At 40.8% G+C, this 72,089-nt stretch overlaps 1 protein-coding gene across 2 annotated transcripts; it reads right to left on the bottom strand.

Moving 5' to 3' along the window:
* Positions 1–1,193: 1,193 nt before the first annotated feature.
* On the bottom strand, positions 1,194–26,494 carry LOC311002489 (chromodomain Y-like protein 2). 2 transcript variants are annotated; one of them, XM_083993874.1, is made up of 7 exons: positions 26,352–26,494; positions 13,115–13,721; positions 8,516–8,733; positions 2,267–2,439; positions 1,957–2,167; positions 1,647–1,790; positions 1,194–1,475 (listed from the first exon to the last, which is right to left on the bottom strand). In XM_083993874.1, exons 1-7 carry the CDS (start codon positions 26,373–26,375, stop codon positions 1,317–1,319), a joined length of 1,536 nt encoding a protein of 511 aa, XP_083850000.1. In that variant the 5' UTR covers positions 26,376–26,494; the 3' UTR covers positions 1,194–1,316. The 2 variants fall into 2 exon arrangements, with proteins under 2 accessions (XP_083850000.1, XP_083850001.1); XM_083993875.1 differs by lacking the exon at positions 26,352–26,494 and adding an exon at positions 23,428–23,456.
* Positions 26,495–72,089: the final 45,595 nt, after the last annotated feature.

Below are 72,089 nucleotides of genomic sequence, written 5' to 3' on the forward strand. Positions count from 1 at the left end.
ACAACTGTTGCATTTCCACAATATTGATCACTGACAATTCAATTAGTGTAGTCACAATGTGATTAGGACCAAGCAAGAATCATCTCTGTTGTGTGTTCTAAAAATACATAATTAAGATATAACGGTCTGATGTTGCAACATGATTTATTTTTTATAAAGAAATGAAATGAAAAGTTACACACTATCACTATCTGCATTGATAAACGGAGGCCACGTTTTATGTATGAACCACCGCAGTGCTGCATGTAAAGCTATTAGCTCACATAAAGTGGGATAAAATTCACTACTAATCCTTCAATGTGACATATCACATACCTTCCAGTGTTCTCTATTTCCACCCAAAAGAAATTACATGCTTTTCAATTCAAACAAGATTCCCTTCAAAAGAAAAATCCTGCCCATCGTGAGATTTTTTTTGTATGAAGCAAAGTTAAATTAAGCTGTTGCTATTTTTTTTTCAGTGTGAAAATAACTAAAGAGAGGTGGATGATGGGATATCATCGAATGTACGAATGCACAATGAATACATGAGCATTAATCTTGACTTTATGTAACGGAAGCAAAGTTGTGGTGATTCTGATCATGATCAACAACAAAGTCACTGGATATTGAGATGTCTTCTGTGTAATACAGGCTTTTACAGTATAAATAATGAATTAAATGATGAAAAGAAAAAAAGAAGTCAGTTTTTTTTTAGCTGTCTGTGAATCTGATATGAGCATGTGAGAGTATTATGTTACCACTTTTCTATTCGGCGCCTTCTGTCCATACAGAGTGGATGGAATGTGCATGTTATGGAGCAAGAAACAGTGTCCTCAAACTTTGGTTTACACTTCAACTCAAAACAAAAAGCGGCTATAAGAAAATTCTGAAAAAATGCATCTTATATACAGAAAGCAGCTCTTTTACACACTTGAAATAAATATATATTAATATATATTATCATCACTTATTATCATGTGCTTTCAGACATACACTTATTTCATACATCCTGATGATTAAATCTGGCATAGGTGCAGAAGCGCTCTGTACCTCCCTGCATTTAAGCAATGCACATTTGGCCCTTTGCTCTTTGACTTCTTAAAAACAGAAGAAACATCTGGACGGTTGTGGATCCGATAAAAGATTTTTCAGGAAGATTTTGTTTTTTGTTTTTTGTTTTTTGTTTTTTGGTAGCGATGTAAGCGAACATAACTCCAGAGTGTCCCTCTGCTGACAGGTGGAAACAAAGGCCCTTAACATCTTTCGCTTTGCGATCAGAACCTGTCCCTCTGTAGGTAGTGTCAGACCTTCACTGGTGTCCTGAGTGTGGATGGTTACTTCTCATACGCCTTGTTATGCAGATAACTGAAGAGTGCCTCAAGTCCTTTGGTTGAACACCACAGCTGCTTCAGCATCTGACACTCTTTCTCATTTACCTCCTCCAGTACTGACATGAGGATGCTCCTCACCAGGCATTTTGACTCTTCTAAAACCTTTACAAACACACAAAAAGGGGAGAGGGTCATTTTGTTAGGCAAGGCAAGGCAAGACAAAGCAATTTTATTTGTATAGCCCATTTTTACAGTTTGTCTCAAAGGGCTTTACATAGCATCAACATTCAAAAGGAAAGCTTCGCCCTATGGCTTGTCTAGATCATGACCTACCACTGCATTGCATGACGCCATTTCTTTCACACGTAGCATCACTTCTTGGTTGAACGTGGTTGGCCAGAAAACCTGCGACACCAGACCTCGACTGCACGCCTCTTGTGCTGTGAGTTTTCTTCCACAGAACAGCATCTCGTTGGCCTGTTGTTTGAGACAGAAAGCGGGAAAAATGACACAGTATTTTAAATATGGAATGCAAATCCAAATGTTTGATAAGGGTAAACACAGTGTCATCAAGTGGTTATATGAGGAATCAAATTAGATGAGGTGAAATTTTCCAAAAAGCTTTGATATTGCCGAGACCTACCAGAGCGACACCCAGGATCTGGGGGAAGGTGTATGAGGAGCATCCAGAGGGGGTGAGATGGAGGGCTGCACATGGAGTCTGGAACCAGGCCCTCTCACTGGCCCACACTACATCACACAGTGGCAGGATGGAGGCTCCTAAGCCCAAAGCGGGCCCATTTATTGCCACCACAATGGGCTTCTTGAAGTGAATGAATGCCAACACAAAGTCCCTAAAGAGGTCACAGAACAATCACAACCAAATCTGTCAGTCAAGTCTGATGGCAAGTGATAAGAAAGTCTCTGTTTATAGTGGAGAGATTTCCTCTTACCGTACAGCGTCCGCGATGCGGCTGCTCTCTTTTCTGCGGTCAGTGGACAAACGCCCTATTAGGTAGGATGGCTCCAAGCCACTGCAGAAAACAGTCCCGACAGAGCTGAGCAATAATAATTTACTGTCATCAGCAGCTGCATTACCCAGAGCTCGACACACCTCCTTCATGATCTGAAGAGGAAAAAAAGGGGAGAGATGTATCGCAATATTATTTGGAAAAGTGAGATAAGTTTTGAATCCTTAAGAGTAAGCCTCCACATCTAATGCCACATCTTAATTTAGATTTCTTTTTTTAGATGTGCCGGTAAAAAAAAAAAAAAAAAATTAAACACTGCTTATTTCCATCCTTCATTGGTGAGTGTTAATGGAGGCTAAAAAGAAGAAGCTACAAGCTATTAATGTCCAATGTTTGCTCTTCTGCATGTCAGATATATTATGTATATAATAAAAGATACCATGGCTATAAAAGGAAATGATGGTAATATGCAAAGGAACTACACAATGGATTCAGAGATGGCCACTGGGATACTTTCTAAAGATCAAGATATAGAAGTGTGTTTGTGTGTGTGTGTGTGTGTGTGTGTGTGTGTGTGTGTGTGTGTGTGTGTGTGTGTGTGTGTGTGTGTGTGTGTGTGTGTGTGTGTGTGTGTGTGTGTGTGTGTGTGTGTGTGTGTGTGTGTGTGTGTGTGTGTGTACATATACATACTAACATCCTAAGAAGACACTGTAACAATAAAGCTCAGTGGATGCATTAACCAAATCAATACATATAGGCTACAGTACATTGATTAAGCTTAAAAGTCTAGTGCTAAACCAAACTGTGCAATGTTAATTCATGCTATGGCCTGTGTAGTTTCCTGGTGGGATACGGGTCTGTCTGGCTCATGTCTTGTGTGTCTGAGGAGGAGATCATTGCTGCTGGAAAATCTGCCAGAGATTTTTCTGTTGTAGCCACTGGCGGTAAATTGAATTGTCCACTCTCAAGCAAGAGCATCATTTTTAAGCAGGTACTCGTCTCTCTGCCATCTCTGTGAGACAGAGTGCAGTGCAGCAGTCTACTGTGAGTAGGTCTGCAGAGAAGAGCTTTTTTTTCCACATACCCACAGCTGGAGTTGGGCCAGAGAGAGAGAGTGAGCATGTGCTCCCAAAGAAGAGCCAGAAAGAGACAACAAACGGGCACAGCTGGATTTTGTTGGCCTTGTGACACCCTGGTCCACATGTCACACTGTGACCAATTAAAGCTGGTTGTAAGGTCCTGGATGGGTTTGACATCCAGGTGTGGAAGGTCAAGGTTCTGGTGGACTGATCCCAATACAAGTCCCTATCCTTGGGGTGTTGTGGTGGCTCACCTCCATAGAGCGCGTACCACATGGGCTCGGGTTCAAATCCTAACAGCCCTTTACTTTACTGCATGTTGTCCACCTCTCTCTACCTTCATTACCAGTCTCTCCTTCACTGTCTATCACAACACAGACCTAAAAAGCAAGAAAAAAAAAGCAACCCACTCTCACTCCGCTTGCAAACTAAGTGTCACTCCAAACTATTTACGCCTAAATGGGAGTGGGATGTAAAGCCCTGCCTCGATGCAGGCTTATAGACTATGATCTCAAAAAAGTGCAGCAGAAACGCCACCTCCTCAGAGGAGATTTATTCAAAGCGATGCTATTTTTCAGTGTAGAAGGTGTATGACTTGTTAATGCAGCATTATGAGCAGCAGCAGAGTGCAGGTGAGATGTTTACATGACAACCTGCAGCACAGCTCATTTCCTCCACAGTCTGCCTGCCAGCAGCAAGTGAGTTGACTTCTGGCTGGAGTGTGACAGTTGTGTGAAAAGCTGTTGAAGTTGAGTGAAAAGATGGCCCAGCAAGTGCACTCAGCCTGTAGCTATTAGCTAATAAACTTGCACTTCAGCCAGAGAAGACCAAGAAGTCCAACTCTACCAGTTGTTACCCACAGTGCATTGTTCTGCATCTGTGTGTTCTAAGTGTTTTGCCTTTGTCTCGTGATAAAACGGAGGAGTGAGCCGGCACAGTGAGACAGTCAGACGACCTGATAAGAAGTTGTCTGGAAACCCCAACCCCACGCCACCCCATCACTGTCTGCACTCAATCTGCACACTTTAATCAGATTATCACCCTTGACCCATATTAACCATTCACCCTCAGAGTGAATTCACTTCTGTGTTTCACAAAGCACATAATCTGTTCCCCAGTTTTAACTGTCTGTCCCTGTGTGTGTGTGTGTGTGTGTGTGTGTGTGTGTGTGTGTGTGTGTGTGTGTGTGTGTGTGTGTGTGTGTGTGTGTGTGTGTGTGTGTGTGTGTGTGTGTCACAAGGTGAATTATAATCCTACTCAGACACATGAAGCAGAGATGGGCAGATGTTCTCTGTGAGGAGGAAGAGAGCAGTCACAGTGACATGTACAGTGAGCAGAGGCCTCAAGGATATTAAGAAACAAACTGATGTGCTAGAGGCAGAACAGACGATACAAACAACAGGATTCATCAGTTATCCAATAACAATAATGTTTATGTTTTTTTTTTTAAAACTGATTAGACCTGACTGACCTGTGAGTTGGAGGAGTTTTCTCTTGGACAGGTTTTTAATTCTCAAAGCAAATGTAGCTTGACTTTTCCCATAAATCACTACCTCATTTACTCTTTGACTCATCACTCTTCACTTTATAGCCGACACACAATAGTTTACTCCATAGCGAGCAGTCAATTGCAATTTCTTACACTTATGAATCAGCATAATTCTATATCCTGACTGACAGCTTTCAAGTCGCACAACTATAATTTTCACATCTATAAAATGTCACGCACTGAGTTTGCATATTGTTGGCAAAAGTACTTTTTTTTAGCTCCACTCCACTGGGTCTTCACGAGGACACGATGAAGTGCGCACGTCACACACAGAATTCAGACACTCAAATGCTCAAAAATAAATTCAGAGAGGTTTTGAATATGGTCTCTCAGAGAGCTCTTATGCTGGCTTCAATTTTCCGTGGCAACTTTTCTAAGATTTAAAGAGGATTTCTTGCAGGAGACAATTTGACATATCACAAAAGGAAAAGCACAGGTGAAATGAATTCCATTAAGCTGCTTCAGTGTCAGGGTCCTGTTAACGCTCACGGTCATACTGTCTTGACTTATTGGGACAATGGAATAGAAAAGAGCCGTTCTAAATGTTATTAGCAAGACCTAAATGTGTCAAAATGTCTGCCATGATTTCAAAGTCTATTGGGAGCGGGGCTGCTTTTTCCCCTTCTTTATTTAGAGCAGGTGTACAGTTAAGAATTAAGTCTAGATATACTGCATAGACACTACATATATTGTATTCAAATAAACTAATGATATATAATCTGTGGTCAGTGTATTGACATGATATGTATGATAAAATAGGAATGATAAAAAAAATATTTCATTTGCAGAACAGCACAGGGAAAGTACTGTATATTAGACCAGAAAGGTGACAGAGTACCTGACTGTCTCACCTAAAGCAAGCACTGAGTGTTTAAAATCAAAAAAAGAAGAAGATGAAGATTTCCTCTACTAAAGCCATTCACTGAGCACATCCACCGACTCTTGTTCCTGAAGCTTCAAAGATTCAGAGACAGAGAAGGCACTATCAGGGCTGTTTGATAAGCCCACAGCTTACGGGCTTACTGTCACACATGAAAGTACACACACATGTGCACGCACAGTTTAGGCCACTTCAGTGCCTGTGAAGTACAGGCGGCCGTGCACACGACACTGTATCAAAGCAAGAACAGACCTCTGTGGAAGATCTGAGACTCATCATAGTATAACCTGAGTGAAGGAAGATCTTGTTTACTTAGATTTATGAGCCAGGGGTGGATGATTGGGATACATGCTATTGTCTTCCTCTAACCTCACCCCATCAACACACCTACAGGAGTCTGTTAAAAAAAAATAATAATAATAATAATAATAAGAGTTCATTTGCAAAAGCAGATAAATGCAATTTTGAAAAAGATGAGCTGATGCTTTTGAATTATTCTTTGCATAGTGTTGTTTTCAATAAAGCTTTATTTTTTTGAGCTACATCTGTTTTGTTTTGTTATGTCTCATCTCCTTGGTCAAAGCCACTCAACTTTGGTTTGACTGATATCACCTGGTGTAATTAATAATTCAAAATTGTTTAGAAATTTTTTTGAAAACGGAGTTATCTGCTTTTGCAAATTAACTCTTCTAAACAGCATCAACAATCGCGAATGAAGTACTACCAAATAATTTATACATAATTATCTGTATGATCAGCTTAATTAGTAAGGCAGCAATAACGCTACATGTTCAAATTATAGATAAAAGACTTGTCTAGATTTAGACAATGGTTGATATAAGTCTGCCCATTGTGGTAACTGTTCATTTTTTCATCACTCATCAAATGTTTCCCAAAATATTTATCATTTTACAGATTAAGTAGAATTACTGCCTCATGGTTGTAAGCATGAGCCCAAACTCAGAAAATATGGTCACAATCTCGTTCCTGATTCACAACATATAATATAATAGGCAGAGGTACTTTTGCAGTTGCCTTTGAGGACAGCGAAAGAAGACGCCATCACTTCATCATTTTATCCTAATGGACAAATCAAATTGTGTCATAATTAGTGAGCTACAGTCAAAACTAGGTGTCATGTTTTGTGACATTTCACCATGAAATTGTGAATGAACATGAATGTTTGCACCAAATGTGAAGAGATTACCTCAAGGCGTTCCCAAGATATCAATCAGGAAACCAAAAAATGTGTTTTGTCACAGTGAGGTCATAGTGACCTTGACCTTTGACCTTCAAAATCTAACCAGTTCAAGTAAGCAGCCAATCAAAAGCTGGTACTTCCCTGCAGGCAGCCAGTTCAGTGAGTGAATCATCACAATGCAGGAAGCAACAGCCTCAGAGCAGAGAGCCACTAAACCACATCCAGTGTTGCAGATACACGTCCCAGCCCTGATGAATTCCTTCATTCATTGTTTTTATCTTTTTCAATTTCCTTACTTCATTAGGAATGGACAATGTAAATAGTAAAAAACTGTTACAAAAAACATTTACTCCCTGGTAGATGAACTATATTAACTTCTGTATTCAGTTTTCCTGCCACTGGATGGTGATTTTAATGGATGAAAGTTTGCAGGTGATCAACAAAGATGCTAAAGAGCCAGTGAATGCATCTTTGATCAGATTATATGCCCAAAATGTTGTTTATCAGAATGCGTCATGGTGCTTCTAAAACTAGTAAGATCCAGTCTACATGTTCAGTGTAAAGGTAAATCATCCATTTATCAATAATTTACATCACACCTTTTGTTGTTTTAGGATTAAAATTATTTTCATTTCATTTCAACAGCCTCTCTGTATTGGACTAAACACTGTAATGAAGTGAAACAAAATTGTTTTAGTGTCGTTTTGCAGCATAAATTAAATATTGGATTTTCATAATGGTTCGCTTTTAAAAGCTGACACATTTATAGAGAGACAAACTTCATTTCACAACTAAACAATTTTGCAAAATTACAGCACTCAGGCATTTGATTCTTGAACAATGACATTTCTTTATATCATTTCTCTACTCTTGCAGAGATGTCGGTCTTTATCCGTCAAAGCCAAGGCGTGGAAATCAGTGGAAATCCAGTTCTTCTGAAGAATGATTACACAAGGCCCTCCGTTATGAACTTGCTGCATGATTTCCTCACTAGTTTAACTGACATTTTGCTGTAATAACAACAGATGGCATAGTGCTGGATTATATGTACCTCTAATTACCCTCCTTGTAGAAACCTTGTTTGGCAGTAGGCAGTTTGAGGAAACTGTGTGTCAGTAGACAGAACCCAAGAGCTATTTTCAAGCCTTTTCTTTTTTTTTCTTCTTCTTTTTTTGCTGCGGAGACTTCATGCTCTCTTTCAGCAATGCTCTGTGTAAGATTCATGTAGCTAAACATATTCACACCTGGAAGCTGTCAAATAAAAAGCACAGTTTTCTAAAGTTGTCTCCTCAAAAGCTCCCCCGGAGCAGTTGGGGAGTTAGTGCATAGCTCCAGGGCATTTCTACAACAGTTACTCAAACAATTCTCATTTATATTTCCAAAACAGATCTCCACAGCAACTGGGATACGTTTTGAAAGCTACAGAAGTTATGCAGCTATTGATATTTACTGTACCAATGAAACACAAACATAATGGACAAAGACAGTACAACAGTGTGTACAGGTGCGTGTGTATTCTTACCTCTGGCGTCAGAGCGTTGTTGTCTGTCGTTTGGCTGGAGAGCAGGACGTGCGTGAAGCCCTCCTCCTTCCTGACCACGATGTCTCGGAATCGACAGTTGCTCTCGTTCTGTCGCACGTTGTACCTGAGCCGCTTGTCGAACACGTAGCCTTTCTCCTCGGCCAGCTTCCGCTTTACTGAGCTGTGCAGATGCATCTTTCCGTTGGCAAGAGGGGAGCCTGACACAGATGAAGGATGACAGAACAGGTCAATCCATCTTGTGTAGATCTTACACACCTACTGGCAAACCAGATAACAAACAAACCTTCACAACAAAAACTTCACCTAAAATGTTGCTCTTTCTCTCTCTCTCTGTAAATTTTTATTTTACCATCCTTGGTCGTGGTTGACATTGTTTTTGATAACTGCAACACTAACACTTAGTGATGCTATCACAACTGTCTGTTTCCATCAAAAACTGTGTTTGCAGAAGTAGCACTGTACAATGATAACAGTGTTTGGAGAAACATTTGTTGAATATCAATTTCACCTCAAATAATGAAATTACTATCTGAACAAGTGGTTTAGAGGAGAGCTGTGTAACTGAGTGGCTTATTTATCTGTTAAGACATGTGATAAGATACTAGAGCTGTATTTGACTTGTGTAAATAGTACATTTGCATATCTGACATGGAAAAGTGATCATTTATCTCAATGGGTCTCAGCTGAGGAAAAATTGCCACTGGCTTTTCAACTGATGTGTGGATGAATCCCAGCAAGTTTCGGCTTGTACACAGGTTTATCTCCTTCATCTTTACTTTAAATAAATGCATGTGTCCTACAAAGAGCAGTTATAAACCTTTTTATGATATTATCATATCTATCTGGTAAATAATCTTCATTTGTGATGTCACTGCAGCACTAAGCATTATGCAACTTATTGCAAAGACATGCACAGAATTCCCATGCTCATTAGGAAATACATCGAATTTACAGCACTTTTGATGCATTACATGGACATCATACATTGATGCTGTCTGTAGACATAAATATTTACAGTATTTATTCTGCAGGCCTCCTTCATTGCATGTGAGCAGGGATTTTAATTATTTTGCATTTGGTAGCTACTCACCACGCTTTTGTTTGGGCACTTAGAGCATCAAATCACTCTCCCATTTCTGTGTGAACTTTTCTTGATTGTATTAATGTTCAAAGCTTGAACACATAAAGTTGAATGTTGCCATTTAAACTTTCAAATTTGAGAATTACACAAAACATTTTTAGTCCTGTGATTAAAAGAAACACATACAAAAAAAACCTGACTGAGAGCAGAGAAATGTACACTGTTGTGAGAGCTGGGTGACACAGTCACAGTTGTGCACTTTCATCAGCTGAATAGATAAAATGAGAGCGAAGTATGAGTTAACCAATGCATGAGTCCATTACCTGAGATACAGGAACACTGTTGAGAAACAATAACCCACTGGTAAGTTATTTATCACTCAGGAACACAAGCAATGAGAGCTGCAGAAGAGGTAGACCCAGATAGTGCTTAAACAAGACCAGGAAAAAATATTTGCCCAGACCAACTATCATCAACTATGATGTCCACAGATAAATGAAAGATGTAGACTGTGCTGTGATTTCTGCTGTATTTACTTATAGAGACAAACTATCTTTCTTTTCAGGCGTGTTGCTTTCACTTCAGTCAGACAGATCAAAGACTTATTAGAGACAGTCTTAATTTCTAACTCCCTCAGTTTGATATTGGTTTTAAGTATAAAGCCTTGTTACTAATCACTTCTCTCTCCTGCTGCCTCAGCTCACAATGTCTCCTGTTCAGATAGTCCTCCACCTCCTTCAATAATAAGGATACATGTAACCTAATGACAGTTATTCGCATTGAGGGAGGCGAGGCTCAGTGTATTGGAAGCACTCCTCCTCTTCCCTGCAGTTCCCAAGCAGCCAGGAAACCAGAGTGGCTCAGCAGGCTGTGGTGCAACCGTCTGCTGAGCAATCACTACCATCACTCACTCAGTCAGACAGAACGTTCACAGTAACAGGGCTGGTGCCAATGTTGTGGTCTAGTCAAAAAAAATCATTGAGTCTTCAGTGCAATCATAAATAGAGATGTTACATTTACATATGAAAACTAATTTAGCATGATTAGCTGACGTAACAAGAATCCCTCAAAGCTTCCTCAAACTTAGACCAACCATACTGTACAACAACTAAATGAACAGTGATTCACAATAAGAGTCTGTTTCATTTATATTCTAAAGAGAAGGTAAATAGATCTACCACTGCAGATTGCATATATCAGTCTCATACACTTTGTAAAAGTTCCACGTGGCCGACATGCTGTTTTGTTTTTAAGGCCAGTTGCACACTGCTGCTGTGAACAAGGTGGGAGGTGGGACTGCATTACACACAGCACACTGCGCTACTCTCAACTGAAGACACCAGAGTATTAACCACAGGTGAACATGACTAGAAGCATTAATTCTGTCCGAGTGATCACATGCTTTGAATGAAATTCGGCCAATCAATTCGGGTATCCCGATTAGGCATCATCTTAGTGCAATTAAATATTCACATTCATCTATTGTAGATAGATGTAGACTGTTTTTATTTTTATGATGTGTGTGCACATTTTGCAGTTGACCATCACGGAAACCCTCTGCCACTGGGTAATGTGTGAAGCTGAGGGTGCTGAATGAGGTGAGCAGGGTAGTCTTTCAAGGATTAGAAGATAAGGAGCCATAATAGCTGCCAGACTAATAGCCATCAGTATCCATCAGGTTATGCTGTAAACCCTCATTATAGTGTTTTTGAAATGAGTTTGTATGAGAATTTTGTGCAACTTTCCAATTTTCAAGTTCACATTCTTGCACTTGGATTGGCAATACAGCACTATAATTGCCAAAACTTCAGCCTTCAGTTGGACCTTAAGTACAGTTAATAACATGGTTGAAGTTATGGGCAATAACTACTTGTCACACAGACCACACAACAAGTTCATAATAGACATGCCCATAAGCATGCATTCTGTATATTCAAAGGCATCAAGACCCAACAGCATAAGTTTCTAACACCCACAAAAGAGGACAAAACATCCCCTTAACAGAAGAATAGGTGAACTCCATATTGATTCTACTGCTGACAAAGTATGTACGTATGTGCTGCTGCTGTTACTCAAACATAGCAAAAGAACCCAACCATTCTGTTGTAGACTTTCTGTTAAATAAGCCAAGATGACTTTTAGAAAAACATATGTAATGATTAACTATTGTGGTGCAGGCCCTGGACTGTGACCCAGGACTGAAATTCAAAGGTGTTATCAACTGTTCCTGTAGTAAAGAACCATAGTCGGAGCTTTATGAGCTGTGTGTCAGCAGAGGTCTCTACAGAAAAGTGTACTTGCTCTCTACAGGAAATAACCATAAAATGCAAAAATACATAGATGATGATAATTATAATCAACACAAATCTAATGCTAATCAATCTAAACTAAATCAATTCAATGATGTGGGGTATGTTAGGAACTTTGCTCCTGAGTCCACATGCCGGTAAATTCTCCATTACCAAGCAAATACATCAATATGGTTGATTTTAGCTACTAGCTTACTAGAGATAATTTGGGCCTGTATGACAGCTAATAAGTTGCAAAGAGCTGCGATACAGACATTAAACAAGAGGTCAGATTCACTTTTTTCACGTTCTGTTACGTTGCAACCTGATGCTGAAGTCATTTAAATTAATATTTTCCCTGATAAATCTACACTCAATGCTCCATAATGACAAAACAAGAACAGAATTGAGCTTTTTAAGTCTGCCCCAATGCCACAAAACAAAGCTATCAAGATGTCATTGAAGAATTTCAGCTTTAAATCAAAGGGTTTCACAAAAGAATTGCAATGATTTAGGAACGGCAGACATTCACATACAGTACATCCCCTCCATTTTATGAGGCTCCAACAAACAACAATGATTAATATTATCATTAATACTTGGATGAAAATCCTTAGCACATAATGACTGCCTTAAGTTTGGAACGCATAGACACCACCATATGTTTCCTCTCTTCAGAGGCTTGCCAGGCCTTTACTGCAGCCACGTCCAGTTGCTGCTAGTTTGCGGATCTTTTTTCCTTCAGCTGTTGTCCTCAGTGAGTGAGAAACATGCTCAATTGGGCCCGAAATCAGTGCCTTGGATAGTATTCCTTTCCTTATTTTCTCGGTTTACCTTTGCAGTATGTTTTGGGTGTGTACTGTTCTACCAGTTTTGCATCATTTGGCTGACTCTGAACTTGGCTGACTCTTTTCTACTTATGCTACTGCATGTCTTTTTGTCATTTACCATTTCCTGTCACTGTGGCCACAATGACCACTGTTCAGCAAAAGTTTCAATCTCAATCACTTTCAATTCAATCTTTTGCCCTGGAAACAGGCCAGTCAGACACACTCAATAATCAAGTGATGTTTTCTTACTTAATTTGATTAAGAAGACAACAATTGAAAAGAAAAAGTAATCCTTATCTAAGACTATGGATTAAACACGTCATACAGTGTGTCTGGTGCTTTGTGCCAGGATTTTTATATTGCCATCAGATTGTCTTACCTAGGTCAGTGGTGTACTGTTGTCCAGTGGTATCCATGTCTCCCAACTCTCCATCCAATTTGTCCGAGGGCAGTCTATGTGGCCTTGCAGCTGCCCTGTACACGAGAGGCTCCATCTCCCCATTCTGGAGTCCATTATGAGGAACCCTTACAGGGGGAACAAAGTGAGGCGCTCCTGGTGGAGGAGCCTTGTACGTCACGGGTTTGCCCATTCTGTCCCCTAAAGTATGTTTCCCAGGTCCTACACCCATCTTCCTTTGCTTCTGAGTGGGTCCAGACCCTCCACCCCCAGTCCCCAGAACAGCTCCTACCCTAACCCCCACAGCTGGGCCACAAGTCCTTTTCTTTTTCCGTGACTCGGACCTCGCTCTGGAGTTTTCTGAAGCAGACGGGTGACCGGGGAGGAGCGACTCCCCGCGATTCTTTGGAGCTTTGGGCCGTTTGTGTGATTGCAGTCTCAAGCTGTTGAACTGGTCAATGAATTCCTCGCAGTGCAGTAGGTGGTGCTCTGGTTCCCATGTGTCCTCCTTACTTCCATATCCTTTCCACCTGATCAGGTATTCCCACTTACCCTTCTTGTTCCGCCTCTTGTCTACGATCCGCTCCACCTGGAGGCAACACACAGTGAAAGGCAATCAAATACCAATTCAATGAACGGAAAAATTCTGGTATGTAGACTCACTATTATGCCCCTGTTTTAGAAATTCTAAAAAAAATAACAAACAAACAAGAAAAAAAGAGGAAAGAAAAAAATCCCAAAGAAAATGTAAAATCGATATTAAAAATATTATTATACGATAATAATAGCCAATTTAGCTTTTATATTCAGCAAATAAAATATATATCTGCTGCTGTGTGTCTTTAAACATGAGTTGATAGTGAGCATGTTTGCTTTCTCTAGATATTTTTGGTAGCATGGATCTTCTTATATTTTATAAACACGCTCACAAAACTTAATCAGTCACATCTTCTTTTATAAAACAGGTCAAAGTTCAGAAAGATATCAGTCAATTTATGTATATATATATAATCTAATGTGTATATTTTGCTATTCTGGGTCTGGCAGCCATAAAACTGAAATTTACAATATAACAAAAACATTGAAACCTGATCTGCAGATTTTCTTTAAATTGATTGAGCACATTTGTGTTTCACAAAAGATAACCTCCTTTACTTAATCACTGCCAGGTTGTGTCAAATCTTTAAACTTGTTGTGACTTCAAGTTTTAAAGACAAGGACTTATTCCCGGGAGAAGAAACATTAGAAGACCAAAGTTAAGCTAATATATGCTGCAGGCAGCTCGGATGAAGAAACCTTAATCATCAGCTTTTAGAGGTCACACCAGCACTTGAAAAACTGCACATTTTCTAATTATATGTGTCCAACAGAGATCCCAAAGTACCAGTTCATCTAACTATTGAAACAAGTGCTTAATTGCGAACATTTACTGCATAGTAAAAAGTGACAGTGGTCATACACAACACAAAACTGTAGCTAAAACAATAAGATATTCGAAATGAGAAACAGCCAGATGAATTCAAGACATCACACTTAGTGGAAGAAAACAGTAACACCTGTGTGTTGATTCTGTCTTCCTCTGTGAGCATAAGCCAAGATAACACATACATTTTACACTGTATAAAACCAAAATATATGTTTCAGTTTAAAAAGTGAGCTACTGTTGTATTACGCAAAAACAATAGGGCAGCGACATTAACCACACAGTTCACACATGTGACTAATTAACGTTTCAGGTGCTCTTCTCTTCTTGGCATTAAGCCGTCCATGCTTCAAAGTGTGAGAACGTACAGTGACCCCACAAAAAGCTGACAAAAATCCAGATATTGCTTCAGCAGGTGGGCTTGATGTACAACCAGGATGGTCTATTTTAGTCATTTTATTCTTTAAATTCACACTTTAAACATCAACGCGTGCGTGTGTGTGTGTGTGTGTGTGTGTGTGTGTGTGTTGCTATGATTTATGAACATGAGTCACAGAGCACAATCACATCAAAAACCACCACACACACACACACGCATCACAATAAAACACTACAGTAGAATCTGTCAGCATCAACCAGGCACAGTGCATACAAACATAACATCTACACCATTATCACATCTCAGACATATAAGACATGCAAATCTTATTTAGACATTTATACATAGGGTTTCTTATTACTTCCTGTCATGGGGAAACATTTATGCTGACAACCATATGACTTGTGCTATAAAAGTGACATCCTCAGGCGTCATGTAGGGCTCCTCAGATTTTACAGCCTCTTAGAGTAACAAATTCTGAAAGCAGCTTTTTTGGTCTTCAAAACCTAAAGCATACAGCAAAAGACAAGAAAGAGTGTACGTTAAACAATACTCATAGGACATTTGGGGGTAGCATGGTTCTGCGCCGTGAGACTGATGGAAAATGGTTGGAAGGTTTCATCGGAGGCTTTAGAGCAGCTGTGGTAATAACCGCTCATCATGTTCTCAGATGTGCTGCACACATTAACAGGAGTAAACAGCCTTTGATGGGAGAGCCGTAGGGGTGTCACAGAAATGAACAGATGATTAGGTTGCTTACAGCCCCAGACAATGTCACACTCAATGGCATTGCGTGGACACATGCAAAAAAAAGAAAAAAGATGAGATGGGAAGGGGAAGCATAGGGTGAACTTGTGTACAGACCCTAGAGGTTTAGAAACACTTGATGCTTACACATTAGGTGCAGAGAAGGTGAATGTGTAGAGTATCACATCACACACAGGGTACGGCTCACATCACACATGCAGTGTATAAATTATGATAACCCATCAGGTGCAGCAGCAGGAAGATTACATCTACATGAAGCTGTGTAATTTTGAGAACTCTGTTTTCTTGTGGAATGTATTTACAGATCACTGTTGACGAGACCTCTGCCCAGAGTGAAACACCTGATCAATACAAAACAGTGTTCTACTTAATCCATTTTCAGTTCAGAAAAAACAACAAAACTGCAAACCACAGTCAACATCTGGTGGGTGGGAGTGACAATGCAGTTATAACAGGTGGAAACACTATTGGAAGCAGGAACAGACTCTGACATTTGACCAGCTGAGCAAACGGTTATTTAATGGACGTGACAGCATCTGACAAAGATCGGCATAAATACAGGACGTGTGTTCACCTACACTGACATTTGCAGTGAACGATCACAGAGAGGGTTAGAAGCAACTAAAAACTGTCATCTTAACTTTACTGCTGCACACAGACCTCGACCCTCACTGGGCAGCTTACATCACTGTTTTGAGAGAAGGTCAGTTTTTCCCGCACTGAAACACCAAGCTGTTTTATGATTTGTACGCTCCAACCAAACTGGAAAATCTCTGTTTTTGGCATAGAAAAATGTCGTTTGAGAGTGGGCTGGGGGCTGAAATGGAGAGAAAATCTTGCTTAGTGTGGATGTAATGCCACCCACCCCATCATGCCAGAACAGCCCACCATGTCCAACAAATTGCAACACTCCAGTCCAATGAAATGACAAAACAAACGGTGCCAACAAAGATCCTAAAAACATTCAGCCAAATGCAATGACAAGCTGCTTCATGTTAATTGATAAATCAAACGGCATTTTAATTCAGTGACACAAATAGATTATATATATAAAATATATATATGTACAATTAGCCAAAACCAATATAAAATTGCATTACATCTTGCATTGCTAACATCCTAGTGTAACTGTTAATGCTGTGCTTGTGTTCTTGTTAAACAATTCAATAAAATATAATTAAATGGATAAAACATAATTTCTGTTTTAAATCAATATTTAACTGGGTCAGACTCGGGTCTTAACTTAAACCTGTTTGGTCAGGTGTAATGTGAAATGGGTCATTCAAAGTGCTGAAGCTGCTGTTCTTTTTGTTTGGCTTTGTTTAGCAGCTAGTGACTTTACTCTTTTAGTTCAGTCTCACTTCCATTTCTTGTTTTTAACCAGGACATGCACCTGTTTTCAGCTGAAAATCTCTAATTTACTACTCGGTAGGCTACCAATTCAGCACCAGGTGATGTTAAGGGAGCATTTAGAGGCCAAAGAGCCAGGTATTTCTCTCAGGAGCCATTAAATACAAAGAAAGAGAGTAGATAAAGGAGAGTGAGGATGAATATTTACCAGAGGGGCAGGAACAGGACTCCAAATGAATGAAACAAGGTTTGCACTGTCTGGTGGATCTGTATATAGACGCCTGTTAACGTGAATGAATTTATAAGGTGATAATATGTAAAATATTGTGTCTACAGCTGAGCTTCCAAAAATAAAATAAAGGTTTAAGCATAATGCTACTATGCTACAGCTTTTTGAAACATCTAGTGGTAGTTTCTCTGATGATCAAAGCTGCTCCTCATTGCAGAAAGATCACCATCCTCTCTGCCAATAAAGCAAATATATTGGAAACAGTTTGGCAAATGTGCATGTGCTCATTAGAGTAAAACTTCACCACCCCATCAAAGATTACTGCTAAAGGGATACTTCCAGACCACGATCTGCTGGACTTACAGCCCGTTGTTGTTCAGACACAGTGTTGATTAAGGTAAAGGATCACAGCACATCATGTGTTTGTATTATATTATCTTCATTCAGCATCTCCCATCTGAAGCAATGCTCCATCCAGTTGGACAAAGCTCTTTCAGGAAAGATCTCCTCTGAGGACACTCTCTGTTGTGTAGTCACACTGTTAATAATGATAATGATGATGTGACATGCACCTACACTATTGTATTGACTGGCCTCAATAGCTGTCACTCCCATAAACTATAGCTGGGCACAATACCTCCCTCCCGCGACATTAAGACTATAAGCGAGTGCAGAGATAACAATGTGACTAGTCCTGTTTGGTGAACAATTGTCGCTCTGGAAACAGACCACAAAATGAACATAGAAAAAGGAAGTAGCTTGATAATAGGATGGAATAAAAAACAACACAAGTTGGAGATATATTTCATATAGCTTTTGCTACTTATAGCACTATGTCTTCTTACGTGCACTTCAGTGGTCCTTGCAATAAATAACAATACAAAGATCAATTTTGTCTTTGGTAGGAGGAAAAACGTGTGGCTGCTTGTTGATGGCTTTCTTTTATCTGGCTGTGTACGCGTTATAATTGTTAACTTTCCTACTTCACAGATGCCATGAGAATGCCCGTCACTGTAACCTCTGCTAATTGGCCACTGTAAAGCTGGGTTTATAGCTACACAGCTGAACTGCAGAGCCTCATAGCCGTGGCAGCCAATGTACAGCTTCTCAAAAATTTTACTAGCTGCCACCAAGATAACACAAGCAAGAACTGTGAAGGGTCAATTTGCTTGTGTTTTTGATGCCAGCAGAGAATGAGCGGTAAGTACAAAATTGAGGATGTAGAAGCGGTTAATGATCCATACTCATGAACACACATTTCCATCCATCCATTGGCTATGCTGCTTATCTATATATCACAGGGGGCTGGAGCTAGTCCCATCTTACAGAGAGCATTGGGGGTATGGGTACACCCTGGACAGGTTGTCAGTCAGGCATGACAGAGCCGACATATAGATGAACAATGCTCACACATTCACATTCACATACGGGCAATTCAGGGTTGCCTATCAAGCTAGTGTGCATGTCTTTGGACTGTGGTGCGAAACCAGAGAACCCACATAGACATAGGAAGAACATGAAACTCCACACAGAAAGACCCCAGACCAAGGAATCAAACTGTTAACCATTGCACCACTGTGGTGAAAGACATGCTGATTGCCAGCCATCAATTCATATCAATCAGTCAGCACAATGACAATGAATGAAACAGCCATGATCACATGGCTATGAGTCGTGTCTGTTGTTGTCCATCAACACATCCAAAACCTAAACCACATACATTCTACTGCAGCACTCTCATAAACCCCCTGTATCTGCTATACATCCAGCTTCAGGTTAAAGGGATAGTTCAACATTTTGGCAAATTGGCCCATTGCCACAACCCCTACAGCCATAGCAGTAGGTTTGTTACCTTTATTTGTCGGTGTAAGCTATTAGAACGGCGGAGCAGAGCCGCAAGCTGCTCAGAGCTATCATGGAATTTCTTGGTTTCCCTCATCAAACTCATCAAATACACAATCAATCAACTCCAAAATGTTCTTGTGGACAAGTTGTGACCTGCACATTCACCATGCTATGAGATAATAACGGAATGTTACCAGACAGAGTTGTTTTAGAGGTAAATTCATGCAAAACCGCTGATGTGCGTTCCTGTCAGGGGCAGTTTTCGGCAAGCAGTCTCTGTATTTGCCTTGAAAACAACTCTGTCTCATAATGTTCTATTATCTCATAGCGTGGTGAATGTGCAGCAGGTCACAATTTGTCCACAAGAGCATTTTGGAGTTTTTGGATTGTGTATTTGATTAGTTTGATGACGGAAACCAAGAAATCCCATGAGCCTCCGTAGCGTAGCTCTGAGCAGCTCATGGCTCTGCTCCACCGTTCTATAAATAGCTTGCACCGAAAATTAAAGGTAACGAACCTAACTCACTATAGGGATTATGGCAATGGGCCAATTTGCCAAAATGTTGAACTATCCCTTTAAAATGAATGAAGGTTAATCAATAATCTCTGCTTGTTCGTATGACAAGTACCCAGCATGAAAATCCACATGTACAACCCTTTGCAGGCAGGGGATTTACAAATATTCACTTACTGGTAGATGCGCTGCCCTGGCCTATGAGCCAAAAATGGAGGATAGTTGAAAATTTCAGAGTTCAATGCTGCTGAGGTAATAACTGCCTTTCATGCTCTCTGGTGTTCTGAGCATTAACAGAAGTAAACAGCCTTTGATGGCTGAGCTGTAGGGGTGGCACTGAAATGAAGAGATCTGACTGCTCACTGTCCCTGACAATGTCGCACTTAGCCACAGCAGAGCAGAAACACAAACACGCAAAGAAGGAGAAGGAGAGTGGAGGAGGTAGATAGAAGGGCTAAGTTGTACACACAGACCAGAGAGGTTTAGTAACACTTAGAGCTTAAGCTTGAGCTGAAAGAGTGGAGGTGGGCACATCCTCCTTCAGCTGCCAAATTCCTTCTCAGCATCTTCCAACCAAAAACATAAGAGAAGCGCAAAGAGGGCTTTTCTGGGATGTCAAGACAGGTGTGTAGCATACACCCTGACATCACTATTGGATGTGGTTACAGGTGCAGGAGAGTACACCCATCAGTCATGCTGAGTCTGCACTACCATTTCTTTTCTGAGCTGGGTGACCTCATAGAAATCCGACCTCTGAACTGTGCCTATATGAGCTATCTGCCCTGGGGGGCTGGATTAAGAGCTGACTGTGTAATAAGATGATGTCTTCGTTTATAACAAGTAGCCTAGTGCAGATTGAGGCCACAAACTCAGTGTGAACTACAAAGTACATTGACACAATGTTATTCTTTCAGTAAATCTGCCCCTTAGAGTCCATGTTAGCAGCTCTGTTCTGCTGTACTCATGCATAACAGTGCTTTGAAGTCAATGGTAATGTTAGTACGCTATCATGCTTCCAGTGGCAATGTTTAGTAACACTGATACCATCATTTTAGCTCACTTTTGTTAGCATGGCAGCATGCTATCATTTGCTAATTAGCACTTAACAGAAAGGCTGCTGGGAATGTTGTTAGTGGAAGTAAATTAGGAAATTAAGATTTTTGACCTGATTATAGTAGCACATTTAAATAGGCTATTCTTTCTTTCTTTCTTTCTTTAGGTACCATGGGTGTCATGGGTGCTTGCAGTGTGATTTTTCTGGGACTGACACAGGCACAATAATAACCCTACAAGCATTCTAGTGTGACATTGAACTCCTCGAGAGGAAAAGCAGACAGAGTAAACAGGCAGGCCCAGTAAACAGTAAACAACAACAACAACAAAACAGAGTGGCAGCAGCAAGTGCAGGATGAGCAACAGGCCTGACATGACCAAAATAAACATAGCACAACTGCTGAATGGCAATATTTTGTATGACGCACTATTCAGAGACAAGGTATAGAAGTTTTAGAGAGTTACAGATTATTTCAAATGGAGAAACAACTCAACAATCTAAGCAGCTCAGAGATAGGCATCTGCATTCAGGGAGACTGAGTTTAAATTATTTTAATCACATCAGCAACATGATAATTGAAAAAACTTGAGCCTGTTAAAGCTATAGTAAAGCTCATGATGTGAGCTGGGTGCTCACATTAGTAGGCAGCTGTCATTACTGTCAAAATATACTGTACATAACTTTCACCTTTTAAATGAACATCTTCACACAACAGGTCTGTCACCTTGTCAGTCCACTTAAACTACTGCATGCACACCGACTCGATGGAGGTATGGCTTGAGTGTGTGCATGTGTGTGGCTGCCAGAGATGGGGAGTCAAAGCTGCAATGAAGTCAAACACACTAACCCTAACTTGAAACACGTCACTAAAATACTGGACTAAAGATTTGGAAATTGTGAAAAATCTTCATTTCATTACCTCCACCAAGGGGTTATCTATCTGTTGTGTTTATTTGTAAACACAGGGTTATGCCCCACATCTGGAATATTAACTATATTATGTCAAGCACAGAGTGGCTAATCATAGGTATGGGAAGAGTCATTCCTGATGGGCCACACTAGTTGTTCGGTTGCAAGGACATGAGAGACAAAGAGGGAGAGTAATCGATAGGGCGGTGTCATGGTAATCAGCCCAATGGAGCAGTCTTCACAGTCCTCTCTGGTTCTGCGTGGCCATCATCCCCCTCACGTCTGCCTCCCACAGCAAACTCCATTTGGCTTGATCCCAGACAGCAACAGACAGGTGTGAAACAGCAGCGTGAGTCCAGGACCACGGCTAACGGTGAATCCAGTTTTACAGAATAGGCGGCAGGTGAAAGAAAACAGGAATCTAATCTAGTTTGTTTTAGTTGATTTACCAGAAGAACCAGGACATGTTTTGTTTTCTACTATCATTTCAACAGAAATCCTAATATGCTAATGAAAGTGCTAAAGTACTCTGTGTGATTAGCTGAGAACTACAGAATTTTATTGCAGAAGGATCCAACTAATTACATTAAAAAACATGCTGAATGCTTTATTTACCACTCAACTCTACAGTCTAACTTCAAATCAGACTGAACATCATTCACTCCCTCATAATCATGCATAACTTACTAGATAAAGGAGTGATGATAATACAGTACATGGTTTGAATTCCTCAGATATGGCAATGCAGTGTCCTAGACTGACTGACTGGCATTCAACAGATGATAGAAAACATCTTACAACCATTACGAGATGTGAGGGTTGGACTGGTAACAAAAGGCTTGAAACTTGACTTGAATTTGTGACCAAAGACTTGGACTTGCAAAAAAAAATCTGCATTGTAAGACTCCTGCTCAAACCACAGTTCTCTATTTATGGCTGTACTGTGACTTTCATTTGTGTTGGTACAGGGGTGTAACGGTATTTGTAATCATCCCGTGTTGTCACAGTACAGGGGTCACGGTTAGGTGCACACAGTCAAACGACGAATATGTCTAAATGAATATTAGAAAAAAAAAAAAAAAGTTGAGTCCTTACTCTAATCTAGGTGGTGGTAATGAGCCCAAATGCTGCCAGCAAATGTCATAGCAGACGAAGAAGAAAAGTGACAAGAGTGTGGAGCATCATCATAAACATAATACATCCATGGTGTAGAGTTAAAGAGCATAGACTGTATATAAAAAGGAGCCGCCTGCCTCATTTACATCGCCTGTGTGGGAACACTTTGTCTTCTCAGTGAATGACACAACAGTGACGGCACGTGAGTGGTCATCCGGACAGTCGTCACATCAAACATGTTAACACATATAAGATGGTATCACTCCGACATGTCAATCACTGGTGCGAGGAGAAAGACAACTTGTGTGCAACTGCAACAACTTATCCCCACTGCTTACGTACAGAACCGTGACTTGTGTGTACCGTTACCAATTACCATTTTTCTGGCATCACATCACCCCTATTAGCTGTTGTCACTATATGAAAAGTGGACGGATCACCTCCTATAGGTCATTCGGATTAATCCTCTGGGCACCATGGATATCTACACCAAATCTCAGCATGACTGAAGAAGATGCAGCTTCAAGCAGAGCTTTGACACAACGACAATAATGACTGAAAAGAATTAAGTTGTAAATCCATAACTCTTTGTAACCATCACCAACATGGTCAGTAACAATATAGATTAAAACTCGTCACCTTTACAATCTTTTATGACAACATAAAATTCAGTGGGTGCCCTGGTGGCTCACCTGTTAGAGTACGTACCATATAGGCTTAGTCCAAGTTGTACTGGCCCTGCATGGGTTTGAAGGTGGCCTGTGGCCTTTTATTGTGTCATTCCCTCTCTCTGTTTACCTAGGTTTCCCGTCTCACTCCACTGTCCTATCTCTATCTATCTATCTATCTATCTATCTATCTATCTATCTATCTATCTATCTATAAAAAAACAACAACAATAATAAACCACAGCCAGCCAGCATCAATAAAAACAGAAACTTTATTTCAAGCCAAGAGGAGGCCAGAATTTGATGCAGATCTGGGAGGAGATTCACACTCTAACTTGTTGTTTTCTCAATTATGTTGTCAAACTGACATCATTCCTTTCTTTCTTAGCACTTCCACTACCTCATTACACTTCACAAAGTCAGCAGACAGCTTGACCTTTATATACAATCTTGCAAAAATGCTTTCCCACAGTCCTGCAGATAGATTGATGTCATTATATCTGACCATCTTACAGACTGAATATTGAGTTCAGACAAGCAAAGTATTTCATTCTTTATGAGTTTTGAACTAAACAAGAAAAATCTCACCCTGTCTCATTTAGTCTTTAAGGTCACTGCTTGCTAATTTCAAAGCCTTTAAGCCAAGGCTACACTTCCATGACTCCCCCAAATCTTATTTCCAAAATATAACATTACTAACTCGAGAGCTCTAAATATGGCTAATGACCAAAAGTCTGGTTCTACCAGGTGAAAGCGATGTCAAGATGTTCCTCTTCTCTGTAAAGCTTGTGAGGTTGGCTTAGTCTGTGGAAGATGATTGAAACCCTTCTTTGTAAGGCTGTCTGGAGTGACAGTGTGAAGTAATAAAAAACTTAAATAAAAAACTCAAGAGTTGAATGATATGTACAGTTTAAAATGTTCCTTGAACTTTTTTTCAAACCTAAATACCAAACCCTGCGGTGAGAGTCCTATATGTCAAATTCATCAACAACAAATAAAATACTCTGAGACATGAACTGACAACAGGCCTATTGCCTTGACTTCTACAAACCACCTCTACATAATACATCAAACAAACCACTTCTACATGATATTAACTAGTTCATTGATGCACTCCCAACATAGACAGACACAGACAGTCCTCTAAACGATTACTTGCAACTAAGATTAGAAAACTCTTCATATCAAATGCTTTTTGGTATTTTTTCAGTAAAAGCAAGGTAGGACCAGAAAAATCTGGAGCTGTTGACGTGTGAGTAAGGGAGCAGTCCAAACACTCAGCTGACTGTCAACAGGCTATGAGCCTGCCAACATACTATAAATCAAATTTTGTGAATGATAAACCACAATAAACCAATGACGGATTCAAGTGCAATTTAGTCAGTCAGGTCCAGACGAAATGAATCAACTTCCAGTGACCACAGGTGAACAGTACATGCTGCCACCTGGGGCAGATTTCACATGAAACCCACAGCCTGCTTGGAACAAACTGTAAACTCAACCTGGGAGTCAAGTGTGAAAACAAAAGTAGAGCATTACTCACTATACCCCAATGATGTTATACTACATTCACACATCTTGGAGTTACAAGTTGTGTAAATGAGGCCAGCATGAACTTTTTTATTTCCTCCACTCAGTAATTACTGAACAATTTGAATGCACCATAAAACAATCAGTCTTCTTTTTGCTGCAGTATATAAGACGCATAATTAATTAAGCAGAAATATGCAGTTAAAATCAGTGTTGTAGTTTGTAGAAAGAGAGACATCTGGACAGCCAAAAATACATAAACATGAAGACCACATGTGAGCACATGGGGTGGGAGGTACAGTATAGTCAAATATGGACATGTGTGGAATTAGTTATGTTTAAATGAGTTTCAGCGGTAAAAAGAGTAGTAATAGTAATTCAAAAATGATCACAGCCTGCGAGCCTTACAGTTTGTGCTTTTCACTAACTGAATATATTGTCTTCTAACTGATGTCCTATGCCTTTCGTCAGTGCTGAGAGCAGATAATGTTATCTACTTCAACACTCATGAGAACCCCCAAGTTTTTCGGTTGTGGGATGGATATATTTCAAGCACATTTAAACTGAGCCCTTCAAAAAAAAGAAAAGAAAAAGAAAAATGACAACTTGTTATGTCTAAATCTGTTGGTTTGTTTGTGCTTATAAGTCACCAGACACTGAAATCTACCCCCTTTTCCCCTGTGTCACCACCATGAAGTAAAACATATGACACCATGTCAGCATAACAAAGGACTAATGACAGTAATGAATGATTCTGTGCAGCTGATCCAGGCTTCATGCAAATTCTGGCACCGGTTCCAGAGAGATGTAGTGCCCGAGGGCAGCGTGACCTTCCTGCCAACCCATCTGGGGCAACTTTTACTACCCACACTATCGGAGTCAGAAATTCACAAATTCACACGTGAACCACGAGAGAAGCTCACACTGACTTCTTTCTACGGCTCGATTAAAAATAATAATAATAATAATAACTGGTGCTGTCAGCTTATGTGCAAAAAAAGAAAGAAGAAGAAAGAAAGAAAATGAGCCACACCGCTGTTACAGGCTGTGATGACCAAATATCTTTTGGCATGTATGCGCACCTTCAGAATCATCACTCCGTCTGTAGCTATTCACCATGTCCGTCCGCTCAGCGCTGCTGTCACTTTACCACGACTTTCAACTCGGCGACACACTGAGGAGTTGAGCCCGTGAATTACATCTTATCTGTTTACTACAGTCGCCAACAATTACGTCAAAGTATATCAGAAGCGACATAAAGTACGAGCAGAAATGTACCAACCTTGTCTTCGCAAAGCTTGAGAAGGGTTAGTTTCGCCTGTTAAAGGGCTTAGGACACCGCTTTTTACATACGCGACGCCCTCCCCTTTACTTCCTAATTCCATTATTCGTCAATATTACAGAGCATTTTTCTTGGACATGGTTTTATCCTACCTCGTAAAGGTCTCCTGAAGCCATTCTGGGGTGCGGACTCCGGCGGCGCGGCGTTCTTGCCTGCCTTGTTGGCTTTTTTTGGACCCTACTCTCTCGGTGTTTCGCCGAAAGCCCCGATAGACGGGAATTAGCGAGCAGCCTTGTTATTCTGAGCAATCCGCAGTAGCAGATCAGCAGACAGTGTCAATCGAGCCCGGCGCTCTGCGATGGATCGTTCCACACTTAAAACAAACAACCGTCGGGGCGGTGCTGTTTACCCAGACCCAAGTGGAGCACTAAAAAACTAGTCCCCGGCTAAGCATGCACAGCCTGATGGTCTGCATGCGCCCTGCTCCTCTTCTCTTGAAGCTCTGTTGCAATCTACCCACTCATAGGGAGATGATATCCTGGGTGTTCACATGCACTAACACATGCAGATCTCTTTTTATGTCCTGCTCTACCTGTCCACTCCACTGTCATGAAGAGGACCTGCCCCCCACCTTCATTTAGATTCACTGGGAAAGATGCAGAACACATTAGTTGGAACTATTTATAGTGATTGGTGACCCACTGGAAGCTTCTTAACAGTTGTGTATAGACACACTGTCATTTACCTGCATCACAACAAAATCACCACCACTTTCACAATTTTTACAATTATGGTTTTTCATGCTTTTAGATACACGATCATGATTTTCTTTTCTTTTTTACAGTCACCCTGTTGCATCTATGATGTCATTCAACATGGACAGTGGCTGAGCTGCTTGTCACCACATCATCAATGCTCCATAGATAATGATACACATACAGTAGTAAAGCACTGTATGTTTTTTTTTTTTTACTGTATGTGTGTCATCATGACTCGTGGTTATTTGTGTCTTGTGGCTCAACCTGAATTGTTAAAAAGATGACTAAGCTGACTCGCTAGCTTGTTCATTGCAATCGGTTCCCAGAGGTGTAAGAAATTATTTTTTTATTCACAGTAATATCTACAGTGTTATTTTTGTGTAATTTGCAGTATAGAAAACTTATATTAAAAAGATCTAACAGAATAATGCAAACATTGTGAAAAATTATACAACTCTCCTCTCATTCTTTTTTTTATATCAAACATTGACTGCAGGAGTCTTTAGTCACTATCACTGCTCTCTTACAACTTTACTGAAACAGTCTTAAAATCCCAATTATGAGAAACTATACAACGCAGTGAGGTTTTCTGAAAATAACTTCAGTGTCTTGAGCATGTGTATGAAAACTAATTCTGCCTGTTTCACACTATTGATAGTGGTGTCTGGGGAAAGGAGCTCAGTGCAGACGAGGTGCAACTGTTCTCCAGGCCATACTAGATTTGAAGCATAACTGTTTCTCTGTGTTTGTGTGCTACATCTCGCCATGTTGTTTTAATAGAAATAAATGCCACCATTGTAAAAAAAAAAAAATACCAAAGAAACTTGAGCACTTAATATTTGTTGAAAACATTGAAGAGGCCACGGTGATATCACAACAGAGGTGCGGGCTGCTCCACCATTTTGCATGATATATCAGTGAGAATTACACTTGGTTTAGAGGATTTAAAACACTGCACAGAATTACTTTTAAACTGATTATATTAATTCTCAAGGACGTTTTCTGGACTAAAAAGAAGTTGTTGGAGTAACTGACCCTAAAGATATGCTGAGAATAAATTAATATCCCTCCAAAACGAATGTGTTGGCCTTGTGGGGATAAAACTCCACTTCTTCTGAATAATATGATAGAGGAAGTTTTAAAGTTCAAATATGTGACAACACCTACGTATGGATGTGTTTTTTTTCTGTTTTTTTTTTTTTTTACCCCTTTTTATTTACCAATATAGAGGCACAGGCCTCTATCAATACTTTGTGACTTGGGATATCAGACAATGGGGATTGTTCAATAATGAATTGTGTGTATGTACAGTATGTCTCTGTCCTATATTCATATTGACTGTTTTCAATGTTCTTGCAAGTGAGACATTTTTTTCAAAAGGCATGCCATTTCTGACCACTGTCGAAGAGCTGTTTTCTTCAAGGTTATTGCAAGTTTAGGTACAATCTAGTATAGTCTTTGGTAAGAGGATAAGAATAGGTAATGCAGCTGTCCACCAAGGTCTTCACAATGCATGTTATATGGCACTCCCATTATGAATCTTTCTTTGAAAGCCATTGTAGCCTTTTCCCTCTGTTTTATTAAGGCAAGGAGGGAAATGTTCTTGAATGGGAGGAAAAGGGAACATTGCACTTTCCTTGATGAGTAACACTGACAAAATTCATAAACAGTTTTAGACCATTGCAAAAAGAGAAGATCGCACCACTTCATTCAAAACCATACCGTCATGTCTCCATAACAGAACAGAGAGCACCTTTGGCCTGTTCTGTAAATGACAAGCAGCTTAAACTGTAGATATGAGGGAAGGATGAGGAAATGGCAAAACAGGAAGTGTTGTCTGGATAGATTTCAGTTAGCCACAGTAGTATAGGAGATAGTTACTTCCAGACTTTCTCCATTTGGAAAAAAAAAAAAAAAATCTATCACAAGACAACAGATCCCCAGATCATGTTTCACAATACAGGCCAAATGCTGTTTTATGCTGTGGGTGTTCCTGATTGATACCATGTATCTGCTGTTGGCAGCACTGTATCATTCAAATAATGCAGGTAAAGTATTTATGAGAAAAAGGGAAATGAAGAGTTTCTTTTCCTGCAGCCACCGAGGCGTTATTTCCTCCGCTTGTCATTAATGTTGAGCCAGTTTCTATTTTCTGTTGTTGTTGTTGTTGTTGTTGTTGTTGTTGTTGTGACAGGTGAGACTTTCTATCATTTTGCATCACTTAATTCAAAACTGACCTCTTCACTGGAGGAGCAAGTCACAAGCTGTGTTTACATTGAATGACATGACAGCCACTGATTAATTTTAAATCCATCCACCTTTCTCTGTAGTGTCCAGTCATGGCACAACTAGAACATGTGTTGTGTTATGTTGTTGCGATCTTCTGGTATGTAAAAGAATGTGTCAAAAAATTGAATCATGAATAAATGTGAAAGGAACAAATGTTTGTATGTACAGCCTAACTGTTTGCATTAAGTCAGACTGCATTCACTGCAGCAGCACTACTACTAAACATTTAGTTCAAATTTCCTATACAAACAGGATGCAAAAATTAATGGGCTCAAATGCCACAGCTGTCAACCACTATGAGATTGGTTTGAGCTCTGAAGCTAATTGAATGCTTCAGCATAGTTTACAGCTTGACATGCAATTAATTATTTATAATGTATATAGATTTTATCATTAGTACAGAGCAAACAAAGAAAAATGCACCTTTTTTTTATAGACTCAGTGAGTCAAATTTTACTCCTGTTCACTTTAAGATATCCAGCAAATTTTTTTAACCACATGCATTCACATATATAAATCTAAATCTCTCTGTCAGTGATCCTGGGCTCTTGGACGCCTCTTCTTAGTTTTCTTTTGACTCTGTCAGAAATCTTGGGAGGAGCACATGGTCGTGGCCAGTTTATGGTAAATTACTGTTCTTTTTAGTTCTGGATAATGGTACTAACGGATAAAACGGTGCCACACTACCAGCACCTAGGCTGTTCGCTGTGCACGGGTATTTTTTTTGGATAAAATAGTGCATTCAGACACGTCTGTAACCGATGCATCAGTAAGTTCTGCAACATAAGTTTCAGAAGGTCTTGGAAAGCTCTTTGCTTTTCCCCATCATGAGATGCCTCTTGTGTGACACCTTGGTGATGAGAAACCTTTTCATAGGCGTCAATTTGGACTAAACCAGCTGATGTTACTTTGCACTGACAGGGGACAGGATTACTTTCTAAATACTGACATGACTCCAGCTGCTTTCTTGGCTTTCCAAACCTTTTGCACCTCCTTTTCTTCATGTGTTCAATACTTATTCCCTGTGTCATTTCACTTTATTACACATTACTTAATGTATGGACATACATGTATGGATTTCTTTGTATGTGTGTATTACTTGGGTTGTTGCCGACATCTGGTGAAAATTTCTTGTCAATAGCTCTATTAGAAATATATTTTCTGAGAAAAATGTTGACGCATTCAATACTTATTTTCCCCGCTGTATAAGTCAAACAACAAATTAACACATGCTATTTACTCATCCCTTAAAGGATGAAACAGTGTGTATGCTAAAGACTGAAAGTGATGTTTTACATTTGTATTGATATTTTCCATTTAAAGCAGAAGTAAGCGGAATGTTTGTGTTAATATAAGTCTTAAATAGTTATATCCTCCGACAGCAATCACTTATATAGAGTGTTTGGTCTGAAACACGGGTCTGTCAGTCACTCTGCTCTGCTGTAAGCCGAGGAGAAAACTTTCCTTGTATCCTACAACCTTTATCCAATGAGGAGAGAGAACGGCATAAAGGGGCGGTCCTCTCTGTGTGTGCAGCCAAGGGATGCGCGTAAATGTGGTGACGTAGGGACGAGGGCGGGGACTGCTAACTCCATCGGCTGACAAGAAGTTAGCCAAAACGACCGAATCGCTTACTTCTGCTTTAACTTATGTACATATGTGTGTGTGTGTGTTTATGTGTACACATGTATATACAGTATGTGTGTATATATATATATACATATATACATATCTATCTATCTATCTATCTATCTATCTATCTATCTATCTATCTATCTATCTATCTATCTATCTATCTATCTATCTATCTATCTATCTATCTATCTATCTATCTATCTATCCATCTATCCATCCATCCATCCATCCATCCATCCATCCATCCATCCATCCATCCATCCATCCATCCACTGTAGAGTTTTCTGCTCTGAGGACCATTTCCTCGGCCAGTGCCTGCCAAACGGTTACACATCATGACCACCATTGTGAAGGTTTGGTGAAGTTTATCCTTGGACGGGTTGTTTGAAGTCACTCAAGATAAAATTACTACTTAAGGTGAAGGCTAACGTTGAGGGACCTTCATTGTAATGACGACAATAATGAACACTCAGTTAAGGTTATGGAACAGTCATGGTCATGGTTAAGAGAAACTGCTGTTGACTGTCAGTGGGAACAGGAAGCAAACAGTGGTCCCGTGTGGCAAAGTGCCACATGTTATCGAAACATCCAATCATGCTGCCCTTCACCCTGTGTCAGCTTTATAATATCTCTATAAAATCACTCTACTCTCTATGATGGATTCTAGAGAGCTTTGATAAATCAACACTTATCGATTTTGGGGCATGACTGATGATGTCGTTTCAACAATTTCAGTTTATTTTTATGCCACATCATAAAATATCCCAAAAAGTGGCTGTGTTAAAGGAAATATTTTCAGCTGGACTCAAGGACACATACATTAAATTAGGTACATTAGAAATGTCAAATGTAAACAACATAAGGAAAAAAACTCACAGGGTTCCTTTAAATTGACCATATTTTGAGTGTCATTCTGCAATTAGATGGATTTATATTGGTTTAAAATTGCCAGATAATATGGTAACCGACCAAATATAGGGAGGTAGTATGAAAACAGAAAGAACCACCGAACAAGTGAGTAATAATGTAGAGTTCTGTCTTTCTTTTTATATTCACCAGACAAGTTGTTATACTAAGCAAATTTCACACCCAAAGTGCAGGCAGGTAACCGTTAGTAAAATTGGGGGAGATGAAAAGCTGTGATCCAAACTGAAGCTTGGGTGGCATAGATGGCTTTTAGGCTTACGGAGTGGAACAAGGAAGTGGTATGCTCTGAAGTTACAACTGGAAACTGGCAACAGTATCTTGGCTGGAGGCTGGACTGAGATGAACATGGGGAGAAAAATCAGAAATACAGAGAAACCAAGGAAGAGCAATACAAGCAATATAAGCTCCAGCATTTCAAAGAGGAAGGCACAGCGTCTGAACCATGAGGGAGACTGAGGGAACCAGTGTTTAAATACTGGAGCAGGTTGTGGAGTTGATTGGCTGATGAGTCGCAGGTGCTCAGGTAAATAAGTGGGAACAGAATCAGGAAGCCACTCCCTGCAGAGATGCATGTAGGCCTACGCACACACACACAGACCAGCAGGGAGAAAGACAAAACCAGGACTGGACAAATACAAGGAAGAGGAAAATGGAGGGGAACGCAGGGAATGAGGGAGAGACAAAGTCTAATCCTTCTGCTGCTATTCTTTTTATATCTCACTTCACAATAGAACTATAAGAAACACACTCAGTGCATCTAAACACTACTATTGACGTTTTGACATCTTTGCTTTAAATAACCCCTCCCAGTTGCACCACCACCACCACTTGGGGCTTTAACAATCCACATTGCAAGCTCTGCTCTTGCTGCCACTGCAGTGCTTCACTCTGCTATAAACTGCTTTACTCACACATGATCTGTTCATACAGTTCTTTTGCAACCATAGCTTGTGAGAAGGACATCTGGACTCCTGTGGTTTACCACCCATGTTGCTAACCAGTCCTTACAGATACTGTATGAAATTCTCTGTGTTTAGCCTATGGTGCACACCACCTAAACTTCATAGGGTGTGTTCGCCTGGCTGTTTGCATGTGAGGTTAATTTAACTATCACTGACCTACAATCACGTGAGGCCAGTCACAATGAGAGTGTTATATTGCATTAATTCAACTGAGTAACATGAATGTAACCAATTCCTGATGTACAATGCCCCTATTATTGTGATTTCTATACTTCATCCAAATGCTGCTCCCTACTTACACTTTTTCATTTGGTTCAATTTGCATAACTTAAACATTGTAAACTTCAAGATTCCTGAATATCCATTGCTGGCTATATCATATGTATGAATGTGGGGATTACACCAACTTTTATTTGGGATTTCCTTTAAACCAGGGCTATCCTCCAGAATGATACAGGGAAGGAGATATCTTGCATCGTTACAATGCTTACAGATGGCTGTCAATCATGACCATGCTGAAAGTTCATTCTGTCACTCATTTTGACAAGTTCAGCCTCCAATCCAGCCATAAGCAAGAGTTGATAACACCTGTCTGATGCTAAATTCATTGGAATCACTGATCAGCGGTCGGTTGGAAATAAGTCTGTCGATTATGCTTGACTTTAGATGACAAACATTGTCAGAGGTTACCATTAAAAGGCTTTTTATAACTTAACCTGAAATTTCAGGCCATCACTGTCACCACTATTAAAGTCAACAAACTTCAACATTCTTCATAACAAAAACGTTTTACTATTTATTTATAGACCTATAAAGTAAGGAGCTAGAAAATGCAGCCATTTGCTGTGCCACCCGTGATTGAATGTTGCAAACTGTCTATAATCTGTTTTTTGTTAAAGGCAGACCTGACTCATGATTGGCTTTCAACATGAAAGAATCTTTGCCAAATGTCACTGTGAATCCACCATGCCATTCAGGCTGAAAGCAAGTGCTGCAGAGTTTATTCAGATAAACTATAGGGCAATTACAAAATAAATAATAAATTAATATGGTGTAATTAAGAAATAGAATGCAATTTGCGGTTGTTGTTGTTTTGTTTTTTTATGGCTGCTTCTATGTGAATCTGCTTTCCCTATTTCCTGTGCTAGGCTATGTTTATTTATTCATTTATTTTTTCTTGTTCAGTGTTCTATTTTAGATGTGACAGATGCAAGTGGTACTTCAAGCTTTTCCTATACAAACCATATGAGGAAATAAAAAAGGAAGTGCCACAAAAAAACAAACAAAAAAACTGTATAGCAACAACATGTTGCTATACAAAATGTTCCTGCAGTTTGAAAGAGAATCCAACAAGCTTGTGCATTATGCCTCCCACATGAGCTTAAAACTCATTTTCAACTCCAGTCAACTGTGTTCTTTCCCTTGAAGTTAAATCAAGCATACTACTTTTTTTAATGACTAAAGTATGTCCTGTCCCTGTCAAGCATAACATTTTCACACCAACACCAGTATATGATACATTACATTTCAGTTACAGAACATAGGTTATTAAAATGCAATTGAATATCCGTGGTTGAGCTTTGTTTTGTTCAGATAACAATATATCACAGGGAGGATGTAGCTCTTTCTTATAGAAAGCAGCTAAGTGAGTAAATAAAAGGCCTTAATTCTTTGCTGGCTGGAGAGAGATACAATGTTGTCTTCTACTGTTGTAGCTCATCTACCCAAAGATTTGACACGTTGTACATTCTGAGATGTTTTTCTGCTGAGTGGTTACAGTAGCCCTTCTGTCAGCTCCAACCAGTGAGGCCATTCTTCTCTGACCTCTCTCATCACCAAGGTGTTTCCACCTGTAGAACTGCCCCTGGGTGTTTTTTGTTTTTCCCCACCATTCAGAGGAGCCCAAGAGACCGTGAGAATCCCAGGAGATCAGCTGTTACAGCAAATTCTCAAAACAGTCTGGCACCAACAATGATTTTATGGTCAAAGTCGCTGAGACGATTTGTGCCTGATTTTAGACACTGCACTGGCGCCACATTTGCTGATTGGATAAGTGCACTAATAAGCAAGTTTTCCATATGAGTATGTGTGCTTGTTTGAGCAGTTGTTCAGTTACTGAAACGCATGAAATTTACATAATGTCAGTGTATCTGAATTTAAAGCATAGGACAAATGAATAATAAAGCCAGACACACTTGTAACACCCGTCACTCTAACAGAGATAGTTTAAAAAGTTCATCCCAACACTGATGCATTAGTTTTGCACTGTATTTGCACTTTGCTGCATATGCTGTCACTTTATGTCCAACTCATCCAAACCAGTTCCATGGGGTTTAAGTCTGAGCTGAGAACAATTTCTTTCAACACTGTTTTTGTACGGACAGACATTTTCTAAGCCATCAACTAAAGTTTAGGCGCCTGTAGGAATTATTTGCTTTAACTTCTTGGGTTTCTTTTACTTTCACTGCTGCTGAGAATAAAATGAAAAAAACATCAGGATCATTTGGTTTTTGTAATACAAATACCAGATTTTCCTTTATTTTTCCTTTACATCTCTCTGCCAGAAAATCTTGAGGTCAAGCATCCCCCTATGTGCAGTAGCTTCACAGACAAGGACAAGGACATTAAACACTTTCTGGACTTTTATGACGATACCTTAGGTCCACTGTTGTGGTGTCATAATGGGATTTCTCCCAACTATGACTCACACTGATCACTTGAGCTTGACAGGGGGAGTCGCCTAAAATCTTTTGTTTAGGTGCTGCTATCGCCCTCTCTCTCTGGTTATCAGTTATTTCCCTGTCATCTCTTTTCTGCCTGGATTTTTTTTTTTTTTTTAGAAATAAATTGCCTTTGTGTTAGTAGCTACTTAGCACAATGAGATTATGTTTCCATCATAAAGCATAATTGAGTTTGAGCAGCATGAATTGGAAGGAAGGCAGGTACGGTGTGGACACAGCTCCATAACAAAATGATATCTATTGGCAATCTGTATTTTCCATTGAAGAAACATTTCTGGAAATCCATGGATCTTCCAAGGAGCCTTAACTGAACTGTCTCATGTTTTGATCAACCATACTATCTGGCATCCAAAACTCAATGCTGTGGTGTGTTTAGTTCCAGGAACTACTGGGATTGATTTTACAGTCCTGAATCTTGCTCAGTTGCTTAATACAATATGAGAGTACTGATTGCCAGCAGACACCCCTATAAACAGGAGATCATTATTACTTGGTGCCTTTAAAAACTGTAAGAAATCATTGTTGAATAATAAATCAGTTTTATGATTTGAAAGATTATGGTTTGGGTTGAAATATGAACCTTGGTTCTTTGGTTATGGGGCCTTTTTTTTGTCATGGTAAACAGTTGTTTAATGTCTCCAAATGTCAATAACTTTGCAAGGCTGGCTTGATAAGAAAAGTAAAGAGAGTAAATGGTGTCACAAAGTAATTATTTTTTATATTTTTCTGTGCCCGGTTGTTGCACACAATGTTTTACAGATGGGCAATGATTCTTGCTGATTTCTGTCTTTGCCTTAGGCCTACTTGGTTTGTAGTACTCCTTCCCTGCCTTAAAGGTGTTGAGAACAGGTGCAGGTGCTTTCAGATCCAGAGTCAGCTGTGGGCTGGGCAGCAGAGCCCGAGGCTGCATCCTGGTTCTGAGGCACTCTGCTCTGTTTGTCCTGGGCTTCTTACAGGGTCAGCTGGCTGTGATGCTGAAATTGAGAATTGGCTGTCAGTGACCTTACTGCTCATACACGTCTCAGTTGACCAGTTTCTCTACCTCAAGTTTGCTGTGTTCTTCAGCATGAGGCAAACTCATGGATCATGTCTTCCCTTCCTCTCGGGCCATGTCGCACTTTGTTTGTCTACCTCCAGAGGTCCCCTAACTCTGAAGTCTCCTTCTCTTCTGATTCTGAATGATGACAAGAGATGGCCATTTATGCCACAACTAACAAATAAGTGAGAGAGTCAAGTTGTGTACAACTTGTAAAACTGTAAAACCCCAAAACTGTCATCATCCACCCTCAAGGGACACGTTATGTGGACTTTTTTGACTGTCTTTGTTGGGACTTTTGTTGATTTCCTGTTTAATGTTGAATTGACCCCCTTTATGTGTCTCATGGTTGGTTTGTTTCCTGTCTTTGTCCAGTTTCTCTTTGTGATTGTGTAATGTGTTTTACCTGTTTCCAATCATCTCTGCATCCCTTGTGTATTTAAGTCTGTGTTTTCCATCAGTTTGTCTCTTTGTGATCCTGATCAGTTTAGTGTCTCATGGTGCTTCTGGTTTTTGTTCTTGTGTGTTCAGGTTATTTTTAGTTGTGCTTCTGCGGTTTTGAGTCAGTTTTCATCATTAAATTACCCTTTTTCCCCCAATGTACTGCCTTTTGTGTTTGTTTCTAGCAATCTTCAAACAACAGAGACTTTACCTCGTCTGGTTTCCTTGTCATGTAGTCTACTGGATTTTCGAATGTGTTTTTGATTCCCAATGTAAATTTAATACAAAACATCATAGCAGGATGAAAAAGTAAAAAAAAAACTTTGATAAGATCGAAGGAGCAGGATGGGATCTGGTGTGCAATTTGTTGGCAAGGAGGAAAGCAGCATGCGGTTTAATGCTTCCATTTTGGTGTTGACAGTGTTAGACTTGGGATGAAAGTTGTCCTCTTCTGTTCTTCGTCTTCTGACTTATTACCTTGGATGGAATCACTTATATGAATTACACATGGAAGTTAGTAAAAAGTCAAAATTAAGTCAATAGTAACCACAGTTCTCTGTGTTAAAGTGCTGCGTTCAGCATATGTTTTGTTGGTCCTCCTGACTTCCCAAAACTCCCCTGGCAGACTGTACAAATACACACAATATACACAATATATGTACTTTCTGTTTGAAGTACATGGAGTACATAAAATCTAAAGTACACTGCATCATCTAGACTTGGGTTGTGCACTGCAGTATTTGGAAAATAGGCCACTTAGACTCTTGGCCTCTACTTCTCTGGTGTATCTCTTCCACTAAGCAGCCAGAGCTGTGAGTCTATTGTAGTGGCAAATACGAGTTTGTTGGTTTCCCTGATGATGGGGATCATCCTCAGCTCAGTGGATACAAGCTGTCATGTGTGAGGTGTCATCTAGTTCTCTAACACTGCTCTTCTCTTCCAGGGTCATCTCGGTCTCTCAATGCTCTTCAGTAGTGTCCCCATTCTGTTGGAGCCTCTCAATCACCAGCTGTGCTAGCAGCTTCCTACTATTGTTGATGTTAGAGCACTGACCTGCCAGCAGAGTTTTGGTCAATATTGATTTTGGAAGTTGTTGGTCTTCTGTCCATCTGTAGTTCCTACATACTGTATGTTGCAGGTAACTCTTATCCTTGGGCCTGCTGTAGTAGGCTACACGCACTTCACCAATTCAGCATTCTCAGTCCTTTGTCATGGTGGACATGCATACACATAAGAAAATGCTGGTGTATGAGTATGAGGGCATATGAGTGGACAGTGCCTTTAAAAAATTGGACACATTTTCTCATTCACTGGAATGGTTTTAAGTCTCTGACTTGGGCTTTATTTTTTGTCAGTCCATCTGTTGTCATCATGTGGATTCCTCTGATCTTCCGTTTGCATTTGTCTGTCCAGTTTGTTGCGCACCAGTCTTTTCCCAAGTTCTTTGATTTTTTTTTTTAGAATTTATTTTTGTATCCTTGTCTGTTATTTGGATCCTTGTTTTTGTAAGTTTCTTTGTTGTCAAAAATCTTTTCCCACTTTGTTTGTTTGCATTTTGTGTTCAGTTACTGCTGCATCATTGACGACTAAATGTAGGCAATGTCACATAGGCTTATATTGGTGGATACTCACTGAGACTCACAACAGTCAAAAAGCAAGTATTCAGTGGTTACTTAGTTAAGTCAACTACAACAGTTAGCCACCTAGTTTGCCTGCCAGTCATCGATTGAGAAGCAATGGCCATCTTCTGTATATAGAACAGTTATGCTTTTAGCTTGGAAAATGTATCAAATGCTGTTTAGGCAAATATTATAAAGGCATGTACACAACAAAACTACAAACAAACACATCTTAAAGCAGAAGTGAGTGATCCGGTCGTTTTCGCTAATGCTGCGTTCCAGGCAGGCTTTTGAAATCGTAAATTACAGCTTCAAGTCACAACTTACGACTTTGTAGCGTTCCAGGCAACCCACTCGTGTTTTTCCGACCTGTTTTACCTGTGAAAGTCACTATAACGGCCACTCGTAACTTCTGACCCGTGAACTCGTACCAGATCAAACTGATACAACTTCACAGGACGGAAAAACACGAGTCTACGAGTTTCCTTGAACGCACCATAACAGTCCTCGTCCCTACGTCACCACATTCACGGCGTCCCTTGGCTGCACACACAGCCCTGCATGCCGTTCTCTCTCCTCATTGGATAAAAACTGTAGGATACGATAAATGTTTTCTCCTGGGCTCAGAGCAGAGCAGAGTGACTGACAGACCCGTGTTTCGGTCCAAACACTCTATGTAAGTGATTGCTGTTGGAAGATAGAACTATTTAAGACTTATATTAACACAAATATATCACTTACTTCTGCTTTAAAGTTATGAATGTTACGGAAATGATTCTGTGCAGCAGTGACTCTGCTTTTAATTTAGTGGTCCTCAGACCGGTTCTGCCTTCTCTGCTTCCTTTTAGATATGTTGTGCCCCACATGCTAGGCTCACATGTACACTCACAGTTGTGCATGCACCAGATACGACACATCACAACATATAACCATGATTGACACCCTCCTAAATATCTGTTGGCTGCTTTGCTCATATGACTTAAAAATCAATGTTACATTTCTTTATGTTCCCCTCACGTCATGAGACGTAGAAATCAGGCCATCTGCACTGCACACATTCTCCGTCTTCGGTCTCTGTTTTTATCCATCCATTGTTTATACTGCTTATCAGTGCAGGGTCATGGAGAACTGGAGCCAATCCCAGCTGAAAAAAGGCAAAGGCAGGGTATACCCTGGACAGGTCGCCAACATATCACAGGGCTGGCTGCCATGTAGAGATGAACCAAGTGTACACACATAACACCTATGGGCAATTTGGAGCCAGTCTTTGGACTGTGGGAGGAAGCCAGAGAACATAGAGAGAACCCATGCAGGTGTAAGAGAACATGCAAACTCCACCTAGAGAGGGAATTGAACCCAGAACCACTGGTTCACTGTGCCACCTACTGTTTTCACAATTTTGAAAATACATTGGCGGTCCCCCTCCACTCACATGGTGGCCATTGTGGGTGCCGTGTCCATGTTACACTCAACTTCTTGGCTATTTTTAGTTCACTAGTCAGTTATTTATAGTGCACTGCATGTTGGTGTCAGTGTCAGTGTGAATGCACAGAAGCCCTCAAATGAGTAAATGTAAGAATAGAAGTATGTGAATTAGGACGCAGCTGGAGTTTCTTCTCCAAACTGTGTATAAAAAGAGGACAAGTGTCATTGCACTATGTAGGCTATATAAAAGTGTTGCAAGGAAAAGTTCTCGAAAGAGCACAGTGATACAGTCCTGTGGCTCAGGAGTAGAGCGCGTTGGTGGTTCGATTCCCGGCTCCCCCAGTCCGCATGTCAAAGTGTCCTTGGGCAAGACACTGAACCTCCAAGCCTGTCTGCGCACAGAGCTGTATGTGTGTGTGAAAGGGTGAATGTGACGATACAGTGTAAAGCGCTTTGAGTAGACTATAAGCGCTTACAAGTGCAAGTCCAAAACAATAATCTATACAGGGTGAACAATCTCAATTATACCTTCATAACATAAACCTTTTAATAGAATTTTGCACACAGTCACAGTAGTATTGACCTTGTTGGTTTTCAAAGGTTTCCATGTCTCTCTTATGTTAGTGGCTAAAGACTAGGCAGGATCTCATAAAAATAATCTCATATCCTAGGCTACTTTGTTGTGAGAAAGTGAGATTTTAGGTGAGTAAAGAGAAACTATTCCAAATCACTGAAACAACACCCTTCATAGGCTAAAAGTTGATCAACTGCTCAACAATAATCAAACATTAGGCCTATAATAGCCTAACATTTAACAGAAATTATTTTTTTGTTGTGTGTGCCTATGTGGGGGGTTAATTTCAATTTCAAAGATCAATGTAGCAAGCTTTATAACCCAAATCACGCTGTGTGTGTGTGTAGGCCATGTATGTATTATATTAATGGTGTAGGCCTGTCAGTTCCAGTTTCATGACGGCCATCTTGGATACCGCGAGAAAGCTGTTACCACTTCCGCTAACGAGAACAGGCTGCTTTGCAACACACTGGACCAGGAATGGACACACGAAGAACTTCTTGTCCTCGTCGTTCATGGTACTAAATACTGCTTTCCATCCATAATGTACAGTATGCGAAGACCTCAAGGACCATTACGCGGGATAAATGTCGTTTTTCTTTCTTTAATTAGCCTATTCATTTTTTTTTTGTTTACTACTTTTGTCGGCGAAGTAATGCGCGCGAAATCAGCCCGGAAGAAGCGGACATCAACACCAGTCGAGTTTGTGGGCTTGTCCTAGGCAGAGCGATAGATATAACTATTGTTATATCTATCGCTCTGGTCCTAGGGAGAGGACACGATGAGGACGACACTCAAATTCAAGAACAACTCTGAGGACGATTTTGAGGAGAACTTGGATGGAGCTGGGAAACAACAAAGCGAAAAGCGGCGGCGCGCTAGCAAAAATATTTACCATCGTGCTAAGTTACCTAGCTTACAACAAGACCCCACCATGCTAGCTCAAGTGTGGATTTCTGGTTTCGAGGATGCACCTGCGGAGAGGGAGGATGACAAGGGACAACAAACACCTGGATAATGGTAGGACTGCTTGCTTTTATAAAGTGAATTGCTGATTTCAATGAGCTGCGCAAAGCTGTTTACCCATAATGAACCAGTGGCACAAAGTGTGTGATTGAAGGTGCTGATGGGTTTCAAGCCTTATTAAGGTAACGTGAGGTGTAAGGTGGGTTTATGGAGTTGGATGAAGAGTTGTTGTGCTGTGTTTCTGTTGATGATATTGCCAGACTATTGCCCTGTTTTGATGCTCACTGATGTTGCATAGTACTGATTTCTGCATTGGAGAGCTCATGTTCATGCTTCTCAGGAGAACTTTATTGTGTATTGGTGGCCACTGTTAAGATGGTTTAGGTGCCTGCTTGTTGGGCCTACAGATACTCTGTTTGCGGAAGTTGACATTGCAGAAACTGGGTTTTGTGCGTTTCACTACTGTTGCTTATGGATTTAGATTTTTCTCAGATTTCCATTGTTGCAAAGTGATATCCTACATGAATGTAGTTTAAATTAACCATTTCATTATTTTAATCTGGATAATTTTCAAATATTAGCTCCTGAATGTGACATTTTGTGTGGGTTATTTATTTAGCAGTAGGCCTACAGTGGAGCTAATTACACCCCCTCCTCTCTGCAAATAGTTTGAAAGAGTTTTTTTTATTTTTTATTTTATCATGCAAAGAGATCACTGAATTAAAAGATAATATTTTCATTGCTTTTAAATACTGTTGGAGGCACCTTACTTTTCATACCTCAATCACCCCTTAGACCTGGCACTTTGTGGGTGTGTCTTTGGATGATGGGCAAATCTGCAGGTCAACAAAATACAAGTAACTACAGGAATTCATTTCTTCATTTGTTTTGTAGTGTATATTCCCTCTCAGTCATCTTTGTGGATGTCTGAGGGGAAAAAAGCCTTCAGAAAACTCAAACATCCTCTCCAAACAGAGATAGCACTGAGTAGCACAATACACCATGCTCAAGGCTAGGTTACTACTGGGCCAAACTGGACAAAGTGCTCTATCCAGAGTTTCAGACTATCCAGTTACAGACAGCCCTTGGTTCACTATGTGTCAGATGTCAGTTGCACTGTCAAAGCACAATATCACCTGACAACATACATCAAGTGTGTGTTGTACATAATTATTTAACATGTGTCTGAATCTAGTTTAAAATAATCTTATTACAGTACCGGTATACACAATGTTTATATGACATCAGAATATTAATTTCAGTACCTCAGTTAGGGAAAAAAGTTTTATTTTCACCTCAAAACACAGCCACTAAGTTCTTTATCCCATGTTCTGATAGACATGTACTGTAATAACACAGTTTGGCCTCTAGATAGTGCCCTATGATTACTTTGACTTGTGGGTTCATTGATGCATCAGGTTAAAAAAAAAGGGAACTAGGGGAAATGCCAGAACAACATAATCATTAGGCTATCAGTTTTGTGACTCGTCGTTGCTTCTCTCTGTTGGGTCTGTCAACATGCTTAGTCTGCATTTTGCTTGTGTGAGTGTGAAATGTGGTTTCAAAAATCTCATTTGTTAGAACGTAGCAACTTTTTTCATGGCTGTCATCTATTGTCTCGCAAAGCTTTCTGGGATTTTTTTTTAGTTTTTTGACATTTGATTGCTGATTTGAGCAGTCAAACAGAACTGATTTTCCAAGTTTGTATTTGTTTTGTTTTTTTCATTCAAAATTATATTTGAATTCTGCTTATTCCAACTGTACAAAATGTAAGAGGATAACCCCAGGCTTCACATCTGTACACTACTTGAATCCTATAAAACGGAAGTGTTCAGTACCCTTTTCCCAATGGCTTTTACTAACATCAACATTGACAAGAGTAACACAACACTTTGTCTTTGTCATGAATGACTATGCAGATATTTGGGCCAGTAGGTTTGTTATTTGGAATTAATTATGTGGTTATTCTGTCCTTGTAAGATGATGTTACTTGTTAACTGTTGAGAATAATTGTTGCTTGGCTTGGTAAGTGTCTGACAGATAATGACCTGATTAACAAGCATCTTTGTAGAACATGCTGGATGGCTTTTTTCATTTTATATGATTAAATGTTAAGACGAAGGTAACAGTGGTAATGGCACCAAGTGGTGGTGGTACTGAGCTAATGTTGAGTGTCCACATCCGTTTTTATTGAAATTGTTTCAGAGGTGTTGACTCAACTGCACCACAAACAAGAGACTGTAGGCATTTTATGCATTCAGAAGTTCAAAATGAAACACTAAATAACCATTTTGAACGTTAAATTACCACAAAGTGAGGTGGTGATGACTGTTTATGATTGCAGAAATTATCCTTTCACAATATAAATTAACTTATGGGTCAGAAAGGATTTTCCTGAATTAATCACTAGATGGCAACATTGTCTCCCAAATGTGTTACATATGAAAGATGGTTACTTGCTCTTATGTTTTCATTATGGAAAAGGAAACAGATTTGTTCACATCAATTATTGCGTGCAAAGTTAGTCTTGAATATATAGTTTTGACTCATCAGGAAATGCCTGTGTCGGCTTCCTTCTAATAACGAAACCTCAATTCGTTGTGTCAAGTTGGATAAGATAACAAGGACCATTAACAATTGATAACCACAGCTGCATCTCACATCAAGAGGAGGATGTAACACCACCTGCATCTCACAGCATTTTCGGTTGTACATTTTGTTTTCTCCTTTCTGCTGGTAAATTATTAGAAATGTCATGTCATCGTAAATGGCATATATCCTCTTATCTGAATTGTCAGGGTGGCTTCCAAAAAGAAACAATACATACACACAAATAAAGAGAATTATCTGAATGAACCACTCACTCAGTTCCTTGGAAATACTTGGAAATCAATTTCAAACAATATACAGAAATCTGTTATAGGTAGAACAGTTCATTTGCAGTCATTTACTAAATCACAGAAATTAGAAGGTTGAATATTAGGGTCAGCCTTTAAAAAACACCAGGTGTTGAAGTCTGATAGTTAAAGCAGAAGTGAGTGATATATTTGTGTTAATATAAGTCTTAAATAGTTATATCTTCCGACAGCAATCACTTACATAGAGTGTTTGGTCTGAATCACGGGTCTGTCAGTCCCTCTGCTCTGCTCTGAGTCGAGGAGAAAACATTTATCGTATCCTACAGTTTTTATCCAATGAGGAGAGAGAACGGCATGCAGGGCTGTGTGTGCAGCCAAGGGACGCCGTGAATGTGGCGACGTAGGGACGAGGACTGTTATGGTGCGTTCAAGGAAACTCGTTTTTGTCCGACCTGTGAAGTCGTACCAGTTCGATCTGGTACGATTTCACGGGTCGGAAGTTACGAGTGGCCGTTATAGTGACTTTCACCGGTAAAACAGGTCGGAAAAACACGAGTGGGTTGCCTGGAACGCTACAAAGTCGTAAGTTGTGACTTGAAGCTGTAATTTATGATTTCAAAAGCCTGCCTGGAACGCAGCATTAGCGAAAACGACCGGATCACTCACTTCTGCTTTAAGTCGCCTGCACTATAAATTTACCCACGTTTCTGTCACAGGTTCATAGGAATACACAATGTACATGATTATTTTGTATTTTCATTTGGTTCTTTGATAGTGAAGCTTGTGCTTTCAACACTATCACAAAGTTATGTGAGCACAGCAAATCTCTATAAGAGTAAGGTAAAATATACTTCACATTTGTCCTTGAGAAATGTATCTTTAGGCCTTCAGCATGGTCAGTCGAGGTACATGGAACTGTAAATGGATTGTTGCTCAATTTTATTATTGATACAGACACAGTTTTTCTTTTTGGCAGAACTTACGGTAAAACATCCTGACATTTTGTGTTTGACAGCACCACAAGTTTTGCAGCTATTCAAAGCAGTATCACAAATGTTACTTTGCTGTTTTAGGCCTATACCTTTGCTGTGTTTTTTTTCTCTCTTTCCTGTGTGAACTACCAAATTTTAAAATGTGGTTTATAACACACTGCTCTGCATCCTTGGAAGATGAAAGACAACTTTAGATGAGTGTCCAGTAGAGGGCAGGCATGTGCTTTAGATTCCATAGCAGGAGTTTCATGTGACTTATTCACTTGGAAAGATGCACAGCATATTGTTTTCAAGGGATGAACTCAGTTTTGCATGTCTCCTAATTATTTAGCTTCAGTATCATTGGGAGTGGATATTTGAATTCATACTGTTATTGTTATTAATTGATATTCTGTGGTCTTGAGTCTAATTATGGCTACTGTGCCTCCTTAAACATGACCCAAACTGGAAAAGGTAAAATTATAATTGTCCATTAAACAAAATGATCCTAATTCCAATTAGTCACCATTCTCCTGGAGTACAAGGGCAGAGTTGAACTCATGCACAGAACAGTTAGGATTAATTATTCAGCTACAATTAGCGTGATGTCAATAGTAACTGCCACCAGTGCAGTGCTCTTCTGACATTGAGGCAGCCTGTTGTTAAACTGAGCTTATGCTTCTCATGTTAAAAATCCTCATTTCAATCAAGTTACTTTGTGTTCCAGCTCCTCTGCACCTTAATGCACACACCCAGACATATCCCGGCACCTTTCCAGGGACAGACATGCACGACTGCACTCAAATAACCAACACCATCACACACGCGTACACTTTTCTTTTTTGAAAACAGAGAAAAAAAACTGTTAATATTTTATTCAACTTTTTCTTAATGTTTTTAAATGGACACATACATACTTTTCATGCAAAACACAATGTTGCAACCCTAATTTAGCATATTTTGTTTTTCTCCCACAAGGAAAAACAAAGCATGTCACATTTGAGCAGATCATCTCTCTCTATTATTGATGTTTGCATGAAAAATGAGGGAATAACTGGCAGTATATGTTTTTTTATGATTTTTTTTAAATGAAGTACTTTAGGTTTGTTTGCCATCATATAGACAAAATAAAGTGGACTTGCCTAGATTATGCCTTTGACGACCACCTTTGGTCGGGGTAAAATCTGACCTGGAAGTTTGACAGGGGCAACGGTTGTCTGTAATACTGATGAATGCATTTGACAGTACAAACAGTATTGAGACTGACAGTGTAGTGTCCACTTGAAAGTTTCTTTGTAATCGACTAAATGTTAATTTTCTTTTACTGTTTTTATGGCAAGTTGTTAGACTTGCTTCATTAATTAAGGACGCGATTAGAGTTTTTGCTTGGACACCCTTTTCTCTTTTCCGTTTTCTAAAGTACAATATATTGTTACGCATGGTACAGTAGTGTATGACCACTTAATAGAGATATCTACAACACTCTATCTACACATTATATTTTCTCTCCCTTTTTGTGGAATATCCCCCTGTGTGACCAGACATCACCTTCCTACATGTTGAAAACATTATAAAATATTTTGAGATCTAATTTTGAGGTACTATTTTAAAATTCATTACATATTTTGCAAACTATAAAACTTCTTTTTTTTTTTATCACGCTTTGGTTTCTAGCTGCAGAGAAAAAAGGAAGATTCAAGGGTGCACAGAGAGGTCTAGAGAGGTTACTGTAGCTTTATAAATGAAGCAGTGCTGATAATGCTGAATTTACTTTAACTTAGTTAAACTTCTATTGCTTCATGGTCTCTGCTCAGCCAACACTACTGTAATGTAGTGTGTGTTAAAGATTTGTGCTACGCCTATGGTGTTTGTACCTGGGCTGGACTGGGGGTTGAAAGTGCTCACTATGGGGCGAGGAGTATTGATGGCAGCGATAAAGACATGTAATAATGTTGTAAAGTCAGAGAAGACAAGGAGCTGTAAGAGGAGATTGGCTCAACAGTGTAACCAGTAATCAGTCAGCGGTGTGAAAAATGACAGGGTCAATGTGAGTGGACAGAAATGGGGAATAAAACATGGTCCTCATGAAGGCTGAACAGATCAGAACAGGGGGAGGACAGGGGAGAAAAGGTGACCTGCTCTTCAAGGGGGACAGGCCTGTCGCATTTCCTGATTACAACCAATAGGTCTCAATTTCACATGACAACACCAACTACTCTTTTGGGGCAGTGTCTGTATTATAAGCTTTACAGTGGAGAGAGGGGAGGTGGGGTTAATGCCCTATTGTGTTTGTAATGCCTTCCTAAAAGAGTAACCTCCACAATAAAGAATATTGGACGGAAAATATAACTCTGAAGTCTTTCCTGTCCTTACTGTTATTTATGTTTCATCTTATTTCAAACTGGTTGTGATATAGTTTGGATTTGGGTTGGTTAATTATAAATATTATGATTATCATAATTATGATTTATAAATTACATGGCTTTGCACTGTTGCAAAAATATTTCTCAATTATTCTTTAATTGTAAGGTTAATGAGAGGTGAAAATATCAAGTTGAGTTCATTCTGACTGACGGTGCTTTTAATACAATGAGACAACATGGCCTGTAGGTTGAATAGCAAACACTGGAGATTAGAGCAACACAAATATTTCCTAAGTTCAAGAAAACAGATTAATTGGTCTATTTGGTCCAAATGGACTATAGAGGTGGGTCTGATTAACAGTAATTAGCTATATTAAGTTGTCAGTGTATCTGCCTTAGGCTATACGCTACTCAAAGTTATATCATGGCCAAACAACATAATATTTCAGACATGCTGTTGAGCACACAAAATGTATTAATGATGTGATCACCTGTGGCCAATTTGGCTGTGAAAGAAATAGAATAAAACTAAAACATATCATCTACATGGATGGCTGGATCTGTGGGGCCTAATTATGGACACAAGCAAAGATACTGTGTCAGGTGACTGAGGCATCCCAATAGAAAAAAAAAAAGGATGTCAGTGATTATTGTCTGTTTTTAGATTCGGCCCCTACTCATCAACACACTCAGCAATTGCAGCAGCTGTGGATAAGACATACAACATAGAGCCAATTAAAATACTTACTAATAACTAACTAATACTAATAACAAGCTACATTTTTTTCCCACAAGCTTTTTTGACTCATTACTAAATCAAATCTAAACAAACAGGCATGATACACAGTCATAGTGTGACCTAAAATTTCTATCTTGCAATCCTTCATTGATGAATAATACAGTTCTTTATGGCCTCAGGATTTCAATGATTTTGTTGTCCACAGCCTTACTGTAGAGTGTTCATCTACATATTAACCAAATCCACCTGTACAGGGGTAACTGTTCACACCAAAAGCGTCATGAGTGTCATAGGCAGCTGGCAGTCGTTCATTTTCAAGTGTCGGCATCAGCAGGTGTGGCGATGCGAGAGAAGCTCAACTTTATGCAAATGATCAGCGTCACCGCTAAAGCAGCAGCCAATGGGCTTTATGCACAGCTCCACTACTTCCTGAAATAAGCCAGCTCCTTTATTTCCTGTCTTACATTATTGGACAAACTGATTAATCCAGGTGTGTCAGCTAGAGCTGGCAGCGCCATGCCAGCGACCAGAGCGTCTGCAGGAGAAAATATGATTTTGTGATTTTAAGTGAACTGATCCCTTAGGATTGTATCAGTATTTTTATGTGGCACCAATCTACATTTTTCACTCTGCATGCTGTGAGAGCAGGGCAGCTGAGATCCTCATGCAGGGCTCTGTAGTTGTTTCACAAGTTGCCTGATTAGAATTGGGCCCCATTTTATTTTATTTTTTAAAATATCTGTTTTATACCAGCCCGTACTTCACAGTATGAAAGGGGCCTTTCGGTCAAAGCTTTTGTAGCTCAAATTGGACAACTTGGTTTAATCTTTTAAATCTCTTATTAACATGACCTTTTGAAGGCCTTGGCAAACCTTTTTATGATGCCTCTGTGCTGGTGACAGCCAGAACCATATTACATGTTCTTTTCAGGTTGTCTGTCCATCTGTCCCATTCGAGTGGACAACAATAGACATGATTTTGGCCTTGTGAACGCAACATCAAGGGAATTCCTTTTTGCCAAATTTGGCACAAATGTTTGCTTGGACAAGATCACAAAGTGATTAGAGTTTTGATGGTCAAACGTCAAAGGTCTGACTGGATAAACAGGGATGTAATCTGTAAAAAGTGGCAGAGTGGTCTGAGTAACAGAGGAAAACCATGAGAAAGAAATTCTCAGATACTGTTCTTCTCTCATTATTTTTTGTTGACTCGTGACTTCATTTAAATGTTGTAAGTTGGACTGTCAATGGACTTCACAGGCAATTTCCCTGAAACCAATCTTTTCACTTGGTTCATCCACCCCCTAGACCGCCACTCTTTAAGTTTTATGTAGATAAGACTGAAGGCTTTCCCCTCCCAGAGCTGGGCGGGTGCCCAGTATGCAGGAGTGTATCTGGCACACATGTCCCTCCCTCCATATTTCACTTCTGGTGCTACTCTCTCTTTCTGATAGCTTTATCACTGCGGAGGGGTCAGATGCTGACACCAGCATAAGGGCCGCTTAAATCGCTCTAAACAACATCTATCATGGACCCTATAAAATAAGCTTCATGGCACGCACAATACCCCGGCCTCGTGCTTGGAAATGCTCGTCTATCATAAGGCTGCTTGACTCAAGGAAGCCTTTTTTGATGATATGTACAGGAATCAGAAGAGGAAGGGTGTGATTTGGCTCTACTCAGTCTTTATGAGTAATCTTTAAATTATAGACGGCATGGGAGATCTATCACTCATCAGGATAGGCAGGTAGGCTGTTTTGGAGGTGATAAATGGCTCTAGCCTACAGTGCTATTCATTGATCAGAGAGAAGCCCGATATCAGTAAAAACTCCTTTTACATAGCTAAAAAAAAAATGACATCAAAGAAATGGTATAGGGAGAAAGGAGAGGACTAGCTACAAAAGGAATGTGGGTGCTGCTGATCGGTGGTGATTATTGGCCTTATATCATAACACACTGACAGGTTTCTTAGTTGACTTGAACAAATGGAGTGCTGCTGCTTGAACAGGGAGAAGATGCTGTTATGGCCCTCAAATCACAAACATCCTCCAGGCTGTTCAGCAATCATTTGATTTATATCTGGATGCTAACTGATTTCACCAAATGATTTGTAATGGAAAGAAAAATCTGTCTATACTGTGACAAATTTTTCTGTTTTGACATCTTCAATGTCTTTAACAAATGTTGATATTGCATCATATTTATCAGGACTTTTTTTGACTGGCTTGGATAATTAGATTTAAAGTAGCCTACTGGTTCTGCTTTATTGAGCACATTATCAATGTTTGCATATTTGTGTAGGTATTTCGCCCTGGGACAGCATGAAACATCACTTAGGTTAAACACAAGAGACGGAGAGGATACTAGTGATTTCTCTTTACAAAAAATACTATTATACTTATAAAAATTACTAAAAAATATCATTAAAAAAAAATTAAGAGTGAAAATCTGTACGTATTACGATGCTCAATATTGTTGTCCTGAGAGATTTAGACATATACTCAATATTAATAAGTCCATATAACATGTTTGTGTTTGTTGTATCCATGTAGACTGTGTAGATTTGAACACTTAATAATTATGATATTTTGTGCGTAAATGAACATAGAGTTTGTCATGAGTAGACATCGAAACATCTACTCATGAGCTATAGACAGTGTTGGCCTCCTTGTTTGTGTTTGTTTAGTGGCTCTCTCTTCTGCGTACAAATAGTGGAAGATGGCGAAACCTACTCAGAGAAAACTACTTAAATTTACCATGGCTATCTTTTCTCCAACAGTTACAGTAGGTGAGTGATTTTTTTTTCTAAGTATGAAGTAAGATATCAAGAAAGATAAAAGTTCTAGGTAAATAATGAAACCCATACAGAAGTAACAACTGTGACAGCTCAGCCTCATGCATCTTTTCATTGCCTTAACTTGTCTAAGGTTATAGGGATAAGGCAAGAGTCTCTCAATGGAAATCTTAAGTAGAGGAACAAAATGGTTCTGGAGGTGCCAAAAAAAGAGAACAATCAATGACCCAGAAAAGAGAAATTTTTGTCCAAGCCCATCACTTAATTTCTTTAAAAGCCTATTGAAAAGTCAGAACCGCTCAATGTGCATCCACTAAAGTTAACACTCTCAGTACGCCATACAATTTAATTATTAGGACATGATTCATTCAGTGAGTGGTCACCCATTCGATGGGACCATTTATGGGCCGGCATATTCTTCACAGCTCACGAATACTTCTTTTGGTCAGTAATCACTGAACTGTACAAATGTAATTTAGATACTTGATTGAGGAAGAGACTTTGCTAATTAAGAGTTTTTGTCGAGTGCATAATCATTTTGGCTGGCTATTCATCAGGAACAATGCGATGATTAGCCCTTGTGGCAGTCTAAGTGCTGCTTATCTACTGGAAAGAAAAGTAAAGTGTTATCTTAAGGATTCTTTAGCATACACAATAACTAATCAGGATTAATAAGCCCAATGAGTGTTTTTTTTTTGCCAGGACTGCAGGCATTATGTTCACAGGGCATCCATCCATCCATCCATCCATCCCTTGTGGATGTGAGATTTCACTAATGCCTTGAGGAAACTTCTTCAAGTTGACCTAAACATTCATTTTGACTCATGTATGAATTGATTTTGACTTTGGTGGTTAAAGGTAGGGCTGGGTATCAATCAAAATTTTTCAATACCAGTACCAATACCGATACCTTCATGTCGATACTGGTTCCTGAACGATACTTTTTTCGAAACCAATTTTGTAATATCAATTACAGTAAAAAATCTTGAGTTTTATTTTTCAGCTTTGGTATTTTTCCACTCCTTACAGAAAAAAATAAACAACAAACAATTTCCAGTGCAAAAGAACACTTGCAAACAAGAGCATTAGTCAGTCTCTAATGCTCAGTGCTACATACTGAGAACCTTTTCACTAAGCAGTTTTTCTTCAGAAAAATCAACATGTCTGCTTTCTCAGGACACAGACAAGCCCGCTCCTGGTGTCTCCAGCAGCAGAAAAAGTACGCTCTGAGGGTGTGGATGATGCTTGCACACAGAGGGACCTGGTTGCCAAGTTTGATAGCATTATAGTATCCCTCACATCAGGGGCGGAGTGGCCATCGGGAGAACCGGGAGATTTCCCGGTCGGCCGGCGGCCAATAAACCCAAGTGAGCCGGCCCGCAAGCTGCTCTGCGTGGCCGTGTGGTGATCATGAGTTAAAAGTAACTATAACCACAAGTCCCCACGATAATCTCCAAGCTCTACCTCAATACCACACTAAAAGTCCACCCATTATTTATACCCCTTCAGGTCTCTCTACCTCTCACTCATGGTTGCGATAGTGAATCAGACTCTCATCAATCCAGCCTACTAAATGATTTTTGTTTAGCCTCCTATCTTTATATAATTATTTTACTTCAATGTTACAAAACCTCCATGACCACAAAATATAAAATAACCAGCAATTTAATTAGTTTGTTTGTTCTTAAAGTAATGTAGAATGGTGCAAAGCCTCATGGGAAATGCGTCAGCCTGTCACTGTGAAAGTTATCATTAAACTAGCGGCTGCAGCTAAAAACAGAACGACTCACGGAAGCTACCCAGCAAACCTGATCAGTCCTGCCCGTGTGTTACGTAATCTATAAGTTATATTAATTTAACAAGACAACAAAGTCCGTGCTTTACTGTAAGTGGGCCAGGGGGCGTCGGTACGCGGACCGCGGTACCGTTACGAGCCGGAACCTCTCACATCACAGCAGCAGCCTACTCTGTCTTCTCCACGGGCACCGAAGCATGTTGGTGAGTAGGACAAGACCCGAAACGAAACCGTGGCGTTTGCAGCGCGCTGTCAGTAAAATCCATTTGTAGAGTAGTTGAGAAGGGGAAAATAAAGGAGTAAACATGACTGGATGTAATGTTATGGTCAGCAGTGTTAAGTAGGCTAAATCTGCTTGGGAGGCACTAATTGCAGCTCTTTCACATTCTGTATTTCTGTAATTTCTTTCTTTCTTTTTTTAGCTAGATAAAAGTAACAATGTGTTAAAATCATGGATGTATTGGTTAAAATGCACCAGAATATGGGAAATGGTGTAGCCTTTACAAAAAAATTTCTGGGGGAGGACCCCCAGACCCCCAATTAAGTTGTTTCACCCACATTTTTTTTTTTTGCTTCTGGCACTCATATATTTTGCCATATGGAATGACACATAGCTCTGTTTGAGCGGTGAGCGGTACAGAAATATGTAAATGGTGTGTGTGTGTGGGGGGGGGGGGGGGTTGGGCCGATGGTGGGCCGGTGCGGTCAGAATTTTCCCGGTAGATTTTGGTGCCCCACTCCGCCCCTGCCTCACATTACACCACCAGGTCACTGGATTCACTGAGGTTAGGGTAGATGGCAGACCTCCGTACCGCTGTATCTCTCAAATCACTCACCTTTTGGCGAAATTCGCCGTTTTGAAACCAAAATAGAGGACCTATGTGAATCGTGCAGTTCCGATGAGAAAATATTTTTTTTGGGGGGGGGGGGGGGGGGGGGGGGGGGTGCAAGTGGCAAGTGATCGGGATTTGGAAGTATAGATTACGAGAGCCTTGAATTGAGAAGAGAAAAAAAAGTAGAGGAAGAAGATGAAAACACCCACAGGCGCGAGAGCACCTGATTAGGTTGTGAATTGTACTGTGCAGTCCAGAGCGGCGGCAGCGGTGAGGCCGCTGCGTGAAGTCGCCGCATTGTAATTTGTGCCGTTACAGCGCGACCTGTCCATGTGCCTGCGTTTGTGTGCACCAGAAAGAGCGCTATGCGGAGATGAATTAACGGAACGATATTGCGTTGATGAAGAAAAAGAAGCAGAGTGGCAGTGGGGATTTGGTTGAAGTGGGGATGGATGTCTGACAAATGACGCATAAATTCATTAAAACAAAAATATTTATGATTTATGACTGGAATAAGTTAACCAGTGGCGTCATGCAACCCAAAAATTGGAGGGGGCACAGTGAATGTGCTATCGCGCGCGCAGCGCGCACAAACATTTTTGGAGGATGCCCTCAAATCACTTATTTTGGGCACTTATACAGGACTCTACACTAGTATTTGTTAGTTTATTTTGAGAGCACAGCACAATGAGGCCTAACACGTTATTTAACCTTTAAATAATGTTGAGGGTCCAATGTGACCCATTTTTACATTTAGGAACAAAAAAAACCTAAACATTTTTCCTCTGTTGAACTTGTTCTTGACCAACATAATATTTGATACAGATTAAATGGTCTTTCCTGCCACTATGATGATTACTGTATTTAACTACTTAAATCACAGTAGCTTAACTGATTTGTTGAACTCAGCCTGATGTAAACATTAATAAAACTCAGTAACCAATCACACAGGCAGCTCCATGTTGTCCCTGTGTGATGTTCAGGGACAGGTCAGGACAGTCTGAAGACAGAGAGCTGGAGGTTGAAGTTTATAATAATGAGATGAGATGAGAGACACAATGACTGTGACAGGTCTGTTCTACGCTATGGTTCTACGTCTTGACCACATGTCAGCTGATCAGCTGCAGCAGATGAAACTCCGCTGTTCTCAGCTCCACCGCGACGATACTGTAAACTGGCGCGGATCCGGTGTGTTTATCAAAGCTTGGTCGCCGTGCTGAGGCACCTCGGTTTGAGCTGCGTTCATGAAGTTAAGAGGCTGCTTTCAAACTCTTCAGGCAGTGATCAGTGTCGGCGGCTTTTTGACTCGTTACTCACTGGTCGCCGATGGTACAGGCTGAGGCCAGTAGGCTACAACAGGTAACAGTGTTGTCTCTTTTCACCTCTCTCGTGTGATCAGTGCGCCCTCAAATCTGTTCCACTGTTAAAGCAGTGCAACTTGATGGACGTCACCGTGGTAATTTAATACGTGAGAAATACAATGTGTGGCGTGTGAACGGGTGGGAATGCGTGTGTCACACGCCAAATGCGTGAGACTTGAGAGCCCTGAATTTGTGGCTTGGTCTTGATTCTGTGGCGCTGCACCACACATTGGTCTACGTATGGGAAACAATAGGTGTATTTGAGTAAAATGAACGTTTGTGTTTCATTCTATAAACTACTGATAACAGTTTCTCCCAAAAATTACAACTGGTCAAAATAACGAAAATAGATGCAGTGTTTTCAGACCCCAAATAATGCAAAGAAAACAAGTTGATATTCATTTTAAAACAGACCACTAATGTTTTAATTTAGGAAGAGTTCAGATTAATATCAATGGAAATTTCAATTTTAATCCTGCAGCTAGTGATTGATTATTTACTGATGCATAATAGTTCTAAGATTTTCTATTAAAATAAAGTCAATAATGACATTTTTTGTGTTCTCTTTGTATTTGGAAAAGTATCAAAAAACATGTTGGTATCGTGACTAGGGATGGGCATGATTAATCGATGATCGATTATTGATCGTTAAGAATTTTATCGATCACGGAAAATTTTTATCGATTTATTATAAGGGATCATGTAGAGGGCAGAGGTTGTCATGGAGAAATAAACCACGGGTTTATTTTTTCATAACAACCAATAAACTCCATATAAGTATTATTATACAGGCCTATTATTATTATTACATGGTTTAAGAGTGAAATCATTCATTAAATATGACAGGGCACGTTTGTGTCGCGGACTCGGTGCAACAGAGACATGAGCTGTGAGCCCGCGGCTCCGCCCGCTCTGATCAGCAGGTTTGGTTTTCAGCAGCGGTGTGGAAGGAGCCTCCACTCTCTCTGTAAGTTACAAGCTACAAGTCATTTATCTAACATCACAATTAGTCCGAAGCTGTTAAACGACGGTTAAACTGAAACGTAAGGTAAATATCCTGCAGAGTTTGTTTCTCTTTTCTGTGCCGCGCTGATCAGAGCGCCGCTCCGCCGTGTGTTGGCGACAGAAAAAACAATAAAACCATAAAACACACGCTTTCACAGTTTGAAAGTGCTTGTGATTTTTTTTTTTACAAGTGCAGCCAAACACGAGGCTGAAGAGAGAGAGGGACAGCAGAGCTGCTCTGACAGCTCAGCTGCAGGTCAGCCAGGCAGCGCAACGGTGCTTTTTTTTTTTTTTACCTAAATGATGCCGGCACCGGCAGCACACAGACGTCCTGTAGGCTACGTTGTTGTCTGACCTTCTTCCTTCACGGGGACTGCCCTGGATTACTGGCACACGCCATAGCCGCATGCATTAAAAAAATAAATAAATAAATAATATTAATATTAATATTAACGATTAATCGATAATTGATCGTTAATTTTCCTGAAGATCGATCAAAAAGATTTCTTCAAATGCCCATCCCTAATCGTGACAATAACGTTATATAGCATAATGTGACCCTACTTTATTATACACTCATACTGTCTTGTAGTTCTGCTTGAATTCCTTCTCAAAATGCATCAGATTGGTGCTTTCAAATATGAAATATTCAACATTTTCTTACGGGGGAGCATGCCCCCAGACCCGCCTAGAGGGGTCGTATCCTTCTCACCTTTTTCACCCATGACCCGTTTTCATGTCTGATCTCTTCCTGGACCTTCTCTGTGGTGCTAAAAGTGTTCTATTGTCTTATTACAACTGCCATGTCTTCATCGGCAAAAAGCTCCTCAAGGGCAGAGAGCTTTGGCTTATTCTGGAAACGGAATAATGGTCCACACTTCATTGGTCACTTTTGTCTTTAATCTTGGGTCTAAGGCTGTGCTCTCCTCCAAGTACTGCCTGATGCTCTCATCCTGCAAGACAAAAACATAGTATAGTAGTCAAATCTCTGAGTATACCTAATGAAAAAAACGGAGAAATCTACAGGATTATGCTACATACTTAGTATCGCTTTGAGCGGTCACCCCAGATCTTGTCCTTGATGGTCTGTGTAGAGTCCCGATTCAGTAACTGTGAAGTGGTGCTGGAGTTTCCCCAAGACGGGCAGAATCTGGCCCAAAGTTGGACTCCTTTCAGCAGAGATGCAGATGGTTGAATTATAGAGTACCTTCATTACTCTGACAAACTGTTCTGCTTTTCTATAATCCTCATCAGAAAGTCTCCAGTCTGAAAAAAATGTATTGTTTTATTTGCTAGACCACAGCCCAGCACATCAGTTCACACTGATAAAGGAATAACGTAAAATCAGTGTCCATCCTTATCTACAATACCTGTCCTGGCAGGAAACTGCTTCAGAAATCGCTCCACCATCAGGAACAGGCTGTTCCACATGTTCTTCCAATCTAAAATTTCTATCTGTTTTTGTATTGTCTTGTATGAATGACTCACTACAAACCAAATTTACCTGCTGATACAAATGAAGTAATCTGATCTGATCTTAGCCATGGGATTTTGCACTAAGTTTAGTCTATTTTGATTTACATTACCAAGAAGACGCTGCTAATCTTTAAGGACAGGTTTAGCCAAGCTGCACCGCTTTAACCACACCACCATAGCTCTGATTCTTCCTGCCCACTTTGAGATGGCAGATTCAAAAAACACAGGATGAGATGTTGATCTCCTGTGCGAGAATACAAAAAGAACTGGTGGACTTGTCGGTGAATGGTGGATGGTAAATTGATCACATCATGATCATGACGCATCATCAGTAGTATTCCTCTAGCTCATGGGGTGTTTTGCCCTTTAACACTATACACCCTCACCAGAGACAGTCAGCTACGGGCTGATCAGGCCCAAGCTTGCATCCCATGCCCAATTAGGTATACTGTAAGCAGGTATAGTGTATAACTTTTGAGCAGCAATGTTTAGAGTATGAGCAAAGCAGACAATTTTTCTAATGCTCATCTTTTTTACTGCTACATCCATATTGGATGCATTGTCTACAGTGATCGCAACAACTTTTTCCTTTATATTGAATATCCCCTATCTCCTCAGCTATTACATTCCTTGTCTGTGATGTGTAGACTGCCCTGGTATGCAGGATTTTCTCATTCATGGTACCCTCTCTCACGAAGTGGACTGAAACGGTCAAATATTGGTCTTGTCCCACACTGGTTCACCGATCCGCGGTCACAGCCACATCTGACGTCTTGCAATTCTCTCTAGACATTTCCCTTCTCTACTGCATACCATGCCAAACCCCCCAGATCAACAGATCATCAAGATATTAGAGGTACATGAGAGGTTGTTTTGTGCATTTTTGAAGGGCTGCCTTTTCCCAGCTGGCCATACAGATGTCCGCATAAGCTGGGGAAAATCTTTTCCCCATTGCGGTACCCTTGGTCTGGAGGTAGGTGGCGCCGTTGAACTCGAAGTCGTTGGAAGTCAAGTTGATGTGAAGAAGTTCCAAAAGGATCTTGTCCGGACAGGTGGGGTCTGGGTGTTGGGTCAGAAGCTCCCGAACTGCCGTCATTCCGATGTGTGTGTCTATATTCGTGTAGAGACTCTCTACGTCCATAGTGAAAAGAAAACAATCCGGTGGCAGAGAGAAGGACCTAACTGTAGCCACAAAATGGTTAGTGTCCTTTATGTAGCTAGGGTGTAAGTGTGATAGGGGGTTGAGGTAGTGGATAATCAGTTCAGCTGAACCATATGACTCGCTCCCACAGTCGGATACGATTGGGCGGCCCGGAGGCATTTTGTTGGGGATGGGCCATGTACTGGGTGGTTTGTGAATTTTGGGTAGGAGATAAAAATATCTCTTCCGAGGGGTGTGATGTAGAGGGCTGCACGGGCCTGGAAATTAAGCCCGTACCTGACCCGAGCCCGAGACTCTCAAACCCGACCCGAACCGAGCCCAAATTAATAAATTAAAAACCAGGCCCGACCCGACCCGTTACCCGAAGCGTTATTATGCAAAATGCATGTTATTTTCAATTACATTTAACAGCGCGACGCTCGTCAAGCGGCTCGGAAGTCAGACGACTGGTAGAGAGAGAGAGAGAGAGAGAGAGGTGGACACGGCCGTGTGTGTGTGTATGTGTGCATACACACTCAGAGAAGGACCGAGAGACGTGCCCAGCGACACCAGGGGGCAGCTGCATCCAACCTGCATCTGGGCTCCCCTGCCCAGACTGCGGACGGATGGCGGTGGCACCAGTCTATGAGTGGCACTGGCACGAGCGACACACACACACGTGCGCGCGCGCCGCTCAGAGCGCTCGCGACCAACGACCAAGACCAGCTGTCTGCGTGCAGCCCGACCCGACCCGGGCCCGAATTAATTAATTAAAAACCAGGCCCGGCCCGGCCCGTTACCCGTCGGGCCTCGGGTTACCCGCGGGCTCGGGTCGGTTAGCCATGCTCTAGTGTGATGGCCCTCGGGCTCTTGCATACTGCTGCTTGCCCTGCTTGTGCTCCTCCCTTTCAGGTGCTCCTGGCTGGTCCCTCCCACCTCGTTGGGGGATTCACTCCACCTGGTGCCTGACTATATAAGCCTGGTGTTTCCAAGATGGCGTCCTCTCTCCCTCCTGGAAGGCTGGTGCTGTGCAGCACTCTCCCCCAGCCATTGTTTGGTTTTGGTTGTGTTTGTTTGGTTATTTTGGGTTCCTTTCTGTTTTACACATGAAGTTGGTCTTTTTGTTTGACCTTTAATACATTTATTGTTACTTTACCTGGCAATCGTGTGGTCCTCCCTCTGTTGTTATGCTCTCCAACGAGCTGGGCATAACAGGGGGATCCAGACCTTTCAGGTAGAGGAGTTGTTTTGCAGTAAGATGTCCCTGCCTTTTTAACTGATCCTGTAAGTCCCGAACTTTTGCTGTGGTCCAATGGTTTGCTGAGGGGACGGTAATAGTTGGTGTTTTGGAGTTGATTAAGAGCTTCTTGAATGTAGTTGTGTTTATCCATGATGACTACAGACGAGCCTTTATCTGCCGGCTTGATTACGATGGAGGTTTGTGATTGCAACTGTTTTGTCGCCTGTTGCTCGCCAACCGTGAGGTTGGGAGTGTTGTTTATCCAGTGGAGTTGATTGATTGTTCTGTTGTCCAAGTCAATGAGATCCAGAAGTGTCGTAGGGAGAGTTTCCTCTGGTGGTTCCCACTGTGAAGGAAGTCTGAAGGGGGGAAGATCTGTTTCTTGCATTCTTTCCGGACGCCCTTAAATCGAGTGGTGGATGGGATGAAAGAGAGGCCCTTGTTTAAGAGTGACAATTGGGTGTGGGACTGTTGGAAAGAAGTAGCCAAATTGATCACTGAGTCGAATTGTTGGGTAGGTGGTGGTGGTGTCTTCGGCACAAAAAAGGCTCCCAATGTGACCACATGGCCAATGGATGTTGTCCATGATCGTGGTGAAGCTTGACAGGGGTAGACGGAATACAGTTTCCTTTTTCTTTTATGATTTCGTTCAGGATTCTGATATTACTTTTTACGGTCCAATGGAGGGAGGGTGAAAAATTGATGAGGGGTATGTATATTGTGGCCATTGGGAAAGTGGTTTTGGCCGCCCCCAACATGCGAGAGACCGAGTCCTTCATGAGGGATGGATTGCTCTGTTCTCTATCATTCAGGCCAAAGTTGAGGATGACTGCGAGGACTTCGTCCGAGGTGGGTGTCTAACATGTTAGAGAGAAAATGGCAGAATACACAAAAAATTCCATTCCTCTCTTTACCTGTGTAGTAGTGAGTAGATCAATACAAAATAAGTGTTGTATTCCTAGCCATCCCATCACCTGCCAACCATTCAAGTCTGAAGTGTCATTTGACTTGAGCCTATTTTTTTTAACTTAATGTATGGTGTAAAACTGACCTTCTTTGCCCGTCCTTGAACCTCCACTGTACCTGCAACAGCCAGGCGCTCCATGTGCTGCAGGACAATGGAGTACTGGACATGGTCTGTGGCGAGGTCCTTGTCTGCTCCATGTCGCAGGAACACTTTGCCCACGGGGAATACAGTTTACTTTTTCTTTTATGATTTCGTTCAGGATTCTGATATTACTTTTTACGGTCCAATGGAGGGAGGGTGAAAAATTGATGAGGGGTATGTATATTGTGGCCATTGGGAAAGTGGACATGGGGGATCCAGCGTGTCCCTTTGACGGTAGACGGTGTACAGACATCAACACCAAGCTCTTTCCCTAGTTGATGGAGCTCTCTCTTGGACTTTCCGCTGAAGTGGTAGGTCTTCCACACGAGATGCAGAAGGTCGTAGACCTGGCACACCATTGGTTCTTTCTTCTGGAGGGTTAGGATCGCCAGCTCTAGTCTGTGAAAGCCAAAATATAGTAAAAAAAAAACTATCCACCTTCTTCTTCCCCTCTCTGTTACAAACAAGTAGTTGGTGTGTCTGTGTGCCTGTTTGTGTGTGACTGACAAATAATTTAGGTTGTGTGTGCACACGCATGTGACAAATGTGCATGTATGTCTGCTACCACATAATCAATTTTTCAGTTACAAACCTGTGTGGCATGCAGTGGATAGCGTTAATATATAGGGATGTGAATCTTTGGGTGGCTCACGATTCGATTCAAAATCGATTTTCGATTCAACCGATTCGATTCACAAATCGATTCGATTCAACCGATTCTTGATTTTATTTTTGCGATTTTTAGTTTGCTTTATTAACACCAGACCATGTGAAAAAGTTGAATGATGATGATGTCTACAGACTATTATATCAGAAGCCATATTTCCCCCCAAAAAATGCACATCACACGTTCAGATTTATTCAGCAGCAATATATTTGAACCATTTTAACCTCTTCATGCAGAGGCCATTTTTGGCAATTTCCGCCTGTTTTTGTATCACTGCAATTAAAGCTTAATAGCCACAGAAGTACTAATCCCACAACTATGGTTTATGGCTTAAATGAAAGACAACATTTGTCCCTTTACATCTATATGTATAAAATATTGAATTGAGTCATTCCATAAAAAAATGGGCTTCTGGAATTGCTATTTTTTTTTGAAAAAAAAAAAAACGAGTTTGAAATTTTTGGTGAAAAGGTGATATATCAAAATCCTAATTATAAAACAGGTTGAATTTTACATATATGGTTCACACACTCCCTGTCCACATGTGTACCAAATTTTAGGTTGATATGTAAAACTACTGAGGCACTATAGAGTTTTTCCAAACAGTGTCCCTTGGCGATGTACAGTGTGCAAAACCTGTCCAAAATTGTCCAATTTGGCTAAAATGCACACTGCAAGATTTTAGTGAGATTTTTTTTTTTTCCAACAGATAACTTACTGGGGCCAATCACATACTTGATGGGTTTTAGGAACACCAGTTACATAAGTAAAATGCCATTTGAAAATTTTATTTCTGGGGATGAATATTTAGTGTCCAAAACCCATCCAAACATGAATTTACCTATTTTCGCCTGTATTATATTGTTATTTTCCTTTAAAACTCCAGAAGTAAACATCCCACAACCATCAGTGATGGCTTAAATTAACAAGGACATTTGAAATAGTTCATTTTGTCTTTTATTATTATTTTTAATTAAACTTGGGGCAGTAAAAACACACTTTTTGTGTCGACTTGTATTGCTTACATGTTGACACTAGGGGGAGAGGGAACCACATGAACCAGCTGGGTGCAGGCTTAAGCTTTGCCCAATCAGGGATCATTATATATCAGGTCACACCTTAGAGTCTCTGCTATTGGACCAAAAAGTTTTCACCCCCGTGACTTTGATTGACAGGCGACGAGAGACGCGCAAAGCGGGTGCACAGTCTGCCGGAGAATGCGAGTAGTATTAGAACTGCGGAGTTACGTAAAACGCCGTGGAATATCTGAGACATTTTCAGTGACTGTGAAAAAACCGTAGCACCTAGAAACTTCATTTTTTTTTCTACCTGTTGCTGAAAGTGTCCTTAAAAGGTCTGTGGTGGTGTTTTCATTACAGCGTGCCTACTTTTCGTTATATTAAGGACGCCGTTCGTGCGTTATTGATTTGGGACGCCGGCGTCCCAACCACTAGGGGGCCTGCGTGAACAGGTTAAAGTAAACTGCTACATGAAGCTGATTTTATAGGCTACTCTCTTTTCAAAAGCCTGGACTGAAGGGATGTGAATATTTGGGTGTCTATTCGATTCAAAATCAGTTCTCATGCACATGCACATAGACATGTATCACCTGTAACAAAGGCGCTGCTAAAAAAATAAAATAAAGACGGCACTCCGCTCTCACGCCAGCTGACCTGCAGCGCCACAGAGGAACTGTCAGAGGAGCTGCTGCTGCTGGTCCTCTCTCTTCAGCCTGGTGTTTGGCTGCACTTTGTATGAGTTTAAAAAAGTGAAGATCTAACGTCACCACCTGAGCACCGATCAGCTGATCCAGAGCGCAGTGGATGTGGCTGCTCAGCTGGGAGCGCACATGTGTTTAACGGCGAAAAAAAAAAAAAAAAAAAACAGCGATCGTCCTCTCTCCTCAATAGAGGGTCGGTTGCTGATGGGCACATGCCTTGTCACAGACATTCAATAGAGCATTTCAATCAGATCAGTTAACGTTTGTAGGCGGTTAACGAGCGTCTTTTAGCGCCATGGCGTGCTGCAGCGCTGTGTACGGCGCTGTGAGGGTGCGTATTGAGACGGAGGAAAATTAATAAAAAATCGATTTTTGAAGATTATGAATCGATTCAGAATCTTAGAGAATAAGAATCTCGATTCTTAAATGAATCGATTTTTTCCCCCACCCCTATTAATATACTCCCCTGCCTCTCTTCGCAGGGGAGCAATCACTCCTCCACGGTGGCCCATATTCACTGAGGCACCATCTGCCCCGAAGCTGATCAGCTTCTTCATCCATGACCCTCCATTGTCCTCTGGGCAAACTGCATTGAATGCAGCCTTGGTTGCATCCAGAACACCTTGAAGGACAACACAAAAACAATAAGACTTTTGTAGCCTTAAAACAAACAAGATAGTGTCTCAATTATGCATTTATGAAACTATACAAAAATAAAGGTTACTATCTAGCTGCTAGACAGTGACCACCTACCAATGGCATGGGAGTGTTCAAGGGTCTGTTGTCCAACGAGGAGAGTGACTGGCTTCCCACCGTCCACCAGGCACACGTAGACAATCTCGCACTCTGTGTTTGATATGTCAGTGTCTCCATCGATGAGAACTGCAAGGTGCTTTGCTGTTCTCAGCTTAGCAGCTAGGCTCTCTTTCAAGAGATCGACAACTTGTCCAATCATTTCCGCACACCTGTATGAATGAGAACACTGTTAGCACTTATAGTTTATAGTTTGAAGTTTGATTAGATCCCCATAAGCAGTGTTGCAGAACAACCGCTTTTGACCTCGGTGACATTTTTTACCCGGTTCAACGACATACACAACTCCAGTTCACAATCACAACATAGATACATGTGAACCCCATCTGTGGGTGTAACCACAAATTTTTTCTGGCAACCACGTATGTATTTTTCCTGCATGCTGCAATGACGTGTAATGTTACAGCCAATCACCGGCAGCGTTATCGGATCTTGATCACGTGATTAACCTCTGGGTACCGAAACTTGGCACCGAAAAACTAGGCATATTTTAATACTTGGTACTACCGAAGCATTTCAGTGCCATAAAAGAATGGAAGTTTGGTACTCAGCCCTAGTTAAAGGTATTCAGAAAAGAAAATTGAATTTGAGCCCACTGTGGGTCTTAACTAGGGCTGGGTAAAAAAATCGATTTAATCGATTTTGAATCGATTTCATTTAAATTTTGTAATATCGATTCACAGGGCATGAGATCGATTTTTTCCCCCGGTAGTCTCGTGCGTGATGAAGCAGCGGCGCGGTTACGTCTGACGCTCTGACCTCAGTAATTACGAGCAGAGTTTCTTTCTTCCTTTTTGTAACTGTGCAATGTAGCTATTGCTGTGTTTGATATGATTAAAAACCAAACTACGAGCGGAGATCACGTCAGCTCAGGTGATCTGCAGGTTATTGTTTCACTTGAGCGCTCCAACGCTGTGTGTGTGTGTCTGTGTGTGGCAGCGGTGCAGAGCTGACACACACACAGACATCTACAGGAACCGCATGTTCTTCAAGCCGTAGGTGAGCCAACATATGATAGGTGTTACCACAGAATAAAGGACACGAGCAGCTCCGTGTTTTCACAGTGCGACTTTTCTCCTCCACTTTATGCCCGTCGGATCGTAACACATGACGCCCGGACTCTGGAGACAGGCGACGTGACCGGGCCAGACTCGTCACAGGAACCGCTCCACACATTCACCGTCACTTTATTTACCATGGGCTCCGTTTCTACACATTTCCTCCCTCAAGAGGGAGGGAGGGAGCTTTAGCTGCTGCAGACTTGATTTGAGAGAGTTTGAAGTTTACTTTTTAGTTATTTTTTGCATTTAAAGAAACAATGCCTTAATTATTAATTAATTAATTAATGCAATTTGCAGTGATGGAATGTTGCAGTTCAAGTTCACTTTCACTTGCAATTCCTTTCTAATTTCAAAATTGCCCTTTTGAGACTTGGGACAGTTTTATTTACGGTTCAAGTTTAAACTGTCAAATTTACAAGTTTGCACTTAAAAGCTGTTGTTTATGGTGAAAAGAAAAAATAAAGAACATTAGCCATGTTTCCATTGCAGGAACTTCGGGGTAATTTTACGGGGCCAGCCCCGTTGGTGCGTGTTTCCACTGCAGGAACCTCCCCCACAGGGCCATTTACAGGAACTTTTACAGGGGCCAATGGAGTACCTACTCCAGGGTAGGTACTCCGTTCGGCCCTGAAAAGCTCCTGGGTGGGGCTTGAGGTTAACCCGGCGCTGATTGGCTAAAGCTAGAGCAGGCTCTGACGCCACCAGAAAGCACCAAAACAACCGGCATTTTTAAAAGGGGGAGCAGAAGGGGAGCATTAGCCTAGCAGACACTGCTGTAAACAACAAGAAAACAGCAGGAAGATGTACGACAAATGGAGCGACGATGAGGTGCAGGCACTGATTGCAGTCTACAGCACCGAGGAGATTCAGAGGGGGTTTGAGTCATCGCGGCGAAATGAAAATATCAGCGCACCTCGACACACTGGGGATCCTTCACGCCACAAAACAATGCCGTGAAAAGTAAAAAAAAAAAAAAAAAACTCAAGCAGGATTACAATCAACCGCCATGTGCACAAACACACAAACCAGAAACGCGCCTACCGCCTCAGTTCCTTCCATCCTTCTTCGTTCTTGTTATGATTTTTGTGCATGTGCTTGTGACCTGCCTGGGTGACGTCACGGTCGAAACTGTCGCACAGCGATTAAGCGGCGATCGAAACTCATGACGTCGCCGCGGGGTCCGACTCTGCAGTGGAAACACGGCCACTGAGAGGGCCGAGTGAGAGGACAGTTCCTGTAGAAGTTCCTACCCCCTCCCTTTACCAGGAACTCCTGCAGTGGAAACACGGCTATTGTGTTTTGTAACAGAGTTGAGCCATTTTCATTTTTTAAGAGGGGATTGAATCGACCTTAGGAATCGAAATCGAATCGATTCAGGAAATTGGCCACAATACCCAGCCCTAGTCTTAACATTAGTGTAATAACTCATCTATCAGACGATGTAGGCCAAACTCTGTGCAAAATTCAATTTTTGAGTAAATCCGGGATGAAAGTGGGGTAGTTTTTTTTCGCATTGGATAATGCAGGCAGGCACACAAATATGCGTCACGTTGCTCACGATTCATCAGCCAGTGCTACTGGATCCGTCATCCGTCAATCAAACGTCTGAGACACACACACACACACACACACACCGAGCTCGGTCTCGCCCCAAACAATGAATATCCCGCCCGCTCGATAACGACCAATCAAATTCGTTTTCCTTACTCAGGTAAACTCGTACGGCAACTCGTGAAAACTTGTAGAAGGAAGCGCGACAAACAGGACAAACGGCCATTTCTGAACACCTTTAAAGGTCAAAGTGATTGTGACCTCATAAAATTGTTTATGAAAGAATTGAACTCAAATGGCTAAGGACCAAATTAACTCATTGAGTGCCAACCACGTAATTTCTCGTTTTTCGTTCCCATGCGTTGAGTGCCAAAAACGAGATTTTTCGTTTTTTGCTTTTTTTTAAAATTATGAAAATAGACACTTTAATACACATTATATGTAAATTTGGGGACTCTACGACGAGGAGAACTGAAATAGATGACGATCAAAGTCACATGACAGCTCATGATCTGGAAGTTTTTATCATAACTCGGCTTTTGCAAACGGAGTTCTGCATGCAGCTGCTCCGCTCTCACCTGCGCTGCTGCTCTGCTCTCACCCGCGAGGCTGCAGCAGCTCGGAGCTGAACCAGGAAGCTCTCAGCCGACTGTCCCGCCCGGTCTTCATCTGGAGCAACACCGTGTCCTCCCCAAAGTCCCCCCGCGGTAAAATCTGATGGTCTCTGGGCCAAAGCAGACCGGCATCACCGACCCGTACCACAGAAGGACCGTGACCACCGGCGGGACCGGTCTTCCCGAGGCGCTGTGGCCGACAGACCCTCACGTTCCGCGGCCAGAGGCTGTGACACGGCACGGTGTGTCTGCGTTATTGTTGTTTAGTGGCGCCCCCCCCGCCCCCGATGGTGGTTTTGTGAATAGAACAACAATTGTTGTATATATTTATCTTATATGAGCCCTTTGATCCAGAAATGCGAGTGTCAGAAGAGCGACAGACACAAACAGAGCACCTTTCATAAAAGACGCTCTATCTCCTTTTCTAGAAAAAAAGGAGGGATTTTGGTGAAACCCAGCCATGTTTAGCTTGACTTTTCTCAGGAACAGAGGTACGTAGAAACAAACGGTTTGTGGTCATTTGAAGCATAAAGTTAAACCTTTCAATTGAGCTACAGTATGTGTTGGTGGCAATAATATAGAATACATGGCTCTACATAAAAAGTCAAAAATGGTCTAAATTGCCGGTACACTTGACTAAAACTTTGGAAAGGAGCGCGGCACTCAATGAGTTAAGTGATAATATTTTATGTTTCAATAGTCAAAGTTCGACATTGCTGCGACATCATAATGTTCTGCAAAAACACTTTTGACTATTGATATTGCTGTAAGTCAACGAAGGTGGATTATAACAATAACATTTTCTGCAACTTGGCTGGTTTGGAGAGATGTATAACCATGCAACTATGGAAGGTCATAATTATTATTTTTTAGACCAGTATATTTAACTTATATTCAAAAACATAGTGTACACATACTTTTGATTTGTATGCACAAAAACAATGCATACACTAATCTCACACATAGATTGCTATTCAGTATTTTGCACATGGGGACACTATGCACAACTTCATACTGCCCATAGACATCCATACCACAGTGAGCTGATTGTGTGAAAGCACACTTCCTGTAAAGTGAGCATAGGAACTCTGATATTATATTGAATCTCACATGGACCTTCTCATTTGGGAAGGTCACGCAAGGACTTAATAACCCCACTGTGGAGCCAAGACAGACGATTGAGATGAGTGACCATGATCTTCCAGAAGCAGAAGCTTAGTAGTAGGAGGGAGCAATTCCTTTGCATTCATGTATATTTACTGCCCCTTAGGCCAGCGCTGAGTCTTCAAATGAATGTTTGCTGCAACAGAAAAGTAGAAAATAGTGTGGGAAATCCTTGGGAAGCTGAACACCAGGTGGGCAGCAGCTTTTTGGTTTAGCTTCAGAGGTCGAGGTCTGCAGATGTAGAGAATTGGAACAAAGCGGAATTTCAGGCAGGGTGGAAAGGGCTGATGGTAATTTATTTTGATGAAACTCTGTTTTTGTACTTTTGAAGACTTGTTTAGGACTTTCTCACAGACACTTTTTTTTAATGCATCGTTGTCTTTTGTGTTTTTGCTCGCCAATAAGGGCCTTCAGCTGGTCTGGGAAGCATCAGATATTTGGCATCTTGAAGTGGACGTAACCTCTGACAATTACTCTGATGTAAACAGATCCTCAGGGATCAAGTGGTAAACTGGGCTGCTTTCCCCGCTTGTAAGCTATAAAATAGCATTGTTTTACACGTCTGTTTATCATGGCTATTTTTCATTGCAACATGTTTAAAATATTCAATGGAAAAAAAGAGTACCAGCAGTTTTGCTCCATTGTGATTGAATGTAGATTTATCTTTTAGATATATCTAAGGCAGATTAGTATAGGAGGCCCCAGGACCCACCACCATGAATTCTTAGCCATCCTTGAGACTGATCCCCTCTCATATGGATAAATATTTACAGAATAAACTGTGACATTCAGGATCCCACAGTGATTACTTGGGACAATACAACAGGTTGTCTTTTACTCAGTTTGTGATTTGATTTCATGGTAATGCATCAGCTTTGGATAGGCCCAACAGATATTTTGCACTAAAGACACAGTAGAGACTTTTACTTCTTCCAAGTGCAGCTGTCCACAGGCCATTCATTGTGTTGTTATTTTTCAGTAGAGACAGACCTCTGCTGAACTGGGAGGATTTTCTTTGACCATGTGTCCACAGAGACCTGAGAACTAGGATTAGAGGGTGGGATACATCCCAGAAATACTTTAAAACTGTGAGTCTTTGCAATCGAGTGGTCAGATAGAGATTTTAAACATTTGTGTTTTCTTACTGTGAACAGCATTCTGTTGTATAACAGGACGGTGTCTGTTGTGTTATTATTCCTTTGAATGTGAATGTGAATATGAAGGGTTACCTGTGAACTTGTACCTCAGAAGGAGGGGGGCGGCTACCAAATTGGGACAATCATAGAAAAGGGATAGACAGAATGAAGACTAAAGTAAAGGGGAGTGTGTCTTGGCACCAGTGCTCTGATTCTATTTACGGCTTTTAACAGAAATCTGATTAACGGAGGCATTTTAAGCAGAGTGACCTGGAGGAGGAGTGAGGAATGGGGGAGAGGAACAGACGCTTTTATTAAATCAGCAATCGATGCCAGCACTCCTCAGAGACCAGTGCACACGAATAAAGGAATAAAATAAAATAAAATAAAGGACCCATTTCCCGTGTTTATCGAGACTGTTTAGTTTTGAAGTGCTCTGTGGATGCAACATCGCTTTACAGAAGGGAGTTTTTCTTTCTCTTACACTGATCTTGACTGAATACATGGTCTCTCCAAAGTTATTTCGTATTGAAATAGTGATAAAATTGTATGAATTACAAGTTAACTGTCTATTTTGCGAATATAAATGGGGCTAATTTCTAAGATGGATAAAGCTGATGATCTGATTTGTCAAACAGCCAGCTCACTACTAAAAAGATAATGCTATAGCTCAGTGATCAAAACAAGCCCTTTTAGAATGGGAAAATTATGAAATACTTGAGAATTTCTTCTGAAATGAACCCTAGGTGATGGCCTGAGGGGCTGCTGAGAGGGCTGACTCTCTCCAGCAGATAGAGCCATTCAACCCTGCATTATAGCCCCATTAGACATGGCTATCGCACTGAATGGTTTGCCTACCACCGATTACGGCTGTACAAAAACAAGCAGACGTATCAATTTGCCGGATTAGAGGTCATTATATGATGCCTCAAAAAACAAACACCTACAGTAGAGCTGATATTACAAGGTACATCTATTTTTAAAGACGTTATTGTAGTTGGGCTGATCATTAAAGGTCGGTGAAGGGTTATTGGTTTGGATTCAGTCTACTAGCATAATGGACAGATACACTTGAGTGTCGTGAAGTTCCATGGTGTTATTCACCTGCATCAGCACTTTAGTGTAGAGAAGCAGAGGAGTAAGAGTGGTAATGATAACAATGCTGATTAAACAATACACGTGTGGGTCCAAAATTACCAAACCTCTGAGGCTGCAGATCTGAGGAGTCTGTCTAATGTATCATAATGAGACAATTTTGTCGGTCTCAAAATGTTCCATTATGCTGGTTTCTAACTTTTCCCCAAATCCTCTTTTTAGTACGATAAAGCGGTAATGGTAAAGAAGGGGGGCAATTACTAGTTCTCACCACGATCATTCATTTACTTTAACATATCATGCATAATTACTTGTGTTTTAAAACCACTTTGGAAAAGGAGAGAAACTCTGCAGACTGTAGCGAAGCACAGTACCTTTATCCCTGTGGCTAACACCGCTGTAACACAGACAAATTGCCCCCTGGAGTGGGTAAGTCTGGTGAAAATAATCCGTCTCCCACTTTGTGCATCTGTGTTGGGAAATCTGCCACAGGGGAACAGTGCTAGTGATACACAGTAGCAGCAGGAATCAGTCTTTCAGCTCTGACAAGGATTTAGCTACTGGCTCCTCACATGACGAATGAGCATAGAAATCACCTCAGTATAATAAGGGGGAGGCATAGAGATGGACAAGGAGGGACAAGAGGAGTGCCAGTGGTTACAGCTGACCAAAAATGGAAGTGTTTTTAGATTGCATGTGTGATTTTTGATGGTCCAATTGAGCTTGAGTAAAATCCAGGGACTTTCCAACAAAGTAGAATTGATTGGATGATGGTGTGGTCGCCAGGTCATTCTTTCAGTGACAGTAATATTCTCCATAATGAGAATGCCTTTTACTGTACAAACAGCAACAACCAGTCATAGCTATGGAAGTTTGTGTGGTTCAAATGATCCAAAGTGCAATGAAAGTCAAATGGCAACTCTCAAGTGGTCCCTGACTCTATATATTAATTTGTCCTCTTTGCCAGCTGGAGAAGGCATTTTTGGCCACCCATTCTGATACATGCATCTGAT

Source organism: Trachurus trachurus (assembly GCF_905171665.1).
Source record: "Trachurus trachurus genome assembly, chromosome: 3".
Taxonomy (NCBI): domain Eukaryota; kingdom Metazoa; phylum Chordata; class Actinopteri; order Carangiformes; family Carangidae; genus Trachurus; species Trachurus trachurus.

Bases quoted from the DNA above. Each gene is read 5' to 3' on its own strand.
- LOC311002489 (XM_083993874.1), bottom strand. From the start codon at position 26,375: ATGGCTTCAGGAGACCTTTACGAG. The intron at 13,722-26,351 runs GTAGGATAAAAC...TGTTGCCTCCAG, and splicing joins CTTCAGGAGACCTTTACGAG to GTGGAGCGGATCGTAGACAA. The intron at 2,440-8,515 runs GTAAGAATACAC...TTTCCTCTTCAG, and splicing joins ACAACGCTCTGACGCCAGAG to ATCATGAAGGAGGTGTGTCG.